The sequence below is a fragment of the Aegilops tauschii genome, chromosome 1 (genome assembly GCF_002575655.3).
Source record: "Aegilops tauschii subsp. strangulata cultivar AL8/78 chromosome 1, Aet v6.0, whole genome shotgun sequence".
In the NCBI taxonomy this organism is placed as follows: Eukaryota; Viridiplantae; Streptophyta; class Magnoliopsida; order Poales; family Poaceae; genus Aegilops; species Aegilops tauschii.
In genome coordinates, this window is record NC_053035.3 from 485405650 (window position 1) to 485477738 (window position 72089).

Consider the following 72089-nt stretch of genomic DNA (forward strand, 5'->3'; position numbering starts at 1 on the left):
AGCTCAGCCTGATGCAGTAATAGGTAAGTTTTTAGTTAAGTCATTTACTGCAACTGTTCTTTTCGATACTGGTGCATCGCATTCATACATATCAAGGGGATTCGTAAACAAGTTTAAGATGTCCACCCAAGTTCTCAAAACCCCTATGTTAGTAACCTCGCCAGGAGCAGAGTATATGGCCACCCAAGGATGTTTTCAGATACCGTTGGCCATTGGAAGGCATGTTTTCCCCTCAGACCTCATTGTTTTGGAATCGCAAGGTTTGGATGTGATCTTGGGAATGGATTGGCTATCGTTGTATGGAGGAAACATCGATTGTGCCAGCAAGACGATTTTGCTTACCACCCCGGAAGGAAAAAGGATCAAGTATGTATCCAGGCACATGCCGAAGAGGACTCAAGTGAATTCCTTATCAGGAGTTGTACAGGAGGAAGTACCAGTGGTGAAGGACTATCCGGATGTATTTCCAGAAGACTTGCCAGGCATGCCACCAGATAGAGACATTGAGTTCTTGATTGAACTTTTGCCAGGCACAGGGCCAATATCTAAGAGACCGTACAGGATGCCCGCAAAGGATTTGGAGGAAATTAGGAAGCAGATCAAGGAGTTACTGGATAAAGGCTATATTCGCCCAAGTTCGTCACCTTGGGGATCACCAGTACTTCTAGTAGAGAAGAAAGATGGATCACTAAGGATGGTTGTTGATTACCGAGGATTGAATGAAGTGACCATCAAAAACAAGTACCCACTGCCGATGATCAATGATTTGTTTGACCGCTTGCAAGGAGCTAAAGTATTTTCCAAGATCGATCTACAATCAGGATACCATCAGTTAAAGATTCGAGAGCAGGATATACCCAAGACGGCATTTACCACCAGATATGGATTGTATGAGTATACCGTTATGTCATTTGGACTGACTAACGCACCGGCCTATTTCATGAACCTGATGAACAAAGTGTTTATGGAGTTTTTGGATAAGTTCGTCGTGGTGTTCATTGATGATATTTTAATCTTTTCCAAGGATGAAGAAGAGCATGAGGAGCATTTACGATTGGTACTTGAGAAGCTCAGAGAACATCAGTTATATGCCAAGTTCAGCAAATGTGAGTTTTGGTTGAAGGAAGTTGGATTCCTTGGACATGTTATTTCTGGAGAAGGAATAGCAGTAGACCCTGCCAAGGTTGACACAGTGACCAGTTGGGAATCACCCACTACAGTTGGAGAAATCCGGAGTTTTCTTGGACTTGCAGGATACTACCGGAGATTCATCGAGAATTTCTCGAGGATTGCTAAGCCCATGACTGAGCTATTGAAGAAGGACACCAAATTTAATTGGACTGAGGAGTGTGAAGCTAGTTTCCAAGAGTTGAAGAAACGATTGGTTACATCACCAGTGTTGATCCTGCCAGATCAACGCAAGGACTATGAAGTTTATTGCGACGCTTCTCGTCGAGGACTTGGAGCAGTGCTTATGCAGGAAGGAAGAGTTGTTTCGTATGCTTCACGACAACTTAAACCCCACAAGCAGCCGTGGTACATGCATTGAAGACATGGAGACATTTTCTCATCGGAAACCATTGTGAGGTGTACACGGATCACAAGAGTTTGAAGTACATTTTCACGCAGAAGGAGTTAAATCTCAGACAGAGGAGATGGTTGGAGCTCATCAAAGATTATGATATGAGATTGCATTATCACCCTGGAAAGGCTAACGTAGTAGCAGACGCGTTGAGCCGCAAGAGTCATGTCAACACCCTCATGACAGGAGAGTTACCTCAGGAGATAGCCAAGGACCTACGTGAGCTATGTTTGGAGATAGTCCCTAGAGGCTATTTAGCGACATTGGAGATTCAGTCTACCTTGATGGAAAAGATCAGAGAAGCTCAGAAGACAGACAAGGAGATTGAAGAGATAAAGGAGAAGATGAGCAAAGGAAAAGCCAAAGGATTTCGTGAGGATGAGCAAGATACCTTATGGTTCGAGGACCGTGTATATGTGCCAAATGATCCGGAGATCAGGAAGTTGATTTTGCAAGAAGCCCATGATTCACCGTACTCGATTCACCCAGGAAATACCAAGATGTATTTGGATTTGAAGAATACTTTCTGGTGGACCAGAATGAAGAAGGATATTGCGGAGTTTGTAGCAGTTTGTGATGTATGTCAGAGAGTGAAGGCAGAGCATCAGAAGCCAGTAGGATTGCTACAGCCATTGCCGATACCCGAATGGAAGTGGGATAAAATAGGCATGGACTTTATCACAGGATTACCCAGGACTCGTTCAGGCTATGACTCGATATGGGTTGTAGTCGACCGTTTGACGAAAGTGGCTCATTTCATTCCAGTGAAGACCACTTACACCAGTGCTAAGTTGGCAAAGATATACATGACCAGGATCGTATGTTTGCATGGAGTTCCGAGGACCATTGTATCAGACAGAGGAACCCAATTTACCTCGAAGTTTTGGAAGCAGTTACATGAAACATTGGGAACCAGGCTGGAATTTAGTACAGCATTTCACCCGCAGACAGATGGACAGACTGAGAGAGTCAACCAGATTTTGGAGGACATGTTGAGAGCATGTGCGCTAGATTATGGATCTAGTTGGGACGACAATTTGCCATATGCAGAGTTTTCATATAACAACAGTTATCAAACCAGTTTGAAGATGGCCCCTTTCGAAGCTTTGTACGGAAGGAGGTGTAGAACACCGTTGTTATGGGACGAAGTTGGAGACCGTCAGTTGTTTGGACCAGATTTGATTAAGGAGTCTGAACAGAAAGTGAAGTTGATTCGCGATAGGCTCAAGGTAGCCCAGTCCAGGCAGAAGAGTTATGCTGATTCTAAACGCAAGGAGACAGTTCATGAAGTCGGAGACAGAGTATATCTTCGAGTATCGCCACTTCGAGGAGTAAAGCGCTTTGGGGTTAAAGGAAAGTTAGCGCCTCGTTTCATCGGACCATACAGAGTGTTGGAACGTATGGGAGAGGTTGCCTACAAGCTGGAATTGCCCGAAGGATTGTCTGGAGTACATGATGTATTTCATGTTTCGCAGTTGAAGAAGTGCCACGCAGAGATGGCTGAGATACCACTAAGAGATATTGTGCCACTGGAAGCGATTCAGTTGGAAAGTGATTTGACCTATGAGGAGAAGCCAGTTAAGATTCTCGAGTATGCCAGCCGAGTTACCCGCAGCAAGGTTATCAAGTTTTGCAAAGTTCAGTGGAGTCACCACACAGAAGATGAGGCCACCTGGGAGCGAGAGGAAGATCTACGGAAAAACCACTCCCACCTGTTTTCTAGCCAACCCGAATCTCGAGGGCGAGATTCATCTTAAGGGGGGTAGGTTTGTAACATCCCAAATTTTCGATTTGGAATGTTATACATAGATCATCATTTTGCATATCATGTTTTGTTGCATTTTGACAAATCCTCGATAAATCCTAAGCAACTCAAGGACCCTCGGAGAGAGTTGGGGATTTTCTCGAAATTTTTTTAAATTTGATTTTTCAAACGAGGATTTTGGTTTTAATTATTTTTCTCTCCGGAAAAATATTTCAATTTTAAAATAAACGAGAGGAGAAAATATGACTTCTCCAAAACATTGAAATACTCAAGGACCCTCGGAAATATGACTTCTCCAATACAGCAGCACAGGCCATTTGAGGTCTGGTCGCTACAGTAAGCGAGGCCGAATCTCATAGTTTCATCGTCTTGTACAGTCATGCTATCCCCTTAACTTGTAGACAGAACTTTCAAACTCTCTGATAGATTCCTGGTCCATCTGGGGATGACAAAGGATTTTGGAAGTTGATCGATCATGCCTGTTTGGTCCATCACCTTAAGCACATGGCAGCACTGAATGCCATCCCTACTCATTTTCTTGCAGCTGCAACTGTATATTTCTTTTAGCTCGTCCACATCTACCCTGAACTCAGACCTGTCAAATTCCTCGCCCGGATAAGGTTTCCACACATTTTCTCCAGGCTCAGTAATCTTTTTTTTTAAATACTGCCTCCCCTTTGCCAGATCAGAGCACTTGAAGTAAGTCTGGTTCCGTAGCTCCAGCTGGAATTTCCTGAAAAATTCATTCGTGTACACTTGACTTGCTTGTCTTTCAATCAGAAAACCCGTCTCTAGTGATGGCGCCTTCTCTTCTGTTCGGTGTCTTTTCTTGTCAAGCGTGGCAAGACAATTTTGCTGAATCATATGATACCCATCAACAAACCTTTTTATTGTGTCCCTGTGGTCGACGTAATTCTTCCACATCGAATTCGTGCTCTCACTGCGAGTGGTTGTTGACGAGAAAGGATAGAAGCAGTCCTTGAAGTAGGCCGGCACCCAGAAATTTCGGAGTTCCCATAGCGTGTTCAGGTGTTTGTTGCCTTCCGCCTTGTGCACAGAAATTGCTGCTTTCCACGCACGCTCAAACTCGTCTTGATCTAGTGAGTTTTTGACGATTCGAAATAAATCATCAGACATCCCTGGGTGCTGCGCAAACACTGCTGCGTTATTTTCCTTCAGGTTCTTCCTAATATGCCACCAGCAGAACCTGTGCCTCGTTCTCAGAAGAGATTCCTTTATTGCAGTCTTCATCGCCTGGTCCTGGTCTGTTATTATGTATTTCGGCTCTTTACCTCCCATTACCTCGACAAACATGCTTAGGAGCCACTTGAATGACCCTATTTTCTCATCCTTCAAAAGACCTACTCCAAACAGGACGGTCGACCCATGGTTGTCGACACCTATAATTGGTGCAAATGGCAAGCCATATATATTCGTAGAGAATGTCGTGTCAAAAGACACGAAATCTCCATATAGATCATAATTCGTCTTACACAAGGAGTCTGTCCAGAACAGGCTGCGCACTACATTGTTCTCTGTCTCTTCCACATGGTGGAATCCCGGCCTCTGCCTCTGCATATCGGCAAACAGTTTCATGGTGTCTGTGATATCGGTGCCGCGCTCTCCAGCCCTGTCCCAGCATGCAATGTTGCTTATGTCAATCGTGTCGAACATAATTTTTCGCCTCGGTTTCCCCATGGCAGTAAAAATCTGCATAACCTTCCTTGGTTCTAACCTCGCCTTCTGCAGCACTTGTATAAAGAATTTCTCCTGAGGTGTCATCTTCTTATAGCATCTCATGAACTTCAGCATCCAATCGGATGGGTGAAGCTGGTGGTTGTGCTCTAGACGCATGTTCTTCAGATACCATTTCCTCCTATATGTATCCCTCTTGGCTGTTATTTGCACTGGGCAGCTTGTCCGGATCAAACAATTGCTCCTTCTCTCCTTAACATGTCTCTCAGTTGTTTTATTCTGCCCTTCCTTGGTGCACTGAAACACCTGCTTGTCAAGCTGCTGATCATATGTCGATCTTCTCCTCGTTGATCGCTTGGCAGCAAAGCCAACCTTTCTAGCATATCTGCAGAAAAAGAAAAAGCACTCATCCAATGATCCGAATACCATACCACCCTCTGGTTCGAGCGCTTCGGTGACCTCCTGGATCATTGGGTATATGCCTTCTTTAAACATGTCGTCCATTTCTTTCTCTACAATGGTCGGCGGCGCCATGATGATTCTGTCTGCCGTGTCTTTTGTTCGTCTGATCGCATTCACTTCTGACGACATCAGTATCATCGCCAGCCACAGGTCCACTTACAGCGGAGCTGCTGCTCTGTTGTTTGTCACATGCAGTAGCGTTGTTTCTGCATGGCACGGCCAAATCCATAAATGAGTCTGCATCTCCACTGTTGCATTGTGCAATGCTGCTCCCTGTTTCTCCGGCACTCGTGCAACCAAGGGATTGTGCTGCTTCTACCATGAAATCCGTGCTGGCGCTGTACGATACTTGCTGATGTGAATGTTGCGTTTCCTTCGAAATGGATCACTAGTGCAGAACAGGCCTTTATCACCGGTTCGTAAGGGCCTTTAGTGCCGGTTCTGCAACCGGCACTATGGAGTGGAGACTAAAGCCCCCCTTTAGTACCGGTTCGGCACGAACTGCCACTAAAGGCCCACCACGTGGCGTGAGCTCGCGCTGTGGTATGGGGGACCTTTAGTACCGGTTGGTGTTACCAACCGGTACTAAAGGTTTTTTTTAATTTTTCTGAAAATTTTGGAAAAAAATTGATTTTTTTTCAATTTTCTGAATTATTTGATGATTTAGTCTCTAATCACCCCTCTTAACTGAGTCTGCATCTCCACTGTTGCATTGTGCAATGCTGCTCCCTGTTTCTCCGGCACTCGTGCAACCAAGGGATTGTGCTGCTTCTACCATGAAATCCGTGCTGGCGCTGTACGATACTTGCTGATGTGAATGTTGCGTTTCCTTCGAAATGGATCACTAGTGCAGAACAGGCCTTTATCACCGGTTCGTAAGGGCCTTTAGTGCCGGTTCTGCAACCGGCACTATGGAGTGGAGACTAAAGCCCCCCTTTAGTACCGGTTCGGCACGAACTGCCACTAAAGGCCCACCACGTGGCGTGAGCTCGCGCTGTGGTATGGGGGACCTTTAGTACCGGTTGGTGTTACCAACCGGTACTAAAGGTTTTTTTTAATTTTTCTGAAAATTTTGGAAAAAAATTGATTTTTTTTCAATTTTCTGAATTATTTGATGATTTAGTCTCTAATCACCCCTCTTAACTACTCAAGTGTGGATCACTCATTCCAAATCATCTAACTTCCCGACCGGTCACCCATCCTCTCACTTCCCTAGCCTGAGCACGCTTAACTTCGGAGTTCTATTCCCTCTACTTTCCAAGTCTGCACTTGTTGTTTTCCTGACAATAGTAAGATGTCAATCCTATTAACCCTCAGGAATTTAGCTTGAGCATGAAGTCACACATTTCACTGTTTGAGTTTGAAACTATTGTTTTAAAAAAACAATAATTATTTAGTAACACTAAGATTTCTTGAATAATTAGTTTGACCACAGTTTGACCAGATTTGACCAAAATTCAAAAAAACTGAAATAATTATTTAGTTTGACCACAGTTTGACCAGATTTGACCAAGTTTGATTTTTTTTCCATTTTTTCCACTCTAGATCTTAAAAGCCCCGTAACTTTTTTCTGTTAGGTTTTTGAGGATTTTGAAAATGTTTAACGGCGTACCCCCTGTTAAATTTGGATGTAACTTTTCGAGTTGATGATTTTTCATATAAAAAACTTTTTAATCCGAGTTCGTATGCAAAAGTTATGCCCATTTTACAAATCCTAGAGAGATTTTGCAAATAAAGTCGAAATTCATATTTGTAAATTTTCCCAACAACTAGACCACATATCACATAGGAAACTTATTTTATTTTATGTTTTTGACATTTCCATCATTTTCTTTTGTTTTTTCTAAAACTGAAAAGGCGGTCCACAGGGGGGGTTAGAGTTTGAAAATTGCCCTATAGTCCCGGTTTGTGTCTCCAACCGGGACTATAGGTCAGACCCCTTTAGTCCCGGTTCATGGCACGAACCGGTACTAAAGGTTAGCCCTTTAGTACCGGTTTGTGCCACGAACCGGTACTAAAGGTGATCGTGGGGCCCCGGCCTGACGCCAGCCTGCCACCACCCCTTTAGTACCGGTTCATGGCACGAACTGGTATTAAAGGTTCAACACGAACCGACATTAATGCATAGCCGTTCGAACCGGCACTAATGCACACATTAGTGCCGGCTCAAAAGCAAACCGGCACTAATGTGCTTGACATTTGACCCTTTTCTACTAGTGGATGGAGAACTATGACATTTCTTTGCCTCATCTGTTATCCCCTCCGCCAATTCCTGAACACATGGCACGAAACAGAATTAGATGTCCAGAGCAGCATATGCATTTTTTTAATTTCTAAACAAAAGATTTATATGACTCATCAGGACTCATCTGGTATACCAAAACCAGACCCGTGCCTCTTCACCGAGTATAAGCGGTACACCAGAGGCACTGTTCACATTACACCCAGCAGCACGAATGTGACCATGCTACACACACATCTGCACAAAGAGGCACGGATGTGCTTCTGTTTACACCATACAACCAGAGAGGCACAACAACAACGTATACAAAAGAACAACTGCACATACAGCCGTCCTCCTGTTTTGCACTTTACCCTGTTCTTCAATAAAATTGTTTGTGTGTTGAATTGAAAAAGCATAGTTCCGACGTCACCTTTGTTTTCCCATGCCTCTCTTGTCCAGAAAATCTTGGCGACAACCTCCGTGCATTGGTGATTTCGCTGACGATTCTGAATGCCATCGGAGATCCTTTGGAAGGACCACTCGTGTTGAACGCCACAGGTGCTCCTTTCAAAGGACCTTTCCTTATGTTTTCATCGATCCGTGGACTACCGCGATACTTGCTTCCTTGTTCGTACACCTGCGTGTGGAAGATACTACAATTTAAATATACCAGACGAAAACAAAGAAAAAATTGCTCACAAAAAATATACATTTGCTTTAAATGTTGTTGCACGTTCGTATATGCTGTCACCTGTATTGCTTTCTGGTGCTGCTGTATGGTAGAATTTATTGCTCCTATGTTTGATTTTGTCGTTGGGATCTTCTTGCTTGTGCAAACCGTACCGAATCCTTGAACACCAATGCTTTTGTTGCCAATGATCCTTTTGCTTGCATCAAAGGAAATTCTGTTACCCTGTACCTCTTCATTATGACCGCCTACAAACGCTGGGCCGTCACAACGCCTGCTCTGCGCCTTTGTGGGCATCTGTGTCTTCAAATCAAAAAATAATTAGAGGCACGTGCAACTAAAACTTCCACGTACGTTAAAACCAGCGTTTGAAGTTTTCGTCGTTACCTGCACAATCTGCTTAGTGGAGTCTCTGCTGCTTAGAATGCTCCTCTTGGCAGGTGTCTGTTGCACACCATGCTCCTGGTTGGGACGTTTGCCAAGAACTTGTATCTCACTCTTGACTCCAATTATTACATCCTGCATGGCATGTGCGTGTTTGACAGCATCTGCATCCTTGATCTTCTTCTCGTTTTGTAGTAATTTTTTTTTCTTCCACCTCTTGATACTCAACTGCAGAGTAGATGCACAGGATAAACAGATATTACAGCATTCATCCAGGATATATAAATCATTTTTGTTGTTGTTAATGATCTACTATTTGGTGTTCTCAGTGGTGACACCTTGACAGCAAACGTCCCAGAAATAAAAGACCAAACACTAATGTTCAACTGCCTTACTATTACCTGCCTCCCATAATCCTTGCCGATGTCGTTCAAAGACCGACCGTCCCTGTTGTCCTGACCAGATGACGCACTCCTGAACATCTGCCCGAAAAAGAGACGTAATAAATATAAAGGTTATAAACCTGCAGTATCAGTGTTGAAACTTTTCGAAGTCGATATCAACAGAGATATTTTTTTAGTTCTATATAATTGACATATATAAATATATACATATATTAATTTTTATTTAAACTACAACCTCAACCAAAGTGAGATCCTCTGATGCTAATTTGCTTGTGCAACACTTAACACAAAGATAACCATGAAACCTAACAAAAGTAACAACCTCGTATTACAAGGACGAGAGGATACAAAACAAAAAACAAACTCAAATCAGAGCTACAGTGTAAAACTAAATAGTTTTATTCTATGAATCCCGACCACAACAAATTCATCAACGAATTGAATCTCGTGTATCAGGAATCGCCACGCAAAAGGTGCCTTGATAAAAAATTTACTAACCTTTGATTGTCGAATCTTATGCGCTGATTGTTCGAAAGTCACACCTTTCTAAATTGTGGGGGGATCTGCTTCCCTGCAGTTTGTCAGCGATCCCCTTCAATGATTTTGAATCTCGGAGAGAGAGAAAAGAGAAAGAGAGAGGGAGGGAGAGAGAGAAAGAAAGAAAGAGAGAGGCTACTTCGTTTTTTTGCATGCAGGAGAAGAATAACCTGATAGGTGGGGTGAGTTTTGCGACGCATGAGAGATGGGCATGTTTCTTGGGCGTGACGAGATGTGGTAGGTCGACTTCACTTGACCGTCGACGACACTGACAAGTGGGCTCTCAGTTACTAATTCCTCTAAGTCTCTCACTAACTTGTCGGGTCGGCCTTATATGAGTCCTACGAGGAGTACCTCCATCTGAGGTGAGAAAATGTGGTAGGTGGACTTCAAACTCATACTGACATGTGGGCTCTCAAATAGTTCCTCCAAGTATTTGACTAACTTGTGGGGTCATCCGCAGATGAGTTCCAGATCTCTCTCCATCTAGCATCGGTGGCAACAGGCGAGCTCTCCGAAGGAAAGCCAATCCTGATCCCTCCGCAGAGTTCGCTCGTCACTGAAAAATTATCGGTCTCCTTCATCTCACTCGTCATGGATCTCCTGTTCAGGTGATCCATTGCATCCTCACCATGATTATGCCACCGATTCAACGTTTGAACAAAAAAATTACCGGTGCTAGCAATTCCGCGGGCTGCGTACACACCGCATGTGCGCAACACAGCAGGTGGGGCGCGATTTGAATATCGGTTCCAGATCCAATTATCTTCAGTTGGTCCGTGTTCAAACTGTTGTGCCGTCTTAACAGCAGAGGGGTTATGGATTTAAAATTAGGACTTAGCTAACCTCACTTTAATCATGCCAACTGCATGCTTGCGTCGTGGTTTTGCTAACTTGAGTTATATCTCCAACCATGCAAAACTTAAGCACTCGTCTTAGCTAACCAACTAGAGACGGGTCAAATTTGTATAGATCCGCAATCCATAGCAGAGATCCAAAGGACTTACGTTTGTTTTTGCAAAGCAGTTACTAACTCAGAGTTAGAACCCGTCTTAGCTAACCAACCTGTTGATGATGGTCTCACATGGACTGCTAACAACTATCTTACATAGCTGACCTGGTAACGATGACGTCTCATGACCTCTTATGTAGAGTTCGATGAGATGGACTCCACCCCATAGCTGTCGGAGACTCAGTCTCAGTCTGTCGATGGCACGGAGATTGTCACCCAAGATTTCATGGTTCATGACCAACTAGAGACAGAGAGACTAAGGATCGAGTTAAAACGTGCAACGCACAAAAAGCTTGTCGAGGAGTACAGGACAAAGAAGCAGCTTGCTGCCTCGAAGTAGGTGTTTTTTATCATGCATCTCGCGTGTGTCGTTGAAATTTCTATGGAAATAAATACCTCTCATTCTAGCTGCATTTTTAATCACGGCTTAAATATTTGTCTGTGTTTTGCTGACTCGGCGTTTATATGTAAGGTTCTGCCAGAAAAACATGTGGTTCAACAATACATTTGCTAAAGGTCATTTATTATCCTTGTCCACAGAGCTGTTACAATGGGTGAATACGAAGAAGAGTTCAACAAAAAACTTAGCTTCCAGAAATTCATTACTGTCTGTGAAAAGCTAATAGAACCACAAAAGCAGCTTGTCAGAGATATTGGTTTTGGATACCTTCTAGATCTGTGCTGTCACGAGCTTCCAAGGTGCTTCGTTCGCTAGCTTGTCCGCTGTTTTGATTGCCCTTCGAGGTATTTCATACTGCCTAGTGGATACAGATTCCTTATCAACTCGTACACCATGCACCGGATCTTAGGAATTCCACTGGGCGGGCGGATTATCCCTAGAAAATGCTCAGAAGCTTTCAGATGTCAGGTTAAGTCTGAAACTCGGTGTGCTGGGCACGCTCCAAACATCAGAGAGTTAACTGATCTCATAACCCCAGAGCTGACAGGAGAAGTGTTTCAACGGGTTTTCGTGATGTTTGCAACAGCGGTATTTCTATGCCCAACGACATATGATTGTGTTAGCCCAGACTACTTAGCCGCTCTAGAAGGACCAGCAAGTAACATATCATCATATGATTGGTCCAATGCTGTCACAGAGAAACTGGTGGCATCACTCCAGACCTTCAAAGACAAAGGATTCGCAGGCGCCCTGTGTGGCTGCCTCCTGATTCCAGTGGTTCGTTCACTAACTTGTACATTTCTTTATACCCACAAGCAGCTACAAGAACATGATTAATTTTTACCTCTTCCCCACTTGCAGATAACGTATTTTGAGTACCTGGATACGAAGATTATGGACCTGGAACCTGACACTCCTACAAGACTTGTCATGTGGGACACAGAGGCCATTAAGAATTATGCTAACATAGACCGCCTGTCAACAGAGGGCGGAATTTTTGGGAAACACACGATGAGTCAACTTTTCATCATTTTCCTTTGGCGAAGTTTTCGACTCAACATAATGACTTAGCTGCCATGTATTAATTTGACTTGACTTTAATTGTTTCCTTCCACATGGCAGCTGAAAGACATTAGGCGCACGCCTTTCCAACCACCACCTGGCTTTCAGGCGCCATTTTTTCAAATGAGTCCCAGACTAGAAGCCTACATAGAAGAATTTGTGCCTCAAGAAAAACTTTGTTCCGTAAGTGATTTCCAGCTTCTGCACGTGATTTTATGTTTCAAATGATGTTCCCTAAGTTTTTACGAAACAGATACATGACCTATTGTGTTCATCCAGACAGTTTCCTATAGTACGTTAGCTATGCTTTTGTGTTAAAACTAGAAGTGCTTCATATAGGACTTTAGCTGCCCTTTCGTGGTCATCCAGACAGTTTCCTATAATACGTTAGCTGTGCTTTTGTGTTAAAACTAGAAGTACTTCCTATAGGAGGTTAGCTGTGTTTTTGTGTTAAAACCAAAAGTGCTTCCTACAGGACGTTAGCCGTGCTTTTGTGTTAAATATAGAAGTACTTCCTATAGTACGTTAGCTGTGCTTTTGTGTTAAATATAAAAGTGCTTCCTATAGTACCTTAGTTGTGCCTTTGTGTTGAAACCAGAAGTGCTTCCTATAAGACGTTATATGTGCTTTTGTGTTAAAACCAAAACTGCTTCCTATAATACGTTAGCCGTGCTTTTGTGTTAAATATAAAAGTGCTTCCTATAGTACGTTAACTATGCATTTGTGTTAGATATACAAGTGCCTCCTATAGTACGTTAGATGTGCTTTTGTGTTAAAACTAGAAGTGCTTCCTATAATACGTTAGCCGTGCCTTTGCGTTAAAACTAATAGTGCTTCCTATAGTATGTTAGCTGTGCTTTTGTGTTAAAACTAGAAGTTCTTTCCTATAATACGTTAGCCGTGCCTTTGCGTTAAAACTAACAGTGCTTCCCATAGTACGTTAGCTGTGCTTTTGTGTTAAAACTAGAAGTGCTTCCTATAATACGTTAGCTGTGCCTTTGCGTTAAATATAGAAGTGCTCCCTATAGTACGTTACCTGTGCTTTTGTGTTAAAACTACAGGTGCTTCCTATAGTACGTTAACTGTGCCTTTGTGTTAAATATAGAAGTGCTCCCTATAGTACGTCATCTGTGCCTTTTGTGTTAAAACTACAAGTGCTTCCTATAGTACGTTAATTGTGTCTTTGTGTTAAATATAGAAGTGCTTCCTATAGTACGTTAGTTGTGCCTTTGTGTTAAATATAGCACTGCTTCCCTGCGACGGTAGATCAACCATGCTTCGTAAGGTACGTCGAGTGTGCTCTTTCAAGGAATGTGTTCACCATGATTCATGGACTTTGTTAGCCGCGCTTCCCGCAGCACACCATGTGTCCTTCTGCGCACATTATTCCATGCCCTTTCTGCAATTATTGACACAACATACAGTAGTTCACAAGATATTTTTCATTTTCAGTATTAATAACTTCTTGTCATTCTCGGTGTTAATAATATCTGATGGTTTTTCTTTCAATTCCAGGCCAAGATGAAAATTGCCAAAGTTATCAATGAAATGTACACAGAACTTTTCTCGCGGTTTCAACCAGTTCTCGAGCAGAAATTGGAGAAGTTCCTTTCACTTGGTAGGGATCTTAGTGCAAAAGAAACCAAGACCAGAGACCAGGGCGTTTATTGTAACTTGCAACAGGACAACTCAAATGAAAAAGAAACTTTTTCATCACTCCCTTCAACATATTCTACGCTTCCAAGTTCTAGCACGACAAGCAGTCAAAGTTCTTCCAGCAGTGGCTCGACCAGTGTCCTTCACGCCACATCATACTCCCTAGAAAATTTAAAGGGTTGTTGGGATACCCCTGACCCAGAATCCCAGAATCCGTACGACAAAGAGCAGTCCCAAATTCCTCTATCTTCACGCCTAAAATCATCAACCCAGATTAAGTTGCTACTGGAAGTGAACAGGATCGACCACAACAAATAGGACATAGCCAAGATTCATCTGGACAAAGTGCATAACCATCTGCACAACTGCCTTGATGGCTTGCCGGTCCATGAGCCCTTCGTGTCAACATCTGAGATGCTGGAGAGCGGGGCAATTATAATGACAGGTGAAAATTCATCTGAGTGTTCTGTACCGATTGAAACCCAAAATTCTGCTGGAGGATCTGCAGACCACAACTCTCTGACAAGCCCACTGGAAAAACTCTTGGAGGAAACAGCAAAACCTACTGCAACAGAAACATCAGCCTCGCACTCTGCGGTTGACAAACAATTACTGACTGATCCAATCTCAACAGATACACTTGGAGCACCTGTTTATCACATTGGGAAAACATCACCAACTACTGCACGGTCCAGTGGTTCTGACGGCGCTCACAACAACTCTTCAACCAACACAAAGAGCCTCACTGTATCCCAGCCTGCACAAAAATCAAACAATGTCACTGGACAACGTTCTTCTTCGCTGCCGGAAGATAAGGTCCATCTTGTTTCAACTTTGAGTGACGAGAAGAACATTGCTGAAACAGAACGCACAAGAGCTACTTCCTCCCTTGCTCCTATAGTAGAAGTCCCTAGTGATTCTGCCAGCAGTTCTGGCTCAGTACTGGACACGGGAAAAGCAATTCCATCCACTAGTGATGCTCCACTGGTTGCTGCAGCATCTGTCAATGCAGAAGACAATAACATTGCAGAAGAACATGAACAGTGTATGAAGCAACCACCTATTGATCCCACAGACAGCGTCCCTATTACCACAAGCGCACATCCGCCAGAACCGGAACCACAAATGGCAGCTCACAAGAGGTCCTTACAGCAGTCAGAAGATCCAGGTAACAAGAGTACGGCGCCTCCTATGAAAAGAGTTAGGATACTGGAGCCTCCACATAATTCAACAGAAACTGCAAACAACCAGTCTCTACAAGCTGACAACCACAGAGGCCTCCTTAATTGTGGATTCATCGATGATGATCAAATATGGTCTGACCCATCTATCTATGAACAACTTGACAGAGTCATTGAACAAAAAAAGAAACAACCCTTTCATAACCAAGTAGCATCACAACAATGCCAACCTGATACTGTCTCACACTTGGCCAAGAATTCAAGCTCGTCAGCTAGATCTTCCCTTTCTAACTATCCAGAGCCACCTATACCCAACAGATCAGGATCAATGTTAGGCGGTAGCCACCTCACACAGGCCTTTGATACGTCATACTCTATAGCTTTAACTCAAACTGTCTTGTCCCAAAGTTTACCAGCAACTCCCTTGTCCCTACACTACAACCAACCAGCTCCTAGTATCAAAAACCACTTCTACTGACATCCTGGTGCTCAAAATAACGGCGGTTCAAACAACAGCCAGCGCTCACCATATGCGATGAACAACCAAAGTCACAAGTAGTACCAGCAACAAACCACTGTCCGTGATGCCCACTACCCCCAACACAATGATGCTCAGAATAACAGCACTACACGGTGCCAACAACGCCAACCTCAAGAGCAGAACAATCAGCAACCACACAGAGGCGGGTCTAAGGGGCAAAGTTACAGTGCCTTGCAACAACAGTTCAACAGCATGCAGTATTCTGGCCATCCTCTCCAGCATTTTCCAACAGATATTCCTTCAAGCTCAACCGGTGATCCAACTCTCAGAACATTAGAACTGCGCATGCAGCACCAACCACAACGCCTAATGTTCCAAAGAAACAACAATTATAATGAGGGTCGTCTGCAACTTAGTAATGGTCAATTGAACTCCGGTGGTCATGTCTTCCAGCCTCATCAACATCATTCTGAGCTAGAACAGACTCGATTCACTGACCAAGGGAATGACCATCAAGATCACTGCCAACTTTTGGAAATAAGAGATTCCACAAACGAGGAGAAAGAAGTGTATGAAACAATCGTTGACAATACGCCAGGTGTCAAGCAAAATGATAGGTAATGAATTCGTTGTTCCTGTTACAGTAAAGTTTTGGTCCCTTCGTTTACTAATGCAATATATTCTGCCTGAAGCTATCATATTCAAGTGTTTCGGCTCGATTCTTCTACTATTGAAATTGAATACTAATCATTTCTCTTATGTTAAAAAAGAAATCTTATGATTTAAAATTCATTTGTTTTTTTGACAGCAAGAGGATATTCTTCGTCGATCGACGTTGGGCCGATCATCGAACTTTAGGTTTGTCAATGAAGGTATACTGATATATCAACTCATTCGTGGTCGATGCTTACTCAGCGTTGCTGATGAAAGAACAATTCTACGCAACGCCAGCATTTGTGCACAAGCATATAATGTACATTGACGCTTCTGTAAGTTCTTGCTTCTCATAAATAATAATAACAAACCACATTTACTACTACTACCACACTGAGTGACACAGCTTCAATTTTCTACAGGATAAATTTAAAGTTCTAGGAGCAAGCACAGAACTACTCAAGGAACACATTGTGGAAAAAACTATTGGGTACAGGCTGCCCAACAAATGTAACATCGTGAGTTCACCCTACTCACTCTATCTGCCCAGTGTTCGTCTTTGATTCTACAAGTTTTTCTTGTTACAATGATATTATTCCCTGTTAATTATTTTAGGTCTTAATACCTGTGAGAAAGGATCCACATTTTATCTACCTCATCATCATGAATCTTGCAATGCGTCGCTTCGAAATTCTGTGGCCTTATATCAATTGCGATGGTATAAAGGAACACTCGGACATTGTCATCGAAAATTTTAAGAGAGCTTACCATTCTGCTTACAACAACTATCCTCACACCATGGCCTCCTTTCATGTCAAACTTGTGCAGAGTGCATGTAACTCAGACAGAGAGTAAGTTTCTTTTAACTGTAGCTCTACCTCATTTAAACCATGCATCTTTCTGTTCCACTACACATCCCATATCTACTGTTCACCTTCTAATCACAGACATTAATGCTCTCAATTTTCAGGGATGACAGTGCTATTTACACCATGCATTTGATGCCGCTCATTAATTTGAATAATAATTCATTTTTTATCAATAATGTAAGTTCACTCTCATTGACAACACATCAACATACGTTCATCCAAGCCAGCTGAACATTAAGTTTTACAATAAATTTTATTAGTTTGCACGGTTATGTGTTTGCAGATCCATGTGAAACCGATGAGAGAACAACTAACTTACAAAATGATAACATCCAACTACAACACAGGCCATGTATTTGAGGCACTGAGCATCGTCCTCGACAAGCACAATATCCGGCGCGAAAGAAGAAGAGTTGGAAGAAGATGACTACTGCTTAAATGTGCCTTAATTTAGCTGGAGCCATCCGAACATTGTTTCAGCCATATCGACTCATATGTAATCACAACAATGTTTCAGCTATTTTTGTGTCCGTCCAAGATATCTGCTATGGATCCCGTTAAACACAGCTGTGCGTTCAAATGGTCAAGTCTTAAATTCCTGAACAGCAAATATTTACAAATAAGAATCGCATTTTTCCCAAAAGTTCTAAACATGATATTCAAGACATCACTTCCTTGCACTAGAACACCACTCACTTCGAGTAGACATAATAAAAGAAACAATTGGAACACAGAGGAAAAACACTATCAATTCGTAAGCATCTGACGAAGGAGCTAAATGACTCACCTCCAGTAATCCGGGTCACAGAGGCACTGTCGTGCCTCTTATCCACGTAGAACGTGCCTCTCTTACCACGGGCAACTAAGCTGACACACACAAGTGCGCCACCAGTTAACACAGGACCGTCCCCTCTCGACAGCTTAACACCGGTCCCTCTCCAAGCCAATGAGTCATGGAAGCACGACCGTGGCTCAAGTTAACGAAAGAAGAACCATCCTCTGTGATAGACGACTAAACTGAAAAAATACCAAAACAGAAGAACGACCGTGACTTCAACTATAAAAGGTCCGTGACCTCACAAGTTTCAACGACGAGTCTCTCTCAGCAAATAAGTGAAAGCAAACGTTTCGAAAGAAAGGCACGACCGTGCCTTTGAGTAACATCGTAGACGTACCTCTCCGAGCGAACGTGTAAGAGAAAGCATTTGCGAACAACAGACAGAACTCTGACTCAACATAACATAGCACATGCCTCCACTAACTAGACAGACGTGACTTCACTAGCAGACTAACTAGAAATATTACAGAACATACAACCATGAAAGTGACTCATACTAACATAACACAATGCCTCTCCGAATTTAATACCCAAAGGAAGGATAACGCCTCTACCAAACATACGACAATGCATCCAATGCCTTCACGGGCATGCCTTTAAAAATCAAAGTACCACCACAATAATTGAAACACAGAAACGCAACCGTCGATAACACAATACTCCCACAGCAAGTATCACACTGTATTACCGTCCCTAAAACAGATAACATATATTGAAACAGACAACATATATTGAAACAGACAGCAAAGTGAGAAAATCTGAAGAATCTTAAACACACTCAAGCTCTGCATAAAAACATTTCAAACACACAACCACAACCGTATATTCAATATAAAAACAACCGTGCCAAACACAGTACAAACACAAAGCAAAAGTAAAGCCCCTACCTGTCAGTGTAACGATATTGACAGAAGAACTGAAGCAGCTAGCAAACTAATAACACCAGAGCGTGCCTTGCCTATAAACAAAAACAATGCCTCCCTGAACAGACGACTGTGCGCTGCCTAGAATCACGAAAGTGCACATCTGAGTGCTCCCCTTAATACATCTCATCTTATACCAACTCGTAGCAAAAAATCATAGAGGAAAATATTCTTGAAGGCACCCAATCAAGAAAAACATAATGGAACGAAAATAAACTTAAATTTCCAAACTAGTCAACTCCATCCGGTTCAAAATAAAACCACCACAATTACAAATTCATCACTCTATGTAATATTACCCCATACAACAACTATCAAATAACCAATTCATCACACAATCCATCTTGCCAGCACTTCCACCTGGACTACTCCTTAGAAACGTCCTCGCCATCTGAGATCAGGAAGACAGCGACGATGCAGGATGTCCCTCATCGACAGAAACCGGCGGTATAGCTCATAGCTCACATACCCTTCCTAAAGGAAAAGCAAATGAAAACATGAATATACAAAAAAAACAAGTACTGTTCTAGCAACAAAGGCATAAACTAACGAAAATGAAATCTTCACTTACAGTAGCTCCATATTTCAGGTGATCAAAAGTAAGTGGCTTCCAATCCCAGTAGTGACAAAGAAGTTCTGGAAAAGATGACTCCAGCTTCGAATAAGATTCATCAATGATGGCTCCTGCTAAGTCCTCCATGGAGTCCCTTTCTTCGCCACCTTTGATCATAAACTTCTCTTGGATGTCGATGTGGTACCCTTCTGGAATTCTGATGAAATCTTGAAAAAGAGCATCTCTAATATTCCTGACGCCCACACTAGAGAAAGTTATACCTCTATTCTCAAGGAAATCCTTCAGGGCAGGGCACTCCGTCCTGGCCCTGCAGAAGTGATAGAGCAAAACATGATTCCGCATAGCCAGTTGCATGACGGCGACTTTTCTACGCCCGTAACAATCCTTTCGCGTGAACTCCATGCCGAGACAAACAAACTTGTGCTTCTCCTCGCGCAACCAGTCCTCGTACATGCCAATGATCTCCTCCACCTTGCCAGGCTCGTTGGTGTACCACACGTCGAGCTTCGTGTTACCATCGGCAACTATACGATGGTACTCGGTGGTGTTCAAAAAGTCGTCCATGGCAGCGAGCAGCAAGGTGCCAATGGAGATTCCTGAGACCCTGTGACAAGGTTGGGGAGTGGCGAGGAGGGTGGGAACTGACTGATGTTCTGTGGCTACAATACGACGTGAAGACCTCACAAACACGGCCAGTATTTAACCTTGGCGAGGGACGTTTGAGTTACAATGTGCATTAACGTGTGAACTAGGAACAGCGAATAGACATATGTGCTTCCGAAGCTCATAAAACCATGCACTCCGTAAAGTCACGGTTGTGCACAAATATTTGATGCCGTGGAGAAATCGAGGAGCCTCTAACTTTATTTTACGGTACTGACACACTGAATAGTCACATCGAACAGCCGGCACATCGGTCATAAATTCCTCCTTTGAACAAAGACCACCGACGGAAGAATCCAATGAAGAAAACAAACAGCCAGCCGTACACCTTAGATCCGAAGGCCAAAACTCATCCGTGCCTCGTCTAGCTAGATTCACAACATCTGTCCCTCGATAGTCAAGGCTGGTTTCACGTGAGGCCCGGGTATCCAGGCACAAGACGCACATACGTGTCTGTTAGGCACGGGTATGCAGGCACACGACGCACATGCGTGTCTATTCCACAGGCATGGGTATCACCACAAGCACGTAGAGATACAGGCAGCAACTCGCCGGAAACACATGAATGCAGGCAACGAAGGCACGAAAACGTAGCCTCTACAGGCACGTGCTTCGGCTTGGCAAGACACGAATATGGCCTTGCAATTGACGTTCTCGAGCCACGGCTACACACCCTCTGCGTACAGACATGGAATTGCAGCTTCTCCGACGCACAAGCACGGTTTTCGAATTGGCATTCTCGAGGCACACATACAAATCCTCTGGATAGAAATCCTCTGGATACAAATCCTCTGGATGCAAAAAAGAGAGGTGACAGAGGCATCGATAAGAACACTCTGTTCGAGAGGCACGGTTGCAAACTCTCAAGAGGGACAGCCATGTGACACCGCAGACACATAGACTCGTGACGTGTATCACGTGAGGATACATCAAATACAAGCAGCGAATCAACGGGAGAAGTGAAAGAGCCACAGTTTTAAAGTATCCAGAGGCACGGGCATGTAGAAGCACAGGCACGATGAGTCATAGCCACCGCATCCCCTCACGGATAGGCGTCTGGCACCACAGGCACGTAGAGTCACAGCCAGCGTGTCTCCTGAGACAAGCGAATGCAGGTACAGGACGCACAGAGCTGAAGCGTATACAGGCACGGAATTGCGGGTTTTGGCGCACAGGTACGGCTTTGGAATTGGCGTTCTCGAGGCACGGGTACAAACCACCTGGACGCACAAAAGAGTGGTGGCAGAGGCACGGTTGTGTAGTCTGAAGAGAAATTGCCGTGTGACACCACCACATAGAGACATCGCGTGTGTCACGTGAGGTACATGAATAGCGGAAAAGAAGCCACAGAAGTGAAGCCTCCACAGACACGGATGCGGGCTTCTAGAGGCACGGTCCCGAAGAACACAAAGACAGGAAACTGAAAATGTTGCCTCGTACGTTACCAGACGTGCCTCTCTTGTGCGAATGTGTAAAACATAACAATACAAACATAAACAAACGGCGGTGAATATAAGCCAAACAAAAAACACGCTTCTCCCAAAGAATACATATGCGTCCCCTCACGGACGGGCGTCTGGCACCAGAGGCACGTAGAGTCACAGCCAGCATGACGCCTGAGACACACAAATGCACATACAGGAGACACGGAACTAAAGCGTATACAGGCACAGAATTGCGGCTTCTCATAGTTGTCGAGGCACGGGTACAAACCACCTGGATGCACAAAAGAGTGGTGGCAAAGGCACGGTTGTGTAGTGTCAAGAGGAACTGCCGTGTGAAACCAGCACGTTACAAACATGGCGTGTGTCACGGATGTACATGCATAGACGGAAAGAAGCCACGAAAGTGAAGCCTGAACAGACACGGATGTCCGGATTCTCGAGGCACGGTCCTAAAGCACACAAAGACACGAAACTAAAATGTTGCCTCGTACGTTAGCAGACGTGCCTCTCTTGTGCGAACGTGTAAAAGACAACAATACAAACACAAACAAACGGCACTGAATATAAGCCAAACACAAAGCGTGCTTCTCCCAAACAATACATATGCGCCACTTCAACAGGTTCTCTAAATATACATGAACTCGCGCAAACGTCAACAATGAACTTGTAACATGAAAAAACATAAGAAATTATATTCACATAACATGAGACGGTACTCCATAGGTTTGAACTAAAAGTACTCATTAATTATACAAAAAAAGAAATGAAAGTCTTCCAGGAGTCCATTCTGCTCAGACCACCGGGACCATTCTACTCAGTTGGAGTTCTGCTCAAAAGCATCAACGGCGTCCGGGGTCGGGAAGACAACGAGGATGCATCATGTCCTTCATAGACAGAACTCGGCGGTAGAGCTCGTAGCTGACATACCCATCCTAAAATAAAAAGCAGATGAGAATGAAGATATACGTAAAGGGGAAAAAGTACTATTGTTGCAATAAAACAAAAATATAAAGACGAAATTTTCACTTACAATTGCCGCATATTTCAGGTGTTCAAGGGAAAGCGGCTTCCATTCCCAGTAGTCATGCAGACCTTGTGGAAAAGACGACTTCATACTCAAGTAAGATTTGTTTATGACAGCTCCTGCCAAATCTGCCATGGAATCCCTTAGATTGCCTCCTTTGATCATGAGCTCCTCTTGAAGGTCGATGTGACACTCTCTTGGGATTTTGAGGTAACTGTTTGCGAGAACATCCCTATCGTTCCTGACGTCGACACTAGCGAAAATTATACCTTTGTTCCGAAGGAAATCCTTCAGAGCAGCGCACTCCGTCCTGGCCTTGCACAAGTGATAGACAAGAACATGCTTGCGCATCACCAGTTGCATAACGACAACTTTTCTACTACGATCAAAATAATCCTCTCGTGTGTACTCCAGATCAAGACCAACAAACTTGTACCTGTCCTCATGCAGCCATTCCTCATAGAGAGTAAGAATCTCCTCCACCTTGTAGGGCTCGTTGGTGTACAACACCTCGAGCTTGGTATTACCATCTGCATCTATAAAGAGACGCTCAGTAGTGTTCCTGAAGTCGTCCATGGAACCGAGGCTGAGACGACAATGGAGTTTGACTGTGCTTCTCGTACGAGGCGAGGATGACGGGAGCTACCTGCACTTCTCTGGAGGGAATAAGACGCGATAACCTCCAGGAATATACCACTACTTAACCTTTGGGGAGAGACGAATCAGTTACCATGCGCCCATTTAATTGCTAAGGAAACGGTGAATGGACGATTGTGCTTCTGCAGCTCGTGAAACCATGCACTTCAAAAGTCACGACTGCCACGCTGTAATCGAGGAGCCTCTAGGTTAACCCTAGCACGGTATCTGGCACAATAAATACTAACAATAAATAGCCATCCCATCGGTCACCAGCACATCTTTTGACCGAGAGAACAATGCGAAGAGGCAAACGAGATGACCCTGTCGTACAAATACTACACTGGGAGTGAAAAAAATAGAAGCACGGTTCGCCAGAACAAAAGCCACACGCGTGCCTCCACTTTGGTTAAAGACAAACCTCAGTAACATCAACGCACCATGTCTGCGTACCACCAGAAACATTGACAAAACAAAAGCACGTCCATGCTTCTGACATACATATAACCGTGGGCTATCATACATATTCCTGCCTGAAGCCAGCATACATAAAAACAGTGACTCCCCTGGGTCAACGACTGCCTGAAAAAAAATTGCAATACCAAAGTCACGAACCGTGACTCGATTTCAGATGCAAACGTGCCTCTCATTAGGAACCATCATGCCTCCCGTCAATTTGCATCCCCCGATATATCGACCATGCCTCTCCTGTTACAACGACCGTGCATCTAATAACATCATCACCGGTCCTCTCCTAAAGAAACACCCAACCATATCTGATTAAACATGTGATTAAAAAAACACAGAACCACGAGCATGCTTTTCAGCATGTATAACCATGCCTCACAAAAAGTATGCGAGGCAGGATAGGCACGTAGAAGACTCCGCTGGGAAGCAGCACAGCTGTACAACTACAGTGAGAGGCAGCTGGACGAGTCAAACGTCTCGCGTCCCCATAAAACCTCGGAATACACGCACACCATCCACAAACCAGCGTTCATTCCATTTCGCAGGATAAAAAAATAAAACAAGAAGCACTCATTACTACTCTTGCTCTCTCAAGACTGCTTTATATTTAAATAAGCTCCGACTCCCTCAGCCACATCACAACTCACTTGCCTTCTCCGTCCCCTGCTTCTAGCCTAGGGTTCGTGCTTCTTCCTCGCACACAATCTGATTTCAAACAAGTTATTGTAGAGTTTTTATTGGATCTCTCGATTAATTTCTAAGCCATGCTTCTCTCATAGATTGCTGGCCGTGGGAGCTTGCCATAAGCTTCCCATCACAACCCATCTGGCTTATCCGTCCGCCTACTTCTAGGGTTCGTGCTTCTTCCTCGCACACAGTCTCATTTCAAACAAGTTATTGTAGAGTTTTTATTGGGTCTCTCGATTAACTTCTAAGCCGTGCTTCTCTCGTAGATTTGCTGGCCGTGGGTACTTGCCCTAAGCTTCCCATACCCCAATCTCCGTTCGACGACGCCCGTTCTTCTTCTCTCGCAGATAAAAAGCATATGCGTAAGCAGCATGCTCCGATCCGTATCTACGTTTTGAAAAAGATATTTAAATTATTACTATTTTATGTTTAGGTTTTTCATTTGATAGTTATTGAAGCATCAGATCCGGTACAACGACTTCATTCTCTAAAGCAATAAAAAACCATTTGAAAATTTAAACAAGTGATCTAAACTCTGTCATACTGCTTTTCTGGAAGGACTAGATTAGAAGTTTTCTGGTAAATTTGTAGTTGTTCTCTGCCTTCGTACGGATATTTTTAATACGGCTAACGTAGCTGAAGCTAGTCGTTGTCTACCTTCAATGTTGAAGCTTGTTTTAAATTGTTATGATATTCTTGTTTTCTTAACATAGTTGTTCTGAATTATTTAGGTATGATTTGCCCTACCTGCCGCCAACCAGGCGGCCCTTGCGAACCACACCCTGAAGTTCTCCAGCACTTTAAGGTTATTCTTGATGAAAATTGCTGGAGCCGCATGGTTAGTAAGCATTACTAACGTATTAGTTGCTTACAACACAGTAGAAATCGTCGCTGTTACTCATACCCCCTTGCACCTACACTAGGTTCCCCTGCTGTCACTTCTTCGCACATGTCTTGTGTTTTCATTTTCCATTAGTTTGCCTGCCCATACCTTGATTACTATAGTGCATCTTCAGTTCTAATTAAAATTAGTCAACATATGCCAAAAATCTGTAATTCTTATCAAAAATTCATATCCAATTTAAGAAAACTTTTAACATTAATAATACGCAAGTTCAAATTTATACTTACAGGTTGTTATTTGTACTATTTTTTTCCAGTATGTACCTTGTAATGTCAGAGCTTTTCTCGCTGAATACATCGACCAGAGGAAGAAAGAAGCAAGAAAATTGCGTAAAGAGCAGGTAGAGCTAGCCCTTCTTACACATGAAGGAAAGTCTTACAATGCTTTGTTTAAGCATAGGGCGAACTACACAAAGTTCTGCGGTGGTGAGTGGAACACCTTTGCGGATGATTATGAACTTCGTGCTGGAGACCGCATAGAATTTAAACTACCAGACGAGGGTCTCAATCTCGAAATACAAACATATCGGGATGACAAAAGACTGCTTCCATTACCCCACGTTGATAGGTATTTAATATTACAAACTTATCTTCTTTTGCTATATTTTTATATTACAAACTTATCTTCTTTCGCTGTAATTTTATATGCATGAATCGAACTGAATAATATTAACCCAGTGTTGGATATAACATTATCTAACTTTAAAATCCTTTCCTTTTTCTAGCTCTCGACGATCTTTCTTCTGACGATTTTGACCATGTTCACTGCTGTGTCTACTCTAAGGATATTGAGCTTACCTACGACCAGACACGATTCTTTCTACAACGCCTTTTCGGAGATACTTTCATCCGTTGCCATCCATTTGTCCATGTCTTGACTCCCACTAACACCAAAGACTACGTCATGGTTGGTTACAACTGTCCTTGTTAAAATACCAAATGTATTTTGCTCATATGTAATATAAACAATACTGACGTAATATTGCTTATATGTAAAATTATAAATAACCTATTTATTCAAACCTAAAACAACAAAACTTCCGTTGTTCTCTTAATATGTTGTTTTATTTGTTTACACACAAACCTGAACATGCCAGGAATTATATTACTTCCAATATGGAATTTCTTAATGTTTGTGCACTCACCGTATTCAGCCATTCTTTTATTTATTGTCCAAGTGACAAATCAACGGTTTTAATTTATATTTAATTTCGATTTTCTTCTAGAAAATTCCGAGGAGCGTTGTCTCAACACTAAAGAGATGGGTGGACATGCCAACCAATGGCAGGGTGACCCTTGAAGCTCCTGATGAACCTACCCATGTCATCACTCCTTCGTCGTACTACATCTCCAAAAACGACGGCAGAATGGTAATAGAAAAGTCTTCTTTCAGAGACTTCATATCAGCTGCATCCTTCGTTGAAAAGAACGTTGTTCTAATCACTTTCAAAGAGCGCCATGACCATTCTGTGTCCATCACCATTCAGCGTATTATGTAGATTCCGTCGGAACCAGCACCTAAAATGGAAGCAAACAGTGTATCTCCTAGAATGTTCAACGCTCGTTTCATGATGATGCCTCCAGGAGCAAAACACTGATTACTATAAGTTTGCTAGTTAGGATGGTAGAGTAATGTAACTATTATGGACCATGTACTTGCTTGAACTATCGGAATGATCTTTTGCAACTTATGTAGCTCTTACGGACACTCAACTTGTCGTTTCAACCATCGGAATGATCCTTTGCAACAAATGTTGTTTGAACTATCGGAATGATTCATTCGAAAAAATGTAGTTCTTATCCTTTGAAAAGTTCACAATTCAAAAAACAAAAAACAAAAAGATTCATTTTCAAAAATCAAATGAAACAAGAATAAGTTTGTGATTCAAAACCTCTAGCAATGCCATGTTATCAAACTTATTCAAACCATCTAGTGAAACATATCTCAATTAAAAACCAAACAGGACTCCGTTTTCAAGTCCAAACTATATTTACTTCAACTTTTCCTAAACACACACTCGTGCACCGAATAACATAAAAACCGTGCCTCCCTAACCAAAGAAGATTATTAATTGAAAAAAACGTTTTCACAACAAAGGCACGACCATGCATCTGCTGAGTTTTCTACCGTTTACACGACTACTTTCACAGCCAAATATGAAATACGCACATATGGATCACGCAGGCAGCACGCAACGAATAAAAAAAATTCAATGAACAAGACAAGTGAAAATCTTAAAAAAAACAGATAAAACAAACCCCTGTTTCCGAAATTCTACGCCTGGAACCGCCGCGTGACTAGCAACTGCTCTTTGGCAGTTTCCTTTTTTGCAGGACAAAAGAACCCTTTCACTTTTCCGACTCCATTTCATCCTATTCCTTGAAAGTTTCTCGTCGGCCGCAGTTCACCACCGCACACCTCCAGCCATGGACGACGGGAAACTAACAACACTCACAAAACACATCACTACCCACGGTACAACCGTGCTCGAGGTGGTGTACACCAACGACCCAAGGACCGTGGAGTGGATCATCAAAAAGTACGAAGAATGGCTAAAGGAGGAGAAGAACAAGTTCGTCGGCCTCGACCTCGAGTACACACGTAAGAGCAGTTACATACGACAAGGGATCGCCGTCGTCCAACTTGCCATGCGCGAGCATGTCCTGGTATGCCACTACTGCAGATCCGAGCGCTCCCAGGCGTTAGTTGACTTCCTGCAACGGAAAGCGGTAACTTTCACTAGCGTCGACACCAGGAACGACAAGACCATGCTTGCCCGTGCATGGATCAAAATTCCAGACGAGCACCACGTCGACATCCAGAGGCTATTCTGCATCAAGGGTGGTGGAGAAAGGGACTCCATGGCCGACCTTGCAGCGGCCATCATCGACCCCTCATACAAGAACATGAAGAAATCATTCCCAAAGGAGAAGCACCAGTTCTGGGAGTGGAAGCCACTTTCCCTGATACACCTTGAGTACGCGGCAAAGGACGGGTATGTTAGCTACGAGTTGTACCGTAGAATCCTAATCATCAAGAATGGGCTACGTCACCTCCACCAACAACCAATGAAAGGAAGACTCCGCCCACGTAAGAGCAATGACGAGGGATCTTCCAGCGGCTGGAAGCGCCGGAAGGGAAACAGTGGTTGGTAAATTGCGAGAAAATGGATGTCTACATTAAACTAGTAAGAACTACTATTATCGTAATTTAGATTGTATGAACCTATGTTGTAAATATGTTTGTTGTTGCTCAAAGATGTTGTGTGTATTGTATTACTATTTTATGTTTGAACTTTGAACACAGTGGTGTGCTCATGTACAAATGCATACTACGTTTTGCATGTCTAAATGCAATTAGTAAGTTATGTCCCAGTACTGAGCAAGCATATATTGTATCCATGATTATAGAACGAGAGATATCTCGCAAGATATTGTATTATAATTTTCATACTCAACCTTTACAAGATGCATCATGCATTTACAAGAATATGTGATGATATCGTTGTAAACTTTCAGTACAATGCTTATTAAACATTGGCGTGAACAATTCATAAATATTGCCGGTACACAGTCACAAGCGACAAGAACTTTGTTACTTTAACCACATTGAAAAAAAATTCCTTGCCTCCATTTCACATCAAACACCGCTCCGTCCATTCAGAACATCCTTGCTATTGCACACAGGTTCCTCTCCGTACACCAGTTCTGCACGATGCCACAAAACTACACTACCGTGTGCAACTAACCTATGTACAAGCGTGGCTCACTAAGTGTCTACTCAATTCATGCCTGTGGTGCCACACACCCGTGACCCTAGAGACTTCACACATGTGCATCCACAACCGAGCCCCTCTAACCAGATATTCGGACCGATGCCTCTACTGCCGTACATCCGTGCCTCTAGAAACTTGACAGCAGCAAGAGGGTTCAAAACCATGCCTCCACACAACCGTGCTTGTACAGACTTCACTTCCATGCCTCCGTTTGCTTGATCAACGTGCCTCACATGAAACCCACAGTAACTCTACGTGCTCCGCACGCGTGATCGCCAATGCAACTTTGGTGCTGCACAGACGCGTCTCTCAGTATACCCGTACCTCCATACAACCGTGCTTGTACTGACTATAATTCCATGCCTCCGTTTTGCTCAATCCACGTGCCTCACATAAAACCAACAGTAACTCTATGTGCCACACACACACGTGCCTCTCGCATGAAACCCATAGTATCTCGCCCGTACAACTTTGGCGCTGCACACACGTACCTCTCAGTATACCCGTGCCTCCTCATGACCGTGCCTACACTGACTTCAATCCCGTGCCTTCATTTGCTTAATCCACGTGCCTCACATAAAAGAGATGCACAGCCGTGCCTCAGAGTAAACAACACACGTGCCTCTACTGTATTGATAACTATGACCCCAATTAAATAACATCCGTCCAAAAAAACATCTTTAAAAGAGATGCACAGCCATACCTCTTCTACAAACATACAACAACAATGAACACTTTGGTTCATATCGTTTCATATATCTACATAACATTAAATCGTAGCATAAATTTTTAAACAAAATCCATTTATGTTCAAAGGCTATAACTAACATCACTGCGGCAGAAGATTGAAGATAACAACAAGCCTCCCAGCACGCTCTTTGAAAGTTATCAGCACCAAGCTGTTTACTTCAATAGACGATGCCTGGAGAAAATCACTGAAACCTTCTTGTTTGAACACCATTCTACTACCCAAGCCAATGAAATAGGAGCAAGGAGTGCTCACATATATATCATCATCACCGGATTCCAAAGTAACTTCAAGGGTTAAAACGCCAGTCCTAGGAAAAGTCACAAACTCCTTCAAACTCCTCACAACAATATCAGGAATAACGTGACAAAAAACATCAAGCTATCAGAAATAGAACAAAAATTCAAAACTACAAATAGAAGAGATAATAAAAATAAATAAATAAACAGAAACAAAGAAAAAACAGTGGAAAAAAAATCTGACCATGTGATGACCATTAACATTCATGGAATCAATCCTGTGAATAAAAGGACAACAGGGTATGTAGTCATCATCAAAGAGTTGACACCTCATGAAATACATCTATTGATAATTAAGAAAAACACCACGGGTGTAATAACAACTCCCAACAAGTTCCATCTCGGAGTCGCTCAAACCATCAAGAGCTACAAAATATAATTACACAGGCTCAAGGGAACAGAAAAATCATCATGTGCAATAAAACAAGCTAAAAACTTCCTTAAAAATAAACCTTACCAACAGACGGTAAAGGAGACAACGCATCTCCACGACCAACACGATAAAAATCAATACCAATCCACGTTCCATAATGTTCAAGCCTAATGGTCATTATATCACGAGGACGAACACCATAATCACTGACCAATCGTTCCCAGGAAGGACCATGGAATTTGCTCCTCACCCGACCATGACTAAACAGAACACCATACAAATAACCCTCATTGCACTGAAGAGCAAGATCAGTATCTTCATCACCCCTCCTTATGGCTAAAGCCCTACACTCCTCGATGTAACGAGCAAGATGAGCTCTAACACTGCACGGAACATACTGCACAACAAATCAAAACAAGGATCGTAATCAAAACCTAAACAACATGAGGAGCACCAAAAGAAATAAGCGTGTGTGCCGAAAATTGAACAATTATAAAATGATATTCTTACAACACGCCTCCAACAACGCCGATCCAGGACCACACTGAACCCATCTACAGAAGAATCAACAGAAGAACATGGGCCACCAGGCATACGGCAAAAAGGACAAGCCATAACTGCAAGGAACACAATGATTATCAAGAACTAATCCCACAAAACCCGGTTAAAACTTGACATCTGATAGTGTTGGTAGTCCCCACCCGTAACTACCCCATAAATCTCCATATCTCGGAAATATAATGGGAACAAAAAGAGAAATGAGAAAGGGAAACAGGGAACCCACGAAGGCAACCGGTAGGGAACGACGATATCGCGAACGGGGAAGCGCGGTTGACGCTAAAGAAGGACCGCCGTAAGAGCAGGCAACAAGCGCGGCGGCCGGGACAAGGGCCGCCGTAACCACGCGACAAGAGCGGCGGCCGCGACGGGCGGAGACGACGGCAAAGAAAGAACAATGCTTCACGACGGTTCGCCCACACCAGAGAGAAACAGATCAAAAGGTTTTACAAAACATTAAAAGTATAAGGACTAAAGTGAAAAAAGGAAAAACCAGAAAGGGAAACCGGAAACCGGAAATCACGGGAGACGCCATGCGCGCGACAAGTGTCGCGCGCGGAGCACCTCGGAAAAGTCTCACGACCGCTCCGCGCGTGACACTTGGCGCGCGGGGAGCGCTCCCCGACTAATCGTTGCGGCGAGCGCTCCTCAATTAGTGATTTCGGCGTTTTAGCCTATTTTTACCTGTTGGGCCATATAGATAGAGATATATAAAAAATAAAAAAAGATAATCGGGCCGTGCTGTGTCGGCCCGTGTGCTCAGCCTAGCAGCCCAAGCATGGCCCAGGGCGTACCGGGCCGGGCCCGTTTAGCCGGTGCCATGCCTGGCCCATGGCGGGCCGTGCCGGGTGTGCTCGCGGGCCGGCCTGGTTGGCCCGGCCCATTTGGCGTGGGGTTTGTGAGCCGGTGTTGTGGCCGAGCGGGGACCATCTCTAAGGGCCGAAAACCCTGAATTCATGTGTCAGTTTCTCTCTTGGCTCTGCAGTTTCTTCTACCTCTCCCCTCCCCCCTCCCCCCTCCCCTGCAATCTCTCCTCTCTTCTCCCCCAGATCCCTCTCTGTCTCTCTCTCTCTCTTTGGATTGGAAAGAAGAGAGATTGGGTCGTGACACTCCACCTCCATCGATCCCCTCGAGACCATGGATCCCAACTGGCGGCCCACCCAAGGGTGTGGCCCCGCCGCCGCCGCCCCCGCCGCTGCCGCTGACCCGCCCCCCGCCGGAGGCGACTGGCGCGCCCAGCTCCAGCCCGAGGCGCGCGGCAGGATCGTCGATAAGATGTACGTGTGTATGTAGGGACTCACTCTAATGCATTGATTGATTTGATCTGATTTCCCCTTCGTCTACTCTTTCGGTTTCCCGCAAAGAAAAAAAGAGGACTTTTTTTCATCGATCCATCTGACGAGCCGCTTCGATCTAAACTTCCAGTTTCGTGCATACTGATTCGTAGCGGCACCGGCAGATTCGCCCGTCGTCGATCTAGCTCTCAGTTTCTATTTTGATTCTGTATATATATATAGTCAAAATCCCGTCTGATTTGAATCCTGCTTATCACTCCATTAACTCTGAACAGTTTTAACACAAATTTGCCATGGCACAGCGTCTGATCACCTAGGGCAAACCATTCTATTCGTACTATTTCTTCACATTGTGCATTGTGCGTGTAGAATGGACACTCTGAAGAATCATCTGCCAGTATCTGTGTCTCTGGCGCCAGAGGCACTGAGCGAACTTAAAAAAATCGCTGCGCGGTTCGAAGAAAAGGTCTATACCGAAGCAACCAGTCAGGTAATTTAACGTATCCTCGACCGTGCGAAAAGTGCTAATCACACAAGAACTGTTGGTTGTGAGCCACTATCAGTAATTTGGTATACAACTTTACATCGTTTTCTTTTTGTATTACTCAGTATGATTATTTGCGGAAGATTTCTGTGAAGTTGCTCTCCATGGAGACGCAGAGACAGCAGGCTGCTGGAAATGCTCAGCTGATTCCAAATCAAAACAACCCTGGTAACGTACCATATACACTAAACTTTGCTGCACAATTTATCATCTTCGCTTGGATGTCAATATATTTTATTGCATCAGGTGCTGAGATTATGTGCTTTATTGCATCAAGTGCTGAGATTATGTGCTTTATTGCATCAAGTGCTGAGATTATGTGCTTTATTGCATTAAATCACCCTCCACCCTCTTCAGCATAATGTATAAGCTTTTTGCATCTAGCTTGTGTCATGTGTACGTAGTTATTGAACTTGGAACGACACAGTAAGTGCCTCAGTTCAACCTATTGGTTCAATATAATATTATAGCATGGTTTTTCTGTTAGTATGGTAGAAACAATGTTAAGTACGAAGATAGCAAATGAACAGACTAGTTATTTGACTGGGGTAATCCGCCTTCCTACCTTAAAATGGTCAGATTCCTCGCACATACAGAATATTTTATTGACCCCTGGTACATCGCCGGATTGGGTTGTTCAACCGGGTTTTCACCGGTTCACAGCAGCGATCTTCAGCTCTTTGTAGAATTATGTTTATTCCCTCCTTGCTACCTTTAGAAGGTAGATCAGTTGGTTAGCTGTCAGCTGTATTTACGTTGACTCTCATATTAATAAAGATATGCAAACACTTGTTTGCATGCTCTTTAAAACAAATCAGGTTGCCAGTCCTTTAATTGCTCCGGTACATTTATTTTTCTCATTGAAAATGCAGAACGCCTTCATTTGGTCTGTAATATGCTGCTTTCAACACTTTGTGTGCCTTTTACAGTTCGACAGGAAGTATTGTTCACAAGATACTTTATTAACACACATATGGTACCTTTTCTGCAACAGCCCCTGGACTCCATCCACAAGGCAGTAATCAAGCACAGACATCAGCAGTTCCCTTGATGTCTCAGCAACAGGCCCGGCAGCCAAATGCTTCTACATCTGTACAAGCTTCTTCACTCACTAATATCAGACAGAACTTGCCAGGTGTCAACCAAACATCAACGATGCAGACTGCGTCTGTCATTCCACAAAACACAATGAATAATGACTTGGCGCAAGGCACTTCACAAGATGGTTATGCTGCACAAAGGCAAATGGCAGGCAGGCAGCAACAGCAACAATCTCAGCAATTAATTTATCACCAGCATCAACAGCCTTCTCTGCAGAGTCAGCAGCCCAATATTCCTTTACAACAGCAGCAACAACAGTTGATGGGACAACAGCCAAATTTACAACAAAATCAGCTAATTGGTCAACAGAATGGTGCTGTGATGATGCAGCAGCAACAGAGGCTAGCAGTTCAGTCAAATAATCTTTTGAATGTGCAGCAAACACATCAGATGTTGAACCAGCAGTATATACCTTTGTATCAGCCACAACAATTGGGCTCTCAGGCAAACATGTCGAGTCTACAGCAGCATCAACAAAATCAACAGCAGCAGCAACTTTTTGGAACTGTGCCTAATGTGTCAAGCATGCAGTGGATGCATATGCAACAAAGAAAAGCTCAGCAACCACAGCAACAACATGCTCAGCAGCCACCAATGGGTTTGATGCAACCTCAGTTTCAACACAACCAACTTCAACAATTGCAACATCTTATGCCACAGTTCCAGTCTCAGCCTAACCAACTACAAGAGCAATTAAGGATGCAGCAGCAATCCTCCATGCAGCAAAGACTTCAAACTTCAGGAGCCATGCTCTTGCAACAAAATAACATGGATCAGCAAAACCAGTTTATTCAGGCACCGAGGGGCCTTCAAGAAGTTTCCTCTAGTAGTAAGTTTTCACTTTTCACATATACTTTTTTTGTAGATCCATCATATGCTCTTATTGTTCTCATCTTCTTTTTCTCCATGTTCTTATGTCAATCTTCCTGTTGTCACCTTACATTCCTTGTGTGGTTTAAACTAGCTTAACAATCTGGCCTCTCATTATTTTTGCCCTACTTACATAGAAAAGTTTAGGGAAAATTGTGTGTTGTCCATCAGGACCCCCACACCCTTACTTATCGTGCTAACAATTACGCTGGACTATAATACAAGGTCCGTATGAGACTACAACCGGAATTTTTGGATCCTAACTCTTATTTAACCCTTAGGGCACTCCCGGTGCATTGTATCTTGCGTTGTATCATATGCATTAAATGTGTGTAGATATAACTCTTCCAATGGCTTATATCTTAGTGTTATATCTAATGGAGCTGCCATTTAATATGTTTTGTGGGAGGAAAAAAAAATATTTTTGGTTACCCGATAAGAGTTGTATTTTCATAAGATACAACAATATCTCTCTTTTTCCTCACTAACTAGGCTACTTCAACAGTATTTGGACTTCTGCACAGATGGCATGTTTTAGATACAATCGGCATTATTGCACTGGGTTTGCCCTAAGTACGACTCAAAGCAGTTTATGAAATTAATATGATGCTACATGAACTAGCTTGAATGTTCTTTGAAACTTCTTTGAAGATGACAACCAGATTCATAATTCAGATGCAATTATATGATTTTTGACAAGTGAAATGCGCCACAGGTCCTAGAACTATCGAGTGGTGTGAAGTTAGTCCTAAGGCTTCAAAACTGCATTTCAATCTTTTTTTGCCTGAACTACGGTGGATAGATGGACAGATTGAAGATGGAATTATATTGCGATGTTTAGTGATCCAGTACTCTGTAATCATATGTTGACTAAACTGACCCTATTGATCTTCAGTGACTTCTGTTCAGCACATTGGTTTTTCTTATTTGTTGGAATTTTGCTGGAAAAATGCTACTGTGCGATAATCATATTGACTAAGCTGACCATATTGATCTTCTGTAATTGTTTGATTTGGTTCACAAGTTCTCCAATTGCCACTGCATTCCATCCTACGATGTTTTTCTTTTCTTTTCGAAAAGGAGGTTAAACCCCCGGCCTCTGCATCAATGCCTACGATGTACTTGTAGCTTGTTATTTGTTGGCTTTGTTCATTTTATCCTGATACTCTTTGCCAACCTTGCTTTTTATGCAGCATCTGCGGACTCTACTGCTCAAACAGGCCATGCAAGTGCAGGTGATTGGCAAGAGGAGATACATCAAATGGTAAGACATGATACTGATATCATCCTTTTTGGCACTCCCTTTCTTGGCACTTCCTAAAATTCGTAGACAGTGGCCCCTAGAACAAAGGTGTTGAGATTGCCCTGATCTAGATTGTTAGAAGATGAAACTACACACCATGTTGGATGTTGGGGCCTTTTACTTTTGCACTTCATGTTGTCTATCTCTTTTTCTTTTGGTCTGTGTTCCAAGAAATTCCTCTTTTGGAATTTCATACAGCAAGTGTGTAGATGCACTACATTCTGGCATTCCACTTATAAGATCTATATTATATGTATACGGAATTCTGTATGAATGCGGAGTATGGAGCATACAACCATACAGTGTATCTAGATGTAGTAAAGTCTCAAGGCAGATAGCAATCTTTATTAAAGCTATTTTATTTAATGGGCATCAAAGTTTCTTATTTTCTTCTAGATTTATGTGCTGCTAAAAGCTACTTGAAATATCTTTCATTGCCATATTTTCTGACTTGATGACAAACCATGGTCTATTAGCTGTTCTCTTTTCATCTCTATATTGCTTCTGCACCAAATTAATGTGTATGTGGTCTTTGTTGTCGACAGATTAAGAGGTTAAAGGACCAATACTTTGCAGAACTCAGTGAATTATTCAATAAGGTGTGTGTGAAGCTACAGCATGTTGACAGCATTATTCCACCTCAAATATCATCTGAGCAGTATGATAGAATGAAGAGCTTTAAAATAATGTTGGAGCGCATATTACAAATGATGCAAATTGGTAAAAGTAGTGTCCAACCTGCTATGAGGGACAAAGTTCCTCGATATGAGAAACAGATTATCAGTATCTTGAACTCACAAAGGAAGCCAGTGCAGCCACAAATACAACAACAATTCCAGCCACCTCCAGGTCAAGCTCCTAATTCTAGCATTTCACAGCAGCTACAACCTTCCCAAAATTTGCAGTAGCATGATAGTCATACTAATACTCAAAGTTTGTTAAGTATGAGCACCAGATTACAGTCCTCTAGTGTAGCTGGTATCCAGCATGTACCTGTGCCTCGAACAATCCTTGTAGTTTAAACTAGCTTATCACACTACTGCAGCAATGCCTACCAGTGGCGGTTGCAATAAGGCTACCAGTGGTGGGTAGGGCACCTCGCCATGGTATCCTGACACTGGTAATATGTTACCTGTGGCGGGCGTCATTTCTCACCCATGGTTGGCAACCTATTACCAGTGGGGGCTGGCCTATTCACACTTGTATGTGGCACACTAGTGGCGGCACGTTCCCCCACCCGCCACCGGTAACCTCCCCCTAGGTGAAAAATGAACGCTGCCACGGCAACGTAAAGCACTACCATGTCAGATTTTTTTGCTGTCGTGGCAGCGTTTTTGCACATTACATTATATATGCATCGCATTACATAGATAAATTGATTTATCACGTTATACATGCATCCAACTACCTAGGAACTATACTAGAACTAATTAGAGTAGGAACTAGGAACTACGTCTTGTAACTATACTGGGAGCTATATACTAGAACTAATCAGAATTGCATAACTAAGAACTATATCTTTTAACTATACTAGAACTAATTAATGAGTTGAATTTAAGATTTGCGTCATGAGAATCAAATCCCTAGGCCTCGAGATTGAATTTCTGATCAACAGGGAGAAGAGGGAGAGAGCTTACTGTGGTGGCTGAGGCAGACGCACCCGGCGACCAAGTTGGGCAGGACCGTGCGGCGGTGAGGGTGGTCCGGGCACGTGTGACTGGCGAGGGTGACGACCGTGCAAGCAAGGCGAGGGCGATTGGCAGCTAGGGATTTGGGCAAAGGAAGAAGGGGAATTTGGCCAGGTCCCTGTGTGGCCTAGGGTTAAGTGGAATGAACTTACCGGAGGTGTTGTGGGGGTTGATTTAATTATAAAGTAATTAAGTGGAGTGAACTTACCGATGGTTGAAGGGTCTAACAGTTCGGGTAATAGTAGACAGGACCAGCCAATGGTTGTTTTCTAAGTCCCACAACCAATATTGTTTTTGCAATTTCCCATATAATATCATAAAACCATAAAACGCCAAAACCCAAAATACCCTAAACCCCTAAAAATGACAATAAATACCTAAAAATGTACCAGTGGTGGGTGGCAAGAGAGCCCGCAATTGATTTGTAAAGTATCAGTGGCGGTCGTCATATTTTAACCGCCACCCGTAGTTTGAGCTCAGATATTAGCCCATGGCTAATTTGGGCCAATCTGGGCGGGTGGGTAGCATAGACCGCCACTCGTAACTCAATTACCAGTGGTGGGAGGGCCAACACACTCACCACTGGTATGTTTGGCCCATGGCTAATCTGGGACCATAATACTAGTGGCGGGTGCGAAGTGATGCAATTAAGCAGTATTGTCGATTTGGCCTCTCATTATTTTGGACATGGCTAGCTAGCGCCCGTGCATTCATTGGGGCTGACGAGCAGTTGCCCATATACGGAAAGTCGGTCTGTCACTTTCCCAAAAAAGCAAAACTAGTGTCCCCCACCACGTGATTCCAAAGCTAGCCGAATCCAGAAGGGAAAGTACTCGACGTCTTCACCTTACAAGGAAATCAACTACGATCCTATCCCACATGCATTTATTTGGGTTTCAAAAAATTTAAAAAGCTATAATTTTTGGTTCTACGTCGGAACTCAGATCTGTTTTCACTGTTGGGTTTCTCGTGACGAGTTCTTCAAAACTAGATCCCATATGGGTAGGTTTGGACAAACTTTTTTCATGGGCAACTTTGGGTGGTATTGAGGCAACTTTAGTGCTATAGGAAGCAACTTCTTTTTTCCCAGTATGATTGCCTAACAACAAAAAATCTATGGAGGCAACTTTAATGCTATAGAAAAGTAATTTCTTCTTAGTTTGTCTAGCATGAATGCCTACAATAGAAAGTCCTTATATTGTTAGCTACCATTACTATCAAGTTAACTAGATTCACCATCAAGTTACCTACCATAACTAGCAATAGAAGACAACAAAGCATCAACTGTAGACGACTTCGGAATATTATAGGCAATTTAGAAACAACGACATATGAGGAAGGACCGTAGGCAACTTAAAAGCACCGGTGAGCAAAGGAGAATGTCGGGCAAAATTAACTAGAACACAACATTTGGTGAAGCTGGCTATTTTTAGCACTAAAGTTGCCTCTAGTAGAACGAAAAATGGTTAGGAAGGTTATGTGTTGTTATCTACCTCTCGAAGTTGTTCACTATTAGTAGTGAGTGGCTTATTGTTGCCGATCATAACTAGCAATGGCAGACAATAGAGCATCGACGACAAGCGACTTCATTGTATTATAGGCAATTTAGAAATAACGACATACAAGCATGAATGGTAGGCAACTTAGAAGTAGCGGTGAGCAAGTTAGGAGAATGTTACACAAAATTAACTAGGACATCAAATGTAGTGAAGTTGCCTATTTTGGTGAACTAACTAAAGTTGCCTCTAGTAGAAGGAAAGTTGCTTATGAAGGTGATGTGGTGTTACCTACCTCTTTTTTAAAAGTTGTTCGTTATTACTAATTAGTCGCTTATAGTTACTAATTAGTTGCTTCTAATAGAGTGAGTTTCTTCTGTTTAGCACTACAATTGCCTCATCTAACATCAAAGTTGCTTTTGAAAAGCAAATCGAAACATATCCATATGGGTTCACGTTTTGAAGAGCTAGTCGTGACCTGGCTAGCGCCCACACTCTTAGTAGTGTTGGCGGGCACACAATCCCCCCCCCCCCCCCCCCCCCCCCCCACCTCGAAATGGAAAGCACAAGGCTCTCATACAATCCGTCCCCCACTTAGTTTCCAAATTTAGAGTCATGATAGGCAACTTAGATCCCACATTTTTTTTCTGATGTTGTAGCCAACTTATATCCCTTGATGGACGACTTCCATAGTATTGTAGGAAATTGAGGATCACCTGTAGGGAACTTCGTAGCGACGTAGGCAACTATGTTTTTGAGGTCGACAACTTAGGAGCCATCTTAGGCAACTTTCCACTCTATGGTAAGCAACTTCCATAGTATGGTAGGCAACCAAACTATCAACAACTTTGTTTTTGATATATGCAATGTAGCAACCATGTTAACCACTTATAACACTACTGCACACAACTAATTAGAAGGCTACTAGGTGAATTCACTAATACACACAGTGCAATTAAGTTGCTTATTTGTAGCGCCAAAGTTGCCCAATGTAGCATCAAAGTTGCTCTAAGAAAAGTTCGTCAAAATATACCCATATGGGATCTAGTTTTGAAGAACTCGTCGCGAGAAACCCAACGGTGAATATGAATCTGAATACCGATACTCTAATCAAAAGCTATGACTTTTTAAATTTTATAAAACCCAAATAAATGCACGTACTTTTCCTTTCTTGATTGATGTGTGCAAAATAGGGCGCGTTCGAAGGGATGAGGACCAGATACTTTCCCTTTTTGTAGTGTAATGATGACACGGGATGCCAATTACCCTTTATAGCAGGTCTGCTCGGATGCACCCCGTGCCGTGTGAGTTTTTTGTCGTATACTACGTGCGCTCAGGAAGCCCAATTAGTGCAGCTGCACTAAGAAGCATTTGGGCATTATTTTTACCTTACATAGAAAAGTTTAGGGGAAAATGTGTGTTGTCCATCAGGACCCCCACGCCCTTACTTATCGTGCTAACAGTTACGTTGGACTATAATACAAGGTCCTTGTTAGACTACAACCTGGACTTTTGGATCCCAACTCTTATTAAACCCTTAGGGCACTCCCGGTGCATTGTATCTTGTGTTTTATCATATGCACTAAATACGTGTTTAGATACAACTCTTCCAGTGGCTAATATCTTATTGTTGTATCTAAATGAGCTGCCACTTAATATGTTCTGTGAGGGAAAAAGAATAATTATCTTGGGTTACCTGATAATGGTTGTATCTTGGTAATATACATTCTCTCTCCTTTTCCTCACTAACTAGGCTTCAACAATGGTATTTGGACTTTTGCTTAGGTGGGATGTTTTAGATACAACTGGCATCATTGCACTGGGTTTTCCCTAAGTACGACTCAAATAGTTTACATGAACTAGCTTGAAAATATTTGAAACTTTTTTGGAGATGACAACCAGATTCATTTCAGATGCAATTATATGTTTTCTGACGAATGAAATGCACCATAGGTCCTAGAACTATCGAGGGGGTGGCAAGTTAGTCCTAAAGCATTAAAACTGCATTTCACACTTTTTGTTACCTGAATTACGATGGATAGAAGGACAGCTCGAAGATTGAATTATATATTGTGATGTTTAGTGATCAAGTACTGTGTAATAATCATTTTGACTAAACTGACCCTATTGATCTCTGACTTTTGTTCACCACAATGGGTTTTCTTATTTGTTGGATTTTTTTCTGGAAAAATGCTACTGTGCAATAATCATGATGACTAAGCTGTCCATATTGATCTTTTGTGATTGTCTTATTTGGTTCACAAGTTTTCCAATTGCCCCTGCTTGTAGCTTGTTATTTGTTGGTTGTTCATTGTATCCTGATACTCATTGACAACCTTCTTCTCCATGTGACATCTGTGGATTCTACTGCTCAAACAGGCCATGCAGGTGCAGGTGATTGGCAAGAGGAGATCTATCAAATGGTAAGACATGATACTGATATCATCCTTTTTGACACTCCCTTCCTTGGAACTTCCTAAAATTCGTAGACAGTGGCCCCTAGAACAAAGATGTTGAGATTGCCCTGATCTAGATTGTTAGAAGATGAAACTACACACCATGTTGGATGTTGGGGCCTTTTACTTTTGCACTTCATGTTGTCTATCTCTTTTTCTTTTGGTACGTGTTCCTAGAAATTTCTCTTTTGGAATTTCATACAGCAAGTGTGTAAATGCACTAAATTCTGGCAGTCTTTATAAGATATATATTACATGTATGCGGAATTCTGTATGAATGTGGAGTATGGAGCATACAACCATACAATGTATCTGGATGTTGTAAAGTCTCAAGGCAGTTAGCAATCTTTATTAAAGCTTTTTTTTTATGGGCATCATAGTTTCTTATTTACTTCTAGATCTATATGCTGCTAAAAGCTACCCCCTCTGTAAGCTAATATAAGAGCATTTAGATCTAAACGCTCTTATATTAGTTTACAGAGGGAGTACTTGAAATATCTTGCCAATGCCATATTTTCTGACTTAATGACAAACCATGGTCTATTAGCTGTTCTGTTTTCATCTCTATATTGCTTCTGCACCAAATTAATGTGTATGTGGTCTTTGTTGTCGACAGATTAAGAGGTTAAAGGACCAATATTTTGCAGAACTCAGTGAATTATTCAATAAGATGTGTGTGAAGCTACAGCATGTTGACAGCATTATTCCACCTCAAATATCATCTGAGCAGTATGATAAAATGAAGAGCTTTAAAATAATGTTGGAGCGCATATTACAAATGCTGCAAATTGGTAAAAGTAGTGTCCAACCTTCTATGATGGACAACGTTCCTCGATATGAGAAACAGATTATCAGTATCTTGAATTCACAAAGGAAGCCAGTGCAGCCACAAATACACCAACAGTTCCAGCCTCCTGCAGGTCAAGCTCCTAATTCTAGCATTTCGCAGCAGCTACAACCTTCCCTAAATTTGCAGCAGCATGATAATCCTACTAATGCTCAAGCAAGTTTGTTAAGTATGAGCACCGGATGACAGTCCTCTAGTGCAGCTGGTATCCAGCATGTACCTGTGCCTCGAACAATCCTTGTGTGTAGTTTAAACTAGCTTATCGCACTACTGCAGGAATGCCTACCAGTAGCAGCTGCAATAAGGCTACTAGTGGTGGGCAGGGCACCCTGCCACGGTAACCTGACACTGGTAATATGTTACCAGTGACGGGTGCCATTTCTCACCCATGGCTGGTAACCTGTTACCAGGGGCGTGCTGGCCTACTCACCCGCCATTGTTACGCGGCACCATACCTGGCCATGGGATACCCGGCCCGGCCGGCCCAACCTGACCCGGCCAAAAAAGCCCGACCCAGTCTGGTCTTGCCCATGGGCCAGGCCTGTGCCTGAAATCTATGCCAAAGGCCGGGCCGGGCTTGGGATTGGCATATTTGCATTTTAGGGAAGAGGCTCGACCTGAGGCCTGATGGGCTTTTCCTCTGATGGGCCGTGCTTGGGCCTGAAATCTAGGCCCGATGGCCGGGCCAGGCCTGGGCCCAGGCTTTCTGCTTCGGGTTTTGTTAGGCCCGCCCCGGCCCGACGGATGGCCAGGTATACGCGGCACACTACTGATATCATCCTTTTTGCACTCCCTTTGTTGGAACTTCCTAAAATTCGTGAACAGTGCCCCTAGAACAAAGATGTTGAGATTGCCCTGATCTAGATTGTTAGAAGATGAAACAACATGCCATGTTGGATGTTGGATCTTTTACTTTTGCACTTCATGTTGCCCATCTCTTTCTTTTTGGTATGTGTTCCAACAAATTCCTCTTCTGGAATTGGAACCGAAATTTCATATTAACATGTGTGTAGATGCACAACATTCTGGCATTCTTCTTGTAAGATATATTATATGTATGCGGAATTCTGTATGAATGCGGATTATGTAGCATACAACCATACAGAATATCTAGATGTAGTATAAAGCCTCAAGGCAGTTTAGCAATATTTATTAGAGCGATTTTATTTTAAGGATATTATAGTTTCTTATTTTGTTTTATATTTGTATTGTATGATTCTAAAAGCTACTTCAAACATCTTGCGGGTGCCATATTTGATTCTATTAGCTGTTGTATTTTCATCTCTATCTAGCTGTGCACCAAATTTATGTGCATGTGGTCTCTTGTTGTTTCACAGGTTAAGAGCCTGAAGGATCAATACTTTGCAGAACTCAGTGAACTGTTCAATAAATTATCTGTGAAGCTACAGCATGTTGACAACATTATACCACCTCAAAATCCATCTGAAAAGTACTCCCTCCGTTTTTATTTACTCTGCATATTAGAGTTGACTGAAGTCAAACTTCGTAAAGTTTGACCAAGTTTATAGAAAACAACATAAACATTTACCATAACAAATCTATATGATGTGAAAGTACATTCAATAATGAATCTAATGATATTGGGTTGTTATTGTATATGTTAATATTTTTATTTATAAACTTAGTCAAAGTTTACAAAGCTTGACTTTGACCAAAACTAATACGCGAACTAAATTAAAACAGAGGGAGTATGACAGAATGAAGAGCTTTAAAATAATGTTGGACCGTATATTACAAATGCTGCTAATTAGAAAGAGTACTATCCAACCTGCTATGTGGGACAAAGTTCCTCAATACGAGAAACAAATTATCAGTATCTTGAGTTCACAAAGGAAGTAGTGCCGAAAAAAAAGGAAGCTAGTGCAGCCACAAATACAGCAACAGTTCCAGTCACCTTCAGGACAAGCTCCTAATTCTAGCATTTTGCAGCAGAAACAGGCTTCCCAAAATTTGCAGCAGCATGATAGGCATACTAATACTCAAGCAAGTACCTGATTACAGTCCTCTAGTGCAGATGGTATCCAGCATGTACCTGCGCCTCCAACAACAAACTTCAGTGGCCCCAAGCAGCAAAATGGTGCAAGCATATAGCATCAGATTCGCTCTAATTTGGAGGCAATTTCAATTCTTTGCAACATGGTTCGTCGAGTGGCGCATTACAATAGGGAAGCACCGGGCCGATGCAGACAATGAATACACAACTGCAGACAAGTAGTGGCATGTTATATCACAACCCAATGAGTACACCAACCTAATGGTAACTCCATGCAAGAAAATGCAAGTTCATTACAGCAGCTGAAGCAGCAACAGCAGGATCATCATATGATGCAGTGTCAGCAAACAAAGCATCAGATGTTTCAACAGTACCAGCAAAAGCAACAAATGCTTCAACAGCAGCTCCCAGTACAGCAACAATTATAGAAACAACAAGTACAGATGCAGCTTCCACAGCTTCATGCTGGAGATGATGTTAATGAGTTAAAGGTTAGACAAGGAACTGCAATGAAACCTGGAGTTTATCAACAGCACTTGGGCCAATGCAGTAACTATTATCATCATCACAGTTGAAACAGAGTGGTGCTTTCCCAATTTTGTCACCACAAAACTTCCAAGCATCATCCCCACAAATTTCGCAGCATTCTCCTCAAGTTGATCAGCACAAATTTCGGCTGTTTCAAGTACTACTATACGATGCAAAACAATTCTTTAACTGCATGGTGCACACTCATGAGTATCCTTGGATCCTGATGTAACTATCAAGTCCCTCGCCTTGTGATATCCTTCTGCAATGAGAATCCAACCAGGCCAATCCTTTTTTACCTTAACATATATGGTATGCGCTGTACTCTAGTGGTTTTTTTTGTTAATTTTGTATCATCCCCTGGCAGAACGATTGCAAGTGCTTAGTTACAAACTTCTTCTGTCGGTCCCTTTGGCAGAAATATATGGTCAGTGTTTGCTTTGCAAAGATAAAGATGCTGCTCGTCTGGCTTGCTTGAAGTCTTTTCCGCTTGCTGTTGGAGCATGGACACAGCAGGGTGGAGGCAACTCGCACCAGATCGTGGATGTGGAGGGAGGCGGTGATTGACAGTTGAGAAGGTGGACGGGGTGGACGCTCGCTGCAGCCGAAGGAGCGCGCCATGGGTGCAGGTGGAGGATCAAGGCTATCACCAGGAACTACCAATTACAGACAGCAGTGTGGCACGATTTGGAAGAGGTAAACAAACATCTAGGGGTCCTCTGTTTCTTCCAAAGCAGAGGAAGAAACGATGGGTCTGATCCCACACTCGGCAACAGTGGGACCCGTTCATTGGTCGTTGTTTGCCACTGGTGTGGAATCAGTAGTAGTAATACTAATTTACTTGCTGCTGAAAAACTGACTGTCCATTTGGAAGGGTACCAGCCACATACGAAAGCATGTCCTTCAGTTCCTACTTTACAATGCTCACGGTGACACGCATCTGAGATTCTGAATGTGCAACATCCAAGACATGGTGCCACGCCTTGAAGAATCAGCTTTCTAACCACACAGCATGCTTTCTAAAGGGCACCGCTAGGCATCAGACTACTACCGATGGTTTGCTTCCTGTCAGACCGGTTGCTAGCGATTAGGTACATTCCAGTCGTCTGACCTATAAATGCTTGATTTGTCGATAATTACTTCCGTGAAATCTGCTGCTTCCTAATTGTTGTCCCCACAATCTGTGATTTGTTTCCTAGAACTGCTTCCTGGCTTCAAATTCCATTATTTGCGGATATAATTTCGGAAAAATATGGTTATTTTTCCCAAGTAAATTCTGCTATTAATTATGAAATTTATAAGATGTGTTTCCTTACTCATGGTAGCATGGCTTTAATACCAATCTTCCATGCTAACGGAAGCATCGTTTTCTCGTGATTTATACTTGCTTCCGTCTACCAATGATGACATAAACTTGCTATAAATGTATATGAAGCTGTACTTAAGTGGTGATTTGCTTTACTTCAAAAACACCAACATCATATTTCCGTCAACTGGAAAATCGCTTCTACACAAAAAGGACATTTCCATAGGAAGAATCATTAGAATGAATACACTTGCTACAAACACATCAGGGATGTGTTTCCAAGAAATAAAAATGTGCTCACTTTGTTTCCATGGATGAAAGATTTTGCTTCCATAGTTTCATGGACAAACAATTCTGCTTCCATGACAAACAATTTACATCAAATCGTTCCTTGCAAACTGGATGTTGCTTCTACGAGTTTTCCTACTTGCTTATGTATGGGAGCGTGACAATGCGGCCCTCAAGCTGGCCGTTGGCGTAGTTCCTCAAGGCACGCATTATCTTGGTGCGGATGTGACACACAGCTGCATATCAGTTTTCGTCTGCCGGCTTGAAGAAATAACTAGTCAATGCGGCAGTATTCAAACAGTGCTTACAACACTGTCCAAATCACCTGAAACAAAACGTCATTCCAACTGAAGCAACAAAAGGTTTGAATGGAAGCATATAAGCAAGGTATGTTTGGCGAACTAGTGTGGAAAAACATATGTATAGTTGAACCACATAATTTAGCATTTCAAAGCAACAATAAGTAAGATGGAAGCATACATATACAATTATGTACTCCAGCAGATGGATTGGCGATCGTGTCATTGTAATTGTCTTAAGCATTAAAGCACAGGGTTACAACCGACGTAGAGAGACCGCCTGAGGAGATAATATGCAATGAAATATAATTAGATATGGATTAAATATAGGATATATATGCATTATTACTAGAATGAAAAGGCTAATTACAACCTGAAATGGCAATGCAAGTAAATGAAATTATACAAGTGATGAGAAATACAATGAAGCATGTCTGTTTAATAAAAAAATAAAATGAAAATCTACAAACAATGGAAACACATATACTAAATCAAGATGCATGATTGCAGTTCTATCTATACATAAAAAAACATGGATGCTCCGAAGCAATGGACTTTACATCTGTACATCTACGAAACATGGCAAGAGAGTGAAGCTCCATTGCATGGAAGAAGTATCTGTACGAAGGACACCTAGGAAGTATATATGCTAACTAATGAAAAAAAAAAGTACAGCCAGCAAGCATGGCAATAGATTGACATTCCAATCAGACAAACAAAGGATGGTAGATGCAGCAGTACATAGGAAGCTACCTAGAAGCATGGAAATAGATTGAAATTCCGCTGTACGTAGGAAGCACGAATGCATGAAGCAAAAAAGATTGCTATCACTATATAAACAAGGCGTACTGGAAGCACAACAAATTAAGATGCAAAATAGCATGCTCGCCACTGATATCGGGTGCAGAATTTATGATCTGCAAACGTATCCCATCTGCTCTAATTGGAGGTTTTGTGAGCTTACATCAACTAGAATTCTTCAAATACATGAATGAAAATAGATTCACACAGATCCCACCGCTAGTGAATATCCCAGCCACATGTTGCATCCTTTACGAAGACCTACACAGATGCCTAGATCGGCGACGATGGTACAGCTAGGTAGGGATGTGATCAAATACATATCAGCTAGAACATCCTTATTTTCCGTGTGACAAAGTTGGGCAGTGATCCTGGCAATCTCCTATGGAACTAAAAGGGATGCGATCAAATACATATCAGCTAGAACATCCTTATTTTCCGGGTGGCAAAGTTGGGCAGTGATCCTGGCAATCTCCTCTGGAACTAAAACAAGGTGCCTCCCCCCCCCCCCCCCCCCCCCCCCCCCCCCCCCCCCCGCGCATTGAGGCAGCAAAAGCAGTGATGGGCATTTGGTTCACCTTTGGTGTTACAATTCCTTGCGACACACCATTTTATGGTAAGTTTGCTCTCATCTAATGATGAGGCCACCATAGTCGTGTTGTCATGGCCATCTTTGTAGGTGCTCTTGGGGTCAGGGCGACCTGTTGCATATGACATATTGTATGGTCGTCAGTGCACAGTAGGCAAGTATCTTATGTACATAGGGGAACAATAGTTTTGAAACATAGCGGGCTGGCTGCAAGGATATAAGCAATATGATAGTGAAGGTGCGCTTACATTGTCCAACCATGATTAGGCACCCGACAAAGAAAACAGCAACCACTACGCTGCTCCCCTTCATATTTTCAATGAACTGTATACGAGATTATGAGATAGTTAGAAGCAATCAGAGGCAATAACCACAATCCCCGCTCACCTCGGTATATATAGAGGGTAGGGCTGGAGTCGAGCCAAGTTCAGTCAGAGCCACGCTCTGGCTCGCTCTGTATGGGTGTCTGCTCGGTCCAGCTCAACCACCAGACAACAATGCATCCCTTTACAGTGAGTAAACCGTAACCTTTTGTGTCTTTTGTTGTTCTGATTGAAAATTAAGCCTATATATTGAATATTTAGCACTCTATATTAATTGCTAAAAAAATAGAAGATCAAGCACCATATATTGCTAATAATGATCAAAGTGTTGAAAACTAAGCATATGCATCTTGATGTTGTCAAGTACATGGTTTGGTGCTCTTCACCTCTGTGTTACAAGTTAGAACCAATTAAAAATTGACAAGTCTATACTTCGGACTTCTGCAGACACAAAAACATGTTGCAGTCACTGCAGTCTAGAGGCTAGAGACTAGCACAGTTTAGCATCTCATTCTTGAGCAGATAAAGCTAGCAGCAAGAACGAAACTACCAGATGCCAGGTGATGTATCATCAACTCAGTCAGGTTACAACCAGGCTTCCTATGTTAAAATGAGAAGCAAATATTCTCAAGCACATGTACAGAAGTACGAATCAAAAGCTTCACTACTTGACACCATGTACATCTCCTGCCCAAGCTGCACAAGCCTCTGCTCTGTGGCGGCTCTGCTCTTGATCCGAGAAAAAAAGGGGGAAGCAGACGAACCTGAGGCGGCCGTTGGCGTCATTGTCGTGAGAGGGAAGGAAACTTCTTGAGTAGTCGTCGCTCGAATCGGCGAGGGGTTCAGGGCGCTTCCGCTTCCCCGAGATGTAGGAAATGGACGCTCGTTCTCGGGGAGCTGCCGGGGCGTATTCTCCCCTAACAGACCAGCGATTCCATCAGTTGAAAGGAGCATTGTTACATTCCATATATGTAGAACAAATAACGGCAGAACAGCTATGCAATTTGAGATCGCAAAGTTATGGTAGTAAATAGTACTCCCTCCGTCCCAAAATAAAAGTCTTTGATAGTACAAAGTGTAATAACTTTGTACTAAATCAAAGTCACTTATTTTGGGATGGAGGGAGTATGCATTATGTGAGGGAGGCAACTAGATGGCGCGCGAGCGCCATCCCAATTTCCTGGCGCACGTGCTATAAATGGCAGGACCACTCGCTTGTGGCAAAAACATACCCAAAACGGAAAGGGGTCGGTCCATCATGTGATTCTCACCCCTGCACGTGCCCATACCCACACCATGCCCCCAGCTGATCCCCATCACGCACAGGCAAAAGCAAAACAGGGGACAAAATGCCACCACACAAGAAAGGGTGGAACAAACAGGAAAAAGAGGCGGCCATGGCGTCCTGAAGGTTAAGAGAAACAAAAACATAGAAGTCTTCACAACAAGTTATGCAAGCACAGGCGCAAACACAGAAATCTAGGTGTGTTTATTTTGTCACAACCCTGATCTGTAGCAACACTCGTAGTATTCTGATCTGTTTGGCAGGAGACACAGGAATCTAGAAAATTATCCTCCTACCTCTCCCCTTGATTTGATTCTTAGAAGATTCTGGGTACAAGGTCTTTGGAAACTTGAAGCCAGAATTGTCGATTCGTTTTGCCTGTGAGCGATCCTGACCTGCATATATGCATAGGAGATGTTAGGTTGGCTTGTGCACAACTGAATTGTAATAAGTTGCTTCACATATAGTTGGTTTATAAGTAAAAAATGTGTTGGTTGCTTGCCTTTCACGACAAAACGACCTATATGTTCCCCAGATAGTACTATGCTAGTTTGTTTGTGTGAGAAGTTTTTAGAATGCACCATTTTTGTGTGGAAAAAGCAACTTTACTGTAAGATCCAGGTTTATAAATGGATCATCTTAACATGAAATGCAAATTAACATGCTTGTCGCCTAGGCAATGTACTATACCAACTAGGCAAGCTAAATTAGATTGTTCCAACTAGTATTACTGGAACAAAACTGATATGCCCCAGTAGTAAAAATTACCAATTCAGGCAAGGATCCTGTGCTATTGAGGAACATGGAAAACTTGCTACAAAAATCTGGTGCAAGACACAGCTACTGCATCTTAAATAAGACCATGGATAAGCTACATTATTGCTGGACTGTGGAGAAGACACTTTACTATGCTAAGTAAGGAACAAAGAAAAACAGAAAATATCAACGAAATGACTTGAGAAGTTCAGTAAAAGTGTCCTATCTATCTATCTATCCATCTGCGTAGCAACAATCACAGATGAAAAGTAAGAGTGTTCTCTCAGAAAAATGCCTCGTGTTGTCCCAAAGGTTTAATGGAATGTATTGTATCAGGCAACTGATCAGTGTTGACCAACAAAGACCCCAAAACACAAAATGAGCAAAGGCACATGCTCTTGCACGGACATACAGAGAATAAACGAAACCTTGCTTCATTAACACAAACAAAGTGGGAGAAGTTGCTTTATCAAATGGCCTGAAAAGTTACTGAGCACAAGTAGATTTGTTCTCTCTATCTCTTCTACCTCTATCTCTATCTACCTATCTACTACTTGCTTCATTGGCACACACAAGAATACAACAATGCCAGATCGCCATGAAGAAATAGACATAATTAAGAAACTTGCTTCGCTGGCACAAACAAAGTGAGAGAGGACTTGCTTTATCAATTTGCCTGAGGAAAGCTACTTATATACCACAAGTAAATTGCATGTGTCGATGAAAACAAAATGCTACAACCAGTCTCACTAGAAAGCACAAAAAACATGCCCCCTCGCGCTAATCTTCACCTATCTCCTGGAGGTGTTTGTGAGCATGCCCCTTGACGGTAAAAACATCGACTAAATAAATATTCCCCCAAAATCTAGTGTAATTCGTAAGAATGAACAATGGGTGCTCTACTCTCCTCAGCAAGAATGGTAAGAAACGAGCGCTTCTAATCGATGAACGGGTGCTCTGCTCAGTGCTCACCCTTGTAAATCGGCCAAGGGAGTGGCTCTGGTCCTTGCGCAGCTACTGAACGGGGCTAAACTGCATTACGGCGCTCTCTTTGCTAGGCCCCGTGGAGCGCGCGCATACCTGAGGCTTGGTCGTCGGCGGCAGGCAGGCTGGGTCGATGCTGCGCTCCTCCTTTCGCCGGCGCTCCAATCACTCAAACTTCTAGCGCCGCCGCGACCGCCCTGCTACGCTTCTCTCCCCTCTCCATCTTCCCCATCTTCAGTGACCCAAGCAGCGCCACCGAGGCCGCGGCGGCCGCCTTCTGATTTACCGTTCCCCGCGCTCGTCTTCCTTTCTCTGCCTCCACACGATCTCCGCTGGAAACCCGGTAAATTTGACAATTTTGACCCCGGGACGAAATCAATTCACAGAATGAATTGCCCGTCAAACTATTTCACGTCCCTAATCTTTTTGTGTGGCGCCCGCCACGCAGGCGCCACATCCTACGGTGCAGCGCCTACCTCTGAGGTGTTGCACGCCAGTCCACCGTGGCAGCCCCTGGGCCCGCACCCAGCAGTGCAGCGCCTCCAAGCTAGGCGCCACACATTTAATGTGCAGCGCCTAGCGCTCGGGCGCTGCGACTTATCCAGCCACTTGGCTAGCCCCCACTCCCCCCACCCCACACACCCCAACCCGAGCTTTGCCCCCTCTCCCACTCTCTCCCCCTCTCAAATCCTCTCCCAAATCTTACAAATTTAAAGAATTTGTCCGTGGATTTCGAAGTCAAACCTCCCTCAAGGTAATCTTCTCCGATCCCCTTGTTTTGATCCAAGTAATGTTATCAAATTGCTCATTTGTTGCTAGTTTGGGGAAACCCTAGTTTTGTTTGGATCTAGAGATTTGCATAGAGATGTGAGATGTTTGTTTGCCAATTTCCTATGATTAGGCTTTGTTAGTATGTTAGGGTTATTCTTATGGGTGTTCTTATGTTGGTGCTAGGGTTAGGTTTAGGGCTAGGGTTATGGTTAGGGTTAGGGTTATGGTTGTTGTTTGATATATATTTTAGGGTTTGTATTCCGTGTTAATCCTTGAATTAGTACTCATGGAAGTAATGTTACGTTGTGTTGTTTGAATGCTTATAGGGATGTGAAGAACATGTGTGTTTGTTCATCATGGGGACAAAGATGACTTCTTGAAAGGCAATATTGAACCGGACCCGGATGAGCTTGACATGGTGTTTGATAGTAGTCCTAGCTATGCGGAGCTCTTGCAACAAGTGAGGAAAGATTTGAATTGGATGGACCCTAATGATATCGTTGAGTTGGAGGGAAGGCATAATGTAGGTTTTGGAATGCACATCCGTTGGAAGACAATGCGTGTCAACTCGGAGCAACGTTGGGTTGCATACAAGGAAACGGTGGCCGAATCACTTGACAAGGCTCTTGAGTTATTTGCAACGAAGAAGGTTGATTCAAGTTTGCATTTGGACATGAACCGGAACCCCTCCCCTTTGGTTGCTAGTAGCCCCCCACCCTTGAAGCGAGATGAAATTGTTGAACCTCTTTTGACCCAAGAAGTGAGGCCAACATTGAGCCGTTTACAAACAACCAAGATGAGCTTTGCAAGAGGAGAATGATGAGTATGCGGACGATGACAATGAAGTTGATCTCCATGACAACAATGTGGGTGATCTCGACAAATATCATTTGCAAGAGACAATGGACCATTCCATCCCTTTTTCCCGTGCATATGCATCGGACTCGGATGACGATGGTCCCGATGAACAAGTTGATGAGGAGGGGTTCACCACTACAAAAAAATACACTTCCGTGATGATACGTGTTTGTCACAGTAGGTCGCGTTTTTTGTCATGCATGTACATCCATGACAAATTTATGACAGAATCAAGATAGTCATACCTGTGCTGTCGTAGAAGTGTTCCATGACATTACCAAAATTATCATCACGGAAGTGTCCACTTCCATGACGATAAATCGCGCGTCACAGAAGTGCTTTCGTCAAGGGTGACCGACACGTGGCATCCACCGTAACGGAACGCCGTTAAGCTATCGGGTCGGGTTTTGGATCCGATAACCCGTTAATAGCCCCGACCAATGGGGATTTTCCACGTGTAAAATCATCATTGGCTGGAGGAAACACGTGTCGGCTCATCGTTGGGACAGATGTCATCCACTCATTGGACAGAAGGCGCCTATGATACGTCGACACGTGGCACGGCCCAACAGAGGCCCATTCATGTGAAAAGGCCGGCCCGTTTGACTTGGACAAAAGGTGGCGGGCCGGCTCATGTAAAGCCTGTTAATGGCCTGTTCGCATATAGCCCATTTACAACCCGCTAATCCAAGGCCCGTTACGCCCTATCCGAATTAGGCCCAGTAGCGTCATCTGGGCCATCCAATATGATTCCAGCCCATTTTCACTTCTGGCCCATATATGGCCCATGACGTCTTTCGACCCATATGAGGCCCTATGTAACTCTTGGCCTATTAACGGCCCGTGGTGAAACTGGCCCGTAATGAATAGTGTATCACTTTACACCCATTAACGGCCCGTGGTGAAACTGGCCCGTAATGAACAGTGTATCACTTTATACCCATTAACGGCCCGTTATTCCGTTGGGCCGTTTCCAGCCCATGTTATCTTTCGGCCTTCTCAGAGCCCATTTATTCTTGGGCTCATTTCCAGCATTCGTTTACTTACGGCCCGTTACTGTCATTTTCTGCTTGTGGGCCAAATCCAGCCCGTGGTTACAGTCGGCCCGTTTGTGGTCCGTTAATACGTTGGGCCGTTTTCATAGCGTCATCAAATACGGCCTATTAACGATGGCCCGTTATGGTCGGCCCATGAACGGACGATTCCAACTCTAGCCCGTTTACGACCATAATGCGGCCTGTTATTGGCCCATGTTTGGCCAATCGATCATACGGCCCGTATAAGGCCCATTGATGATACGGCCCGTAGAAGGCCCATTGTTTCTACGGCCCGTAGAAGGCCCATTGTTTCTACGGCCCGTAGAGGCCTACTGTTTCTACGACCCGTAGAAGGCCCACTGTTTCTACGGCCCGTAGGAGGCCCAGTGTCACTACAGTAAATATTAGCCCATGGTTATTGTGGCCTAGTTTTAAAAAATAGGTTATTGCAGCCACTAGCAAACCGCGGAAAAAGAACTGCACTGACTACAAGCAAACAAATAAACAAGACAACAAGGAAATAAATAAGCAAGCAACTTATGCTAGGCTATCACGGCTATTACACATATTACATCCACTGGGCATCAAAGTTCGCCACTAGTGATCATAAAGCACAACGAAGAAGCAGATTACAAAAACTGGGCACCATTGCAGCGTAACAAAATAATACTGAACCGAGACCACTTCCAAGACAGTTCAAGAAAGGTTAGCCTTGCGGGGGAACTGCCGCGCAAGCTGCTGAGCAAGGCTGTGAGACCGGCCTAGCATGTCGGTCATAGCTTCCAGGTGTAGCTGTTTAGCGATGAGGTTCTCATTGGTGTTCTCCGCAATCTTTCTTAGAGATAGGACTTCAAGTCGAAGTTGAGTTGCAGAATGCCTTTCTGGTAGAACTTGGGACTGAAGAAGTCGAACTGATTCAGACAACGAATTCTGTGAACTTGTCTGACTGTTAGTCTCAAGTAACTTGAACACTACATCAAGACAAGACTTTTTGGTTGTCTCGCTATCTTCAAGATGTTTTGCCTTCTTTGCTGCAATATATGTTGGGTTTGTCTCACATCCTTTAGCAGACTTGTGCATGCCATCAGGCATATCACCCTGAAACAAAGCAGAGAGATGACATGTTTTGCACGTGTATAAACAAAGATGATAACTGTTCTATCAATTCTATCCAATTTCAAATTAGAAAATAAAGAGTAAGTTGAAAATATCAATAGCATAATTTGGCATTGTTCATAATGCGGGGAGCTTCACCACACTACTGGATTACCATGTCAACATAACAAGCATAGATGAAGGGCAAAGAAAATCATTGTATCTATTTTGGATAATGTGCATGGCATGTTGTTCATATCATCAGCCACATCAGTAAGATAAAACAGGAGATGACAAGGTGCAAACGTGGGCTGCTTCACCACACACTGGATTATAGATCCACAAAAACAAGCATACATATAGGGAGTATTAAGTAATGTGCATGGTATGAATAAGGAATTTGGTTTTACAAGTAAAACTTAGAACTTACGGTTCTTACGAACATGCATTTTGGTAGAAACAGCAAACTAAACAGCAGTAAATGATAGGGAGTATGAGCAAATTAAACAGCAGTTGAGGATAAAGGCTTTAGAAGGACTGACTTACATTAACAGTTAACACCGACTTTATAATGCCCTTCTCCATGTCAAGGGAAGGATAACTCAAGAATTTCAGCACAGAATCTTCTTCATAAGCATTGCCTGTACTCTACATTTTGTAGAGTAATTATAGATATGATAATACTGGAAGGGATAGAGGATAATGAAGATAAGATGGAGATTGATGCTACATAATCAACTACCAATCCCTGGAAGTACAAGCGTTACAGGACAAAATGTACTGACAAGAGCAATGGGCTACACTTCTGCACTGGCATTGTCTGTGTATTCTACTTGTTGGTAAGATTAAATATAGATCTGATCTTTTTTAGTAAATGGTGGGCGAGGGAGATAAGATGCAGAATGCTACAAAATGAACCAATCCCTCTTCCCATAATACAAGAGTGTTTTGAACACTGGTGTACTGTACAAAACGTTCTTATATTATGGGACGGAGGGAGTAGCTGTTAATGTAAGTACAGTGATAGACCATGTTCAGTCCTTACAAGAGGACTACAGAGCTAAACCTCTTCAAAAGCATTGGGTTGATTCTAAATTTATGTAAGAGTCCATACGGATCTTATAATGTCCACCAAATGGACGATTACGAGGCTAACATGTGCAGTGATGCTACATAATCAAAAATCTATGAAAGTAAGTATGGTCATACAGGGCAAGAGGTACTCACAAGAGCAATGCAGTGTGCAGTATAGTTGCGAGATTCTGTGGTCCCTTGAGAGCGAATGTTCTTCTGCTAACAGTTTTCGTACAAGTGAGACATTAAGGCAAATGCAGAAATGTAGTTCAAATTGTGATGTGATATCATAGACAGTACCTTACGCTGCAGCCGAGACCAATGTGTAACAAGATTATTCCAGTCACCGTCGGATAAATGTAGCACCGGAGACTTTACAGAAATTTCGTTCAGAGGCTTGCCATCGAAGTGCGCTTGCCTCAGGTAGGAACGATGCTTCATTAACGAGTGCTTGAAAAGCGCAACCAACCCTTGCTCGTCATCACAATCCAATTTGCTCCTCGCCTATTTAAAAGAATGAAATCTTGTGTCTTCTGTCAGCAGAAACATATGCAGTAATGACCATGAATAACATTAATACATTACTTACGCGTAAGTTGCGGAGGAAGACTGGAAATTGTTTTGTGTCTGCAGTATAATCTTTCCATGAAGAAAAGATGCGCACAAAGTTCCTGACAACAACATAAGCTTCGTCTTCTAAACTGGGAAGAAATGGAACAGGGGTCCTATTTGCTACAATTGGGGCTCTCTCTGGTTCGAAAAAGGATTTGGCAACTGGATTTGGTGTACTCTTTGCTGGAATGGGGGTTTTGCGTCGTACAGCTGGTGCTATGTCAACTGGCATAATCATACTGTTTGCTGCAGTTGGGGTCTGCTGAGTTGGGGCATCAAAAATGATCAGTGTAGTAGGGCTAGAGTCTGCTAGAGTTGGGGTATTTTGTGGGTCAGGTGATATTGCAACTACACCTAATGGGCTATTTGATTTATCAGGTGCCACTACCTTTTCCAAATACTTTGCTTGTGCTCCTCCATGATCAGCAATCGCCCTCTTCCTTTTGAACGTCTGATACACAAGAACAACATTTGAATGGATAAATATGGTATGATGACAGATGGAATATGTACTGAAAATGGATAGGCAGGGCGTATTCACATACACGATGTGTAAACTAAGCTAATGGCAGTTCAACAAAGTAGAAGCAATGCAAAGCATCAGTTACAAGATATGTGCGAGCAATGTAACCTTGGAAAGTTAGAGCAAGTACCTTGATGGGTGAATAAGATAGGGCATCTTCCTCTGACTCCTCCACTAGGGAGCTACATTGACTTAGGTCTCCCTCTAGATCAGAATCACTGTTAGGATCATATTCTGAGCATGAATCTGTAGGTGGAGAGCGTTTGCATTGCATTGCATCCAGACTTGATTTCAGTCCCTTAATGCCAAGTTTGACAGCCATGGCATTGTTCTGCTTTATTTCCTTTTCATGCGCGCAAGCTCATAATCATTATGACGCTGTTCAGAATCTGAGATTCATGAAAACATAAAAAGTAGTCAGATTATCTATGGAATGCGTTGCGGATTCAACTCGGAGAGTGTCTCCCTATAAACACCTGCATATGCAAAGTTCACCTCCCCAACCGTGCTGACCAGACCACACACAGAAATACAAACCCCTTATGTCTCTATAACAGGCAGGCACACATTTCAAAACTGAAGTAGGAACATTAGAATCATATGAAATTCATATTTGAACAAATAAACTAAGCAATTATGAGTGGCATAATGTTTAGCTTCAAGGGTGGAGTGTTGGTAGTGCGACACAAAGCAAGTAGGTAGATTGTATTCCATGTAAAAGATCGAAACCTATGTAAAAGCTGGAAATGACACTTTCTTTCTATACAATGCAGTGTTCGTTACCCACACATGATGGAAGAGATCACATAGAGAAATACTATTCACTCATGTCTACGGTTCCAGTATTTAGAAACAGGGTGGTCCACCCTAAAAGAATATTGACAACAAATATGACAAGGCAAGCATAGATGTAGTGAATCAATCATTTACTTGTGAGCTTACTAGGACAAGTATGCAGAATTGTAACTGCAGTAAGAGACCGTCCAAAATCTGAATGAAGAAGTTTGTCTAGCACTTATTGTTTGCAACTAATCGACGTGAATAATTGGATATTATATCGAATGAGTAAGAAAGACAAGTAAAATTGTCAACAAACCTGGCTAGCAGTAGTAATCTGGGTCAATGTCACTACGACCAACAATCCAAAATGACTAGTTTCTGTTCCGAGGGCCGGAATTTTGAAAACCCTGTGAACTTTAGAGGTACTAAAGATTACCGAAATACATCTGAACCATTAAGTGTAGGTAGCACTGAGCACACAACAAACCCTAATGATAGTCCTGCCTAATGAGTAATGAATCAACTAGAAAATGGGTGATGAGGAGTGGCTGCTGAGTGTTGAGGACGTATCTCAGGATAAATCGGGTTGGCTTGGTGGGTGCTGCACGCCTGAGCCCTGAACGGACTGGGAAGGTAGGCACGGCGGCGCGCCCGGGCAGCGGTGACGCTGTTGGGCGAGCGGCTCCTGGCCTCCTGTTAGTCCGGCGTCTCCTCCTAGAGTCATGCCGTCCGGGGACGGCAAGTCGCCGGCGAGGCAGGCGGCTGGGGGCGAGTAGAGATCGGAAGCGCACAGCAGAACAGAGGGAAATCGGGGCCTGGGACGACCCAAAATCCCAGGGTGGGCCGGCCCACCGTGGGCACCCTGTAGAGATACACACCCGAGCGGCGAACATGCATTTTTGAAACTAATTTAGGAACATTTAGCTGACCAATTAAACAACTCTGTTTTAATAATATCAGATTCGTATTTGAACAACTAAGCTTGTTTAGCTTGATGGGTGGAGCAGTGTTATTATGACACGAAGCACGTATTCTGATCGTATAGTGATCATAAAAGGGGGAAACTCTAAGCATATTTTTTAGCAAAAGAGGGTTTCCCCTCCGATTTCTATTAAAGAAACCACCACGGAACCAACATGATCAATTAAACCCTAAGCATGATCAATTAAACCGTATTATGGCTGTGCCATGGTAGATTTGAAGGTGCAAACTGGAGAAATGATATTTAGCATCCATTGTTTGCTTCGAACTAAGAACTAAATTCTAAGAGCTGAAAAGAAAGTAGAGTAACCAAGTTAAGATCTATTTTCTGGTTGAGATCAAAAAGTTGAGGAGATATGAAGTACCACCTCTCTTGCGGCGCCGTGTAGGCATCGGGGGTGCGATGGCTGTCGGTGGCGTTGAAGCAGATCTGCGACGGTAGACGGGTGCATCGGGGGATAAGTCCCGTTGCGGTGGAAGAGAAGGTCGTGTGAGCGGCCCCGGCAAAGAGGACGACGGCGTCGATGAAGCGAGAGGACGCGATGCAAGGCTAATGGTCCATCACCGTGGATGAGAAACGTCCATCTCTAGCAGTGGACGACGCGGTCTTGGTAGGCGCTCCGGCATGGTGGAGGACGGTGGCGATGGATGTGGTGGAGGACGGCGGCGATGGATGGGGTGGCGGACGGAGGCTGGTGTGGGGATGGGGTATTCTAGCGCGGACGGTGTATGAATGGGAAAATGGAGGGAGAGGTACGGGGAACCATGTTTTTGGGACGCGCCTATCTGAAATATGGGAAAGTTAAGAACTTAGCCCCCGTTTAAAATTTGGACGTCTCGTCGGTTGGGGATAGGACGGTAATCTCGCATCTCGCCAATATTTGCCCAGAGCGATTTCGGGCGAGGAGAGGGTGGTTGGCGCCCACGATGTATGAACGGGGCTGACAGTAGGGCGGTTGTGTCACGTCTGAGTGAAGTTACAAACCTGCCCCTATTGAAAATATTTGCCTACATCGATTTCGGCCGAGTCGAGTTTGTTCTGCCGCCCACCATGTATGAATGGGGAATGGAGGGAGAAACAGAGGTCTTTCGGACGAGCTTGAATCAAATGAGTTTTGCCGCCCATGTTTGACGCCCACCGTGTCGGAATGGGCTCAGAGGCGGTCGTGTCACGTCTAATTGAAGTTACTAACCTACCCCTATTTAGAGCAGTGGAAATCGGGCCAATGGATTGTCCGTGTAATGGGTAGACAGTAATTTCCATCTCCCAAACACTTGGCTTCGGGCAGCCGACGTGGGAGTGGACATTTTGCTGCTTCTTTCGAATTTTGGGACAATAAGCATCCACGTTTACCCTGGCAACTAAATTCGAATCCATTTTGTATTCCTATATGAATCTTTATAAATCATTCTATGTGTTTTTATATATCTTCAAAAGGACGACAAAGATGTATTCCACTGTCATATATGAATATGGTTTACAAATGCCGATACTCAAATTCAGAAACTAGAATCCAGTTTAAGGTGAATTCGAATATTTGGAACACTTCATGTCCAACTCAAATGTCACACGCAGCATAATGTGTACTCCCATTTAGATATGTACACAAGCGATCTATCAAGATTCAAATACCGAGTCAATCAACCAAGAATGTACAGAACTAACAGACATATAAACACTTATAGAGTATATGGATCAATAATATCAACTAACATACATAAGCCAGGCCGCTGTACTTTTTTTGGCTATAACAACATCCTTTTTTTAGCCAGCATCGTGGCCCTTTTCAATGCGTGCCACTTATGGTCCATCTATACTACTACTATTGCTGAATGCACATTTAGCCCGATTGGCATATTTGTAGGTCTGGCACAGCAATCCAAATGAAATGTCTCCGAGTCTTATCAATTGATACAGACTTGTGCTCAAATAAAATTACAAACCAATAAACAAAAAAAACAATTATTACATGATCTCTAAAACAAATGGTTTGATTGATTACATGAACAGACAACACAAAGGTTATTCAACTATGGAAAGAATATTTAACCTATGATTTACCAAGTAGGAATTGAATTTCCTTTTTTCCTTCAGGACCTTAACAATCTGGTCAGTCTCAGCTTTCTTCATTTTGAAATCCACCAAATATTTAATGGTTGTCTTGAGTACTGCTTGTGATTGTGCTGTTTGCTTCCTCAACATGTCAACTTCATCTCTATGTGCAGACGCAGAATCTCTTTCTACCACTAGTTTAGCCTCTAGAGCATCAGCAGTTGGCAATTCATAATGCACGATTGGGCCGGTGCCACTGCTGTGGGATGATGCAACGTCCATGGGGACCTCGCTCTTTGATCTTGGGGTAACCTGTTTTGCCATTAAAGTTCCGATTGGATTCAGAAAAGTTGAAGTTAGCAAAACATCTCAACTGGGAGTTATAACAGCAAACCAGTTAAACAAACAAGGAATTAAAGAGTTTCAATTGGATGCTGAAAAGTAGTTATTAACATCATTGTAACCCGCTGTTGCAGCAGCAAAGCAGTTAAACAAACAAGTAGATATTTAAGTTAAGGCAAACAGGTAATTCTTAACAGTAAGTATCAAACACATAGATAGGCGCAGTCTACAATATGATTAACAGGCTGTGCCATTATGTAATCAGTAGCAAACTAAATTAAGCCAAGCAACGTAATTGAACAATTTTGCAATAAGTGGCTAACTAAAATTCCGAGAAGCAGGTAACTGAACTTACGCTAGTTCTTTGTACAGGCACACTGCAACTTCTTTTTCGCTTACAAGGTTGTACGAAGGAGTCCATGGCATCAATTGCTTGGATACGCAGTCCCAATACTTCTTTCTTCCCACACTGCATGGGTAAGTCGAATGGTTAATCTGGTAAGATGGTGCGTCCTTGATATGTTATATGAGGACGTGTAGTCAGACTAGTTGTAGCCAAACACATCACACTGGCTTTTACTGTATATTTCATGTGATTACTTTTGGCATATCGAGATCTAAGCAATCTACAATAGGATGAAAAGACTGGCATCCTTCACATTATTAGCGAACTCAGTTCATAGAAACAAGCAATTCAACCATTCTGTGGGTAAATCAAAAGCGCCACTGGAATATTTTTCACTATCCAATCATACACGCAAAAAGGGGTGACGCCACCATAGGGGCTGGTATGGGCGGCCGCCTCAGGTGGCTGGAAAGTGTGCACCTAGTTTGAGTCGTCCAGGTTGGCCCACGCTAGTTTTGTTCGTCCCAACGCACGAGCAGGCAATGTAAAAAATGAAGAAAAATGTTTTAATTTGGATGGGCCAATAACATAAGTGCAAGGCAGGCCCTATAGCAGGCTCGCGGCCCAAACGAGCGCCTCCCATATCGATCGACAGCAGGAAAAATCCCAATTCATTCGCTCCAGCCTCCAGTCTGGTTCGCTCCTAACCTAGCCGCCGCTGGACAGACCGACACAACACTTCCTCGCGCCCTCGTTGGAGGGCGGTCGCCGGGCTTCAAGCGAACGGAAGGACAAGAAGATGAAGATCCAACCCTGGGTGTAGTCTGTGTGGGAGGCAGCGGCGGTAGCATGGGCATGGCATCGAGCTTGCGCAAACGGACAGTCGCAGCTTGCAAGAGTAGCATGCGCAATGAGCAGGTACATCACATCCCTGATTATATCTAATTCAACTCTTCAATTTCTGGCCAATAGTTAAACCTGACGGTGTTGTAAAACTGCTTGTATGTAGGGAATCTATGAGAAAATGAAACCAATTTCTACTTATTTTATAACTCCCCCAATCAATACTGAACTGACTGAATCTGATGTATCTAATCAAGTTTCCGGTGCAAACATACAAGCTCATGTTGTTCTTGAGCCTGAAGTTTCTAATGAACAGACTGCTAATGAAGGATTTGATGCAAACATTTTACATGCTCCTGGTCATGAACATATAGTGTCTAATGAGGGATCTAATGCAAGCATTTTGCAAGCTCATTGAAGGATTTAGTGTCTAATGATGATCTACTATGTTGAGAGAGACAGAGATTTGCAGGCATTGATGACAAGCAAATTATAGTGCATTTTCATAGCTTGAGGAAACGTCGAGGCCATCTACCAGAAAGTCCCCGTATCATGACAACATAGCATAAATACTTTTCTAATCTGTTGTTTGAAACTATTGCCATACTTGTGCAGGATAGATATATTGATATGCAGTTTGCGCACTGGTTATACGTGCAATTACACTTCGATATTTTCAGCCAGAGAACGAATAATTCAAGAAGGTACAGACCATGTTTGTAGTCCTTGTACACCATGTTGCATTTTGTGTTTTTTGGTGCTTGCATCATTTAGTGTTTATAATCTGAACTACTTTGGATCATTAGCTGGTTTTCAAAGTGCGTGTAGCTTCACATTTCTCAAGTTATGTTGATTTCCGGAGTGCAAGTGCCTTCGTATTTTTTAAGTTAAATGTTCGCCCCTGGTAACTTGAATTCGTGGATTAGCCACTGCACACAAATCATACACGAATGCCAGTATGAATTAAATGAAATGCAGGGACTTACTCTAGCTCGTTGTACAGGCTCACTGCAGCTCTGCTTGCGCTTGGGATGTTCCATGTACAAGTCCATGTTACCACTTGCTTGGATGTGCAGGCCTTGTGCTCCTTGCATCCCCCTCTGCATTTTTGACACGGCGAATGGTTGATCAAATAAGAGGAATCGACCTTGATGTTGTACCGGAGGACAGATACTTACAAGGTTATACGGGTGTGCAGGATGTGTACCAGATCCCGTAGCGCCGTCATGCTTCGCTAAAAAATGGATTTGCTTGTTTCAGATGATATCTCCAGAAGAAATAAGAGTTAAAGTCAGAGTTGCATAGGCGTGTAAGCTAAGAGAGCAGTGAAAGGATATCCAAACATCGTCGGAACAGTGCACAAGGGAGTGATGTGTGGATACCTAGTTCGGGCCGGCGTTTGGGCATGCTCGCCTAGCTAGAGTGCGGGTCACTTCAGAGCCGTTGAGGGTGATGCGCCGGCGTTGGCTGGACGCGCACGTATGCAGATCTTGAGTGGCAGCGGAGCGCTACGATGCGGTGGACGAGACCGTTGTTGAAGCCCCAACGGCCTCGGGCGGCGGAGGTGCGACGATGTGCTCGGTGAAGTAGCCCCGGTGAGCTGGGAGACGGCGTCGGTGAAGCGCACCTGATGCGGTGGAACTCGGTGTCTGTGAGGCACGTCGGTTGCGGCGGTCGACGTTGTCGGTAACCACCCAGTGCGGTGGACGAGGGCGTAGATGAGGTAGCTCCGGTGCGGTGGTGAAGCACGACCGTCGTCTTCGTCGTTGTCGTCCGGCACAGAGGTCGGGAATGGTGGGGAAAGAGACGGGACGAGGGGCGATTCGAGGGTTGGCGGCGAATTAGGGATTTGAGCAATCTGGGCGCGAAAGGGGACGGTGGAGAAGAGAGATTTTGCAGGGATGGAATTGGGGCCGCTAGATATTTCAATCCGAAACGTGGAAGCGCGAACTTATATCGTCGTCGTCCTTTTTTCGGGGGGGAGGGGGGGGGGGGGTGGGTGGCTGGGTGCTACGCGTCCGTCCGACACACGCGACCACCCCGACAGGACTATGCTTCGGTGCCTTAAGGCACCTGCCTTTGTGTCCATGACATGTGGGCCCAACAGGTGGCTGGCCCACTTGTCAGTGACCCAAAGGCAGTTGCCTTTAAGGCACCGAAGCAGCGTCCACCCCGACACGACCCTGGTCTGCCTGGTGCACCTACATTTGAGAATGCAAACGAATCTTCTTTCATTTGCAAACGGATCTGTATGTATTACCATGCCCGTGTTTTCCTTGCAATAATTAGTCATTCGAAACGAGATACTCCATCGGTTCACTTTTGTAAGTCGTTTCAGACAACTTAAAATGAACTGTTTTGCACATTGTCTGAAATGTCTTCAAGGTCTAATAAAAGTGAACAGAGGGAGTACTATAAATTAATTAATGAGGAGTTATTTGAATTTTTTTTGAAACGGTACCCACGCTAACGTGGATTAGAGTGTGTGTCACATAATTAGTTATTTGAATTAGAGTGTGTGTCACGTAGTTAGTTATTTGAATTAGAGTGTGTGTCACGTAGCGATCTCCAATTCTAACGTGGATTTCGTATTTCACTGTATCCACGCTACTTTTTTAATACAAATTCATTTGTATATGATGAACACCATGGTAGTGAGAAAACTTTTGGATGGATTCAAACATATGACCTACAAAATAGCACAACAAACTGAGTCAATGTCAACTTTTCGAAACTTAGTATGGCACGAATTCGAAATAATTACCCGTATGCCTGGTCCTCGGTTCAAATCTTACAATGTACACCGAATTGAAACATCGATATTAAGTGTCGTACTATGTACATTCAAATGTTGTTTTTAGCCCCCCCCCCCGCACAAACGCTACATACTTCCTATATCGGTCAATCTTCCTCTCCTAACCACCTTAGGGAGCTATCGGTTTCCAACACACGTTCATTCTTTCTCTCCATGTTTCGATCTCTAAGTCTCTCAACTACACAACCCCTTTTTCCACTCTATTACCAAATGTATTTACCTCACACACCCGCCATTGCACCCCATGCCAAGCTCTCTCTCTCTCTCCCCCCTCTCCCTCTCACCCTCTCGCGCTAAATACATGCATTGCCTATCTAGCCCCCCAACCTCTCGTGTGCACGCACGCACATTGTATATCTAGGTCACTCCCTCGAGACTGTCTCACTCTTTCTTCCGCACGGCGGGCCACACTCGCTCAATCTCGCTCTCTTTATCTGAGTCTCGTTTAACCTCATTTTCTTTCACACACAAATGATATATCTCCCTGTTCGGGCCTCGATCGACACACTCTATACTCTCTCACGCAGATTGTCTATCTAGGTCAGTCCATCCAAGCCGCCGCCACTCTTTTGACCTCATGGTGGGCCACGCTCACTCAATCTCTCTCTCTCTCTCTCTCCGTATGTCTCGATTTACCTCGCTCTTTCTCGAACAAAAACGATATATCACCATGTTTGAGCCCAATTCGACCTATTCACATTGTATACTCTCTCACGCACATCGTCTATCTAGGTCACTCTCTCCAACCCGTCTCACTCTTTCGATCGCACGGCGACCCTATGTGATCGGTTGACCTTGCTTCCTCCCACGCACAAAATATATCTACACGTCTGTGACTGGATCATTTCTCAAGCTCTATCTTACAGCCCTCACCCTTGCCAAAAAGCTCAATCGGACAATATCTCTCCAGAGCATATATATTTGTTCAATGAATGTCGGACCACACTCACTTTGTCTCTCTATCTATATGTCTCTCGATTGACCTTGCTTTCTCACACCGTATCTTCCACGCGTTGAAGCTACTACCTCTCCATCCCTCGCAAAGCCGGAGCTATTTACATTGCGAGGGGCACTCCAACCTTGGATTAATTTGTGTAGGCATTTATTCCGGTCGGTTTAGATTATATTTTCGTAGCATTCGGCCCACAACTACTCCAAACACCGTTGCAACCCACGCAACTCCCCTAGTTGATTTCCCTCTGGCTCGGTCATCGCTCTCTCGCACGTCCTTTCTCGCCTTCAACGTCGCACCATGGTATTATTGAAAAAACTATGTTGTTCTCTTTAATTATTATAAATAAGCTACAAAACTACACACCGATAGTCCACTTGGAATGGAACAAATTTTGACCCACAAATTAAAGTGCTACAAACTACACACCGAGGGGCCCACATGTCATGAAACAAATTTGGACCCATATACAAATTAAAAAATAAAGGACGAGGATCGAACATGCGACCGGGCCTTCAAGCCGCACGTCAATAGGCAACATACGTAGAATAGCAATGTTTGTTGTACCCCCTTTGTTCACATAATGTTTTTATATTACCACAGCCTAATTAATGGATAACATGTAATATTATTTTTAGTACTATTCGCCTTCACTTACTGGTGGGTTCCATGTGTGCTCTCTCTCTCTCTCTCCTCCCCTTCTGCGTTTAGACGCACGGGCAAATAGGAAGAACTCGCGGGCGATGTTGCCGTTGACCATATCTGGACGCGTTCACAAGTCACGGCACCAGTTTCACGTACTAGCAGCACTAGTCAGTGTGTACGTGCAATGCACGTTAATTTGGAAGTATATTAAGTGCATGCGGATATTAACTACTAGGATATTATTTGCGTGTTGTCATGTGATTAGCACTATTTTTGGCATGAAATTAACTGCACGCTAAACATGTTGAGCGCTCGACATTGAAGCAGTCTAGGTCGTTGGATGACAAGGAATACATGTGGCTTGATGACGTTTTATATTTAATTTGATACGGCTCTAGCAGAACATTCAATCGATCAAACCATACATTTCGTTCAGTCTGACTCCGACTTTAAATTATACGACGATCGATATAAAATAAACGGAAATGATAAACGTTCGGATTTTAAACATGGCAATCCGAACGTTTTTCATGGCAAATTTAGATTACGCGGCGGTGGCAGGGGCGTCTTGCGGTGGGAAGCGGCTCCTCTGCCGTGCTCTGTGTGTCGTCGGGCCACTGACCGACGGCGGCGGCGGCGTCTTGCGCCGTTGTTGGCGTACTCCTAGACGTTGGCCTAGCTTCAAGGAAGGCCAAAATGTTCTGGACTTCGGAGCGAGTCAACTGGCGGGAGGAGGCGACTGGCTTTGGTGCAAGGAAGCGGTCGACGGCGGCCATCCATGCCGCTGAGGGGGGCACTGGCACCCGCGCGGGGACAGGTGCTGTCAACGGCGCGGCGGAGACATTCGTGTGCACGGGCACCGGCACGGGCGCGCACGTCAGTGCACGCGCAGGCGCATGCGCTGGCAGGTGCACGGGCACCGGTACGGGCGTGCGCGTCAGTGCACGCGCAGGCGCATGCGCTGGCAGGTGCACGGGCGCGTGAAAGTCGGCGGGGACCTCGTGGAACCCCGTGGGATCAAGCTCGACGACAATGTGCGGCTCCCAGCCCATCAATGCCATTGGGATGGGCGCTGGCGCAGTCGGGGCGACGGGAGCCGGAACGGGAGCCGGAACGGGAGCGGGGACAGGCGCGGCGTCTTCCCGCAAGGCCAGTTCAAGCTCGTCCCAAAGCGCCTTATCTTGAGACTCCGGCTGGGTGTCTTCCTCAGGAAACTGGAACACTAAGGGCAGACCATCGTGATGCGGCATGGCGTACGTTTAGGTCAGGCTAGTTGGAGGTAGACAACAGGAGAATCGGAGAGGAAGAGAGAGGATTGTAGCGATACCGGGTAGTGCGGGGTTGATTTTAAACTGCGGCGCCGACGACATTAAAAGTGGGAGCAGTTGGGACGACGGTGGGCGGCGGAGCCTGGTCAAAGGGCTCGCCTCCCGGTGAGCCTGCACAGCGGTCTGCTCGCACGCCTCCCTGACAGCCGGCGCAGCGGTCTGCTCGCACGCCTCCCGTCGACTCACACGCTTGCTCGGACGGCACCTGCTGATGAGAAGCGGGGACTCGTGGCGGCACATAAACGCCCACGGTTTCAATAGTGAAAGCGTTCGCCTTAACGTGACATGTCTTTGTTCCAAAATACCATGGCTCTTCATTTGTGCAACTTGTCATAAGCAGCTTGTCTCAAATTGAAGAAAAAACTTACGAAGTAATATTTGTGCCACATCACGTGACCATGCTTAGTTTCAAGAATTTATGCTCACATTTGGATTTTCTGAAATTTAAGATCCAGGATTCGAAACAATATCATAACCTGCATCATGCAATAAATTTTCAAGCCGTACATCTGTCCTGTTGTATTTCTTAAGAAAATATTTGGTCAAACATTTTGCTTAGTTAGACTTCAGACAAGTTATATATGCAGAGTAAAAGGATAATCCCTCCGTACCAGTGCATTGCCTGATATATTAACTCAAGTACTCGGCACGGACAAATGAGCTCAATTCTGTGCTCATCCTGGTGTAGTAGTAGTACTAGGCAATGCAGTTGACGGGTGACCTTGACGAGCGGCGACCGAGGGAATTGAACCGTGCTCGGCACGGTAGGTAACGTTGCCTAGTTACTAAAGCATCCCTCCGTTGTTCATCGGTAGTCATTATGGACCGGGGACATGAGGGGAATTTCCTAGGGCTGGAATTCTAGCCGCCAGATATTTCGACTTGAAACGCTGAGGCTCGACTGGTTGGGGTTGCCTAATGTGCGTACCACGCACGCCACCGAAGGACACGAGCCCGGTTTTTTTAGGATCAACACAAGCCAAGGTCTGGCTGGTACGCCGTTGGGTCCTACCATTCGAGAATACGAAAGGAACCTTTTAAATTGCCGAACAAATCTATGTGTATTACAATACCCGTATTTTCCTTGCAAATACTAATCTCAACGTGGTAATTGATTTATGACGAGTTGTTGAATTAGAGTGAGTTTGTGATATAGTGATCTCAACGTGGATTTCACATTTCATGGTATCCCTAGTAAGTTTTCCAATGCAAATTCAAATTTAAAAGATGAACAATATGGAGGTGAGAAAACTTTGTATGTATCAAGCATATGACCACACACACACACACACACACAGAGACACACACGCACGAACACAACAACAATCCAATAAGTATAGTGCATCTATTTTTCCAAACCATGCATGTATGACACGAATTCAAAAATACTCCTTCTATTCCTAAATATTAGTCTTTTAGAGAGTTCAACAAGTGACTACATACTGAGCAAAATGAGTGAATCTAGACTCTAAAATATGTCTATATACATCTGTATGTGCTAGTCCATTTGAAGCCTCTAAAAAGACTAATATTTAGGAACGAAGGGAGTAAAATGTAAGACATCCGTGGTCCTGAGTTAAATATTTAAAATGAACATGAAACTGAAACATGAATATTAAGTCTAGTACTACAGTACATGCAAATGTTGTGTTTAGGTGAAGCAAAGATTGTCGGGGGTCAACCCCTCGACCTTAGATAAAATTGTGGAGCTCTGTTTAGGGTTGTTTAGGTTACATTTGTCCCCACCCTCCCAACCACCGATTGGTTGTGCACCCCCCACCTCTCCTCCCCGGGAGAATATCATGTGCCCCCATACCTTAGATGCTATATGCCAATACGAGTTGCTTGGAGCTTGTAGATCTGAGATATAGCAGCTCACATGATGTGTCTTAATATTTTTGCAGGAAACCTTGATGAGTTTGAGAATTGCACACAATTTGTACAAAAACTACTTAGATGCCCTTTGATCCCATATCCAACGACCTCGAAGCTCGTATCACCGTAGCATCTAAGATGAAGGAGGACATCATATTCTCCTGTATGTAAGAATATCATGTGCTACCACACCTTAGATGCTTTGGTGATACAAGCTCTTCGGAGGCGTTGGATTTGTGACCCAACACCTCCTCGGTGGTTCGAATGGTTTTTTGCAGAAAAGCCCCAAAAGAGTTCGGCCACTGCTTACAAGCACAAAGACTGCTCAGATGCCATTGGATCTCAGATAAAACGACCTCCAAGCTCGTATCATCGTAGCATCCAAGCTGCGATAGCACCTTATGTTTTCTCGCATGGGAGAGTATGAGGTGCTCCCGCACCGTAGATTCTATGGTGATACGAGTTCACTGAGATCTAACGGCCCACAGTAGGAGGTTTGAATGTTTTTGCAATATACGACTGATAGAGTTTGGGAAATGCGCAGAAAGTACAAGTACTACATATGTGTCGTCTGATCACTGATCATACGACCTAGATGCTCATATCACCGTAGCGGGTAATTAAGCTACGGGGAGCACCTAATATGAGCACCGGGGAGCCGTTGGATCGAAGATGCAGCGGCACACACGAGGCCTGAATGTTTTATTTGCAAAAAAACCTTTGGAGAGTTTGGAAATTGCGCATACTTACAAAGACTACTCCCAAGCCATTGGATCTCACTTCCAACGGTGTAAAAACTCGTATCACCATAGTATCTAAGCTGCGGGGTGGATGTGATATTCTATGCCGCTGTCATTTTTGTTCGTAAACTTGCAAAATACGTGTAACTCGTGCCGTTACTTGTCTAACCGCGCAAAGTGTTTGTTCAAAAAAACCATCCTACACTGAAATATCGGAACAACACACGGGGGTCCCACTTGTCATTAATCAAATTTGGACCTAAAACGAACAAATCTGAAAGACGAGATGGCTTTGTCCCATAACTTGATTTTATACAGTACTTCCGTTGAGTAGAGTAGAGGGAGTGCCTCGTCAACACGTGCATGACCGTTGTCTCACTTACTGGTGGGTCCCAGGTCTGCGATCTCAATCTCTCTTCTCTCCATCGTCTAACCTTTGCACGGGCACACACGAAGAGCGGCGCTAGCTTGCCGTGGTGTTATTACAACTAAAAAAAAGCTTGGAAAATGTGACGCCCCCGATTCAATCGTACACTAATCATGCACGCAAACGTGTCGATCAAGATCAGGGACTCACGGGAAGATATCACAACACAACTCTAAAACATAAATAAGTCATACAAGCATCATAATACAAGCTAGGGGCCTCAAGGGCTCGAATACAAGTGCTCGATC

The 72089-nt window shown here is 43.6% G+C and overlaps 4 protein-coding genes, 1 long non-coding RNA gene, 1 other non-coding gene and 1 pseudogene across 10 annotated transcripts; 3 read left to right on the plus strand and 4 right to left on the minus strand.

The window, feature by feature from the left end:
* Positions 1–3737: 3737 nt before the first annotated feature.
* On the minus strand, positions 3738–5642 carry LOC109732961 (protein FAR1-RELATED SEQUENCE 5-like). Its single transcript, XM_020292170.1, has one exon. The coding sequence runs from the start codon at positions 5640–5642 to the stop codon at positions 3738–3740; it is 1905 nt and encodes a 634-aa protein (XP_020147759.1).
* A 16696-nt stretch (positions 5643–22338) lies between these two features.
* On the minus strand, positions 22339–23099 carry LOC141039171 (uncharacterized). The gene is made up of 2 exons (XM_073506486.1): positions 22530–23099; positions 22339–22431 (listed from the first exon to the last, which is right to left on the minus strand). The coding sequence occupies exons 1-2, from the start codon at positions 23097–23099 to the stop codon at positions 22339–22341; spliced, it is 663 nt and encodes a 220-aa protein (XP_073362587.1).
* Positions 23100–27644: 4545 nt separating this feature from the next.
* LOC141039172 (uncharacterized) lies at positions 27645–28373 on the plus strand. Its single transcript, XM_073506487.1, has one exon. It carries the CDS (start codon positions 27645–27647, stop codon positions 28371–28373), a length of 729 nt encoding a protein of 242 aa, XP_073362588.1.
* Positions 28374–31931: 3558 nt separating this feature from the next.
* LOC109732964 (mediator of RNA polymerase II transcription subunit 15a) lies at positions 31932–46428 on the plus strand. 4 transcript variants are annotated; one of them, XM_045229599.2, is made up of 10 exons: positions 31932–32248; positions 32636–32756; positions 32876–32978; positions 33805–34740; positions 35975–36045; positions 36630–36933; positions 41648–41691; positions 42341–42644; positions 43909–45425; positions 45532–46428. In XM_045229599.2, exons 1-9 carry the CDS (start codon positions 32109–32111, stop codon positions 43911–43913), a joined length of 2028 nt encoding a protein of 675 aa, XP_045085534.1. In that variant the 5' UTR covers positions 31932–32108; the 3' UTR covers positions 43914–45425; positions 45532–46428. The 4 variants fall into 4 exon arrangements, with proteins under 4 accessions (XP_045085534.1, XP_020147762.1, XP_020147763.1 ...); XM_020292174.4 differs by lacking the exons at positions 43909–45425; positions 45532–46428 and having other exon boundaries at positions 31953–32248; positions 36630–36683; XM_020292173.4 differs by lacking the exons at positions 41648–41691; positions 42341–42644; positions 43909–45425; positions 45532–46428 and adding an exon at positions 37700–38054 and having other exon boundaries at positions 31947–32248.
* On the plus strand, positions 43906–45417 carry LOC141026108 (uncharacterized; annotated as a pseudogene).
* A 126-nt stretch (positions 46429–46554) lies between the features above and the next one.
* Positions 46555–52038, minus strand: LOC109732958 (uncharacterized). 2 transcript variants are annotated; one of them, XR_002225509.4, is made up of 7 exons: positions 51841–52038; positions 50301–50399; positions 49484–49636; positions 48645–48720; positions 48386–48508; positions 47188–47286; positions 46555–47032 (listed from the first exon to the last, which is right to left on the minus strand). It is a non-coding gene; the product is annotated as an uncharacterized lncRNA (long non-coding RNA). The 2 variants fall into 2 exon arrangements; XR_012187981.1 differs by having other exon boundaries at positions 46637–47032; positions 51733–51991.
* On the minus strand, positions 51039–51124 carry LOC120973122 (small nucleolar RNA SNOR75). Its single transcript, XR_005767236.1, has one exon. It is a non-coding gene; the product is annotated as a small nucleolar RNA SNOR75 (small nucleolar RNA).
* Positions 52039–72089: the final 20051 nt, after the last annotated feature.

Excerpts from the sequence above, each read along its gene's own strand:
- LOC109732961 (XM_020292170.1), bottom strand. The coding sequence starts at position 5,642 with ATGATACTGATGTCGTCAGAAGTGAATGCGATCAGACGAACAAAAGAC.
- LOC141039171 (XM_073506486.1), bottom strand. The coding sequence starts at position 23,099 with ATGGACGACTTCAGGAACACTACTGAGCGTCTCTTTATAGATGCAGAT. Across the intron at positions 22,432-22,529 it reads ACCTGAAATATGCGGCAATT|GATGGGTATGTCAGCTACGA; the intron begins GTAAGTGAAAAT and ends TTTTTATTTTAG.
- LOC141039172 (XM_073506487.1), top strand. The coding sequence starts at position 27,645 with ATGGACGACGGGAAACTAACAACACTCACAAAACACATCACTACCCAC.
- LOC109732964 (XM_045229599.2), top strand. The coding sequence starts at position 32,109 with ATGGATCCCAACTGGCGGCCCACCCAAGGGTGTGGCCCCGCCGCCGCC. Across the intron at positions 32,757-32,875 it reads ATACCGAAGCAACCAGTCAG|TATGATTATTTGCGGAAGAT; the intron begins GTAATTTAACGT and ends TGTATTACTCAG. Across the intron at positions 32,979-33,804 it reads TCCAAATCAAAACAACCCTG|CCCCTGGACTCCATCCACAA; the intron begins GTAACGTACCAT and ends TTTCTGCAACAG.